The sequence below is a fragment of the Brassica rapa genome, chromosome A01 (genome assembly GCF_000309985.2).
Source record: "Brassica rapa cultivar Chiifu-401-42 chromosome A01, CAAS_Brap_v3.01, whole genome shotgun sequence".
In the NCBI taxonomy this organism is placed as follows: Eukaryota; Viridiplantae; Streptophyta; class Magnoliopsida; order Brassicales; family Brassicaceae; genus Brassica; species Brassica rapa.
The window spans coordinates 15052366-15117876 of NC_024795.2; the positions used below are offsets into that span (position 1 = coordinate 15052366).

At 36.2% G+C, this 65511-nt stretch overlaps 2 protein-coding genes and 1 long non-coding RNA gene across 7 annotated transcripts; 1 reads left to right on the forward strand and 2 right to left on the reverse strand.

Moving 5' to 3' along the window:
- Positions 1 to 4964: 4964 nt before the first annotated feature.
- LOC103873688 lies at positions 4965 to 5547 on the reverse strand. The gene is made up of 2 exons (XR_634048.3): positions 5442 to 5547; positions 4965 to 5339 (listed from the first exon to the last, which is right to left on the reverse strand). It is a non-coding gene; the product is annotated as an uncharacterized LOC103873688 (long non-coding RNA).
- Positions 5548 to 9203: 3656 nt separating this feature from the next.
- LOC103873634 (probable LRR receptor-like serine/threonine-protein kinase MEE39) lies at positions 9204 to 29359 on the forward strand. Of its 5 annotated transcripts, XM_009152050.2 has the most exons (16): positions 9204 to 9338; positions 9404 to 9464; positions 9594 to 9651; positions 10031 to 10124; positions 10215 to 24314; positions 24417 to 24954; positions 25088 to 25569; positions 25653 to 25797; positions 25883 to 25954; positions 26046 to 26117; positions 26207 to 26284; positions 26384 to 26541; positions 26620 to 26825; positions 26966 to 27092; positions 27219 to 27477; positions 27631 to 29359. In XM_009152050.2, exons 5-16 carry the CDS (start codon positions 24215 to 24217, stop codon positions 28046 to 28048), a joined length of 2655 nt encoding a protein of 884 aa, XP_009150298.1. In that variant the 5' UTR covers positions 9204 to 9338; positions 9404 to 9464; positions 9594 to 9651; positions 10031 to 10124; positions 10215 to 24214; the 3' UTR covers positions 28049 to 29359. The 5 variants fall into 5 exon arrangements, with proteins under 5 accessions (XP_009150298.1, XP_009150292.1, XP_033137076.1 ...); XM_009152044.2 differs by having other exon boundaries at positions 26384 to 26825; XM_033281185.1 differs by having other exon boundaries at positions 10031 to 10120; positions 26384 to 26825.
- LOC103873622 (receptor-like protein kinase HERK 1) lies at positions 29353 to 31787 on the reverse strand. Its single transcript, XM_033281194.1, has one exon. It carries the CDS (start codon positions 31773 to 31775, stop codon positions 29607 to 29609), a length of 2169 nt encoding a protein of 722 aa, XP_033137085.1. The 5' UTR covers positions 31776 to 31787; the 3' UTR covers positions 29353 to 29606.
- Positions 31788 to 65511: the final 33724 nt, after the last annotated feature.

Genomic DNA, 65511 nt, shown 5'->3' on the forward strand with positions numbered 1-65511 from the left:
CTAGTACAGCTAAATAGATCTATAAATAATGGATCTGTATATACTTATAAGATATTTTTTTTTGTCAACAGCATACACAGACTCAACTAAAACTCTGCAAACCACACCGGTAACTTATAAGATATGTTAACTTTAAATTTAATATAAATATTATAAGTATAAATATAAGATATACATATATTATGAACCACATATAGATTAACAAACACAAAAAATAATGTTTTCTTAAATATATGTATTAATATTCAAAATATACCATTAGACTATTATGCAGATTTTCAATACAAACCAAAACCGTATATTCTACACTGTATATTATATACATATTTGAGTATCATTTTTGGTGTATAATATTATTTAACAATCGAAAATAAGTATATACACACAAATTAAATAAATATATTTACTATGGCGTTTTGTACATAATATATGGCAATCACGAGTGTTTAAAAATATTTTAAAATTTATCTTAAAATCAATTTTCAAATGTAAAACAAAAAAATACAAACTTATAATAGGTTATTAATAACGAAATAAACCAATATTGTCATATCAATAAAAATTTATATTGTCATTTTTTATTTAGATAACATAATAAAATTTTCATCGAAGTCTAAAGAATCAAAAATTTATGTAATAATATAATAAACATGAGTAATTTAATTAATTTAAAAAAATATATAAGCAGATATTTTGTGTGTGTTTATCATATCAATGGTACAGATCGCGGTTAATAGAAAGTTTTGAATCTTTACTGGGTTCTATCAGATTTTTAGTTAACAAATTTTTCATTAAATCTTAACCGAATTATGTACATGTGCCGTGTCTACCGGTTCAACCAAAAATCTAGGTCGGATATGAAAACAGTTCCTAAACTCAAACATTTAGAATAAAAACAAATGATAAAAACCTAAACACTCAATTGTTATGATTTGAAACAAATATAATGGTATTTGTAAATCAGTTTTCTATCAATAAATAAAAATATAAATTCGCGCTTTCTAATCGTGGACCAAAATCTAGTTAACATATTAAAACAGAAAAAAAAAAGATTTCCCTTTAATGAATTGAAACCCATCCAAACCAAAACACAAACTTTAATTTTCCATAGAAGGTGTAGGGTTCAGACGATTTATGGTGATTGTCAACGAGCCTCAGTTTCCCTGGAAAGATTAGAAAACTCTACCTCCCACGAGCTTTGATTTCGCCGTTCCTCTCACTATCATAGCTCTACTTCATTCTTAAAGAATCATAGCATAACCTTGGTTTTTGTAAGTTTGACTTATAGAATACTTCTTCCTTTGATGTGTACTTGTAGTAAATTTATAGGGTTTTAAAACCGGAGATTAATTCTGTGCGTCAAGAAGACATACAAAGCATCTTCATGAGTTTAAACCTTGCTCACGTTCTTACCTACAAAAGCAGAAGACATCTTATATATTAAAATACAAGTCACAACTTTGATTCATGTATGATTTTTTTAAAAAAAAAATTGACCTAATAAACATATTCCTAGAAAGTCATGTTACATTTAATATTTAATTTTATCATTTAAATTTTAGGCCTACAAAAATTTTTTATTAGGCTATCAATCATTATATTTAAACAATATATGATCTATTTGATTTATAGATAGTATAAATTAAATAGATATATTTTAATGTTGTAATACTATACCTCTATATGTTAAATATTTAAATATTTATCGATGTTAACTTTTAAAATTATAAAGATTTTTTTTAAATAATAAAAATCATATTATCTAACAATGATTAATCTTTACTAGCTTAAACCAATGAATATTGTTTTTTTAAACTATATAGTTTATTCTAAAAATTAAACAAAAACTGAATGTTTAATTATTTACTTGATAATATAAATATATGAAGTGAAAAGTTTAATTTTAAAAAAAAAAATTTAAATTTGTGAAATGTTACAATATCTTTGAATATGACAACAAAACAATATTTTACTAATCTTCATATATATAGTTATGATTTTAATAATGAAATAATAATCCAAAAATATATATAGAAGAATATACAAATACATGTGAAAGTTTGAAACAATCTATTCAATAAAAAATATAAAGTAAATTTATTATGTTTTAAAAATTGATAGACACATATATATTATAATATATATCAATTTATAATTGAAAACAAAATATTTATATAAAAATAAATAAAAACAAAAATCTTCGCGGTTGCGCGGGTCGAGATCTAGTTATTCTTAAATGTGCTGAATGAAAATGAAAGACAAATTCCTTCTCAGCCAATCTTAATACGTATATGTCATTGTTAGGGCCAAAACCATAACCAAATTTGTTGTTTCCTTTATCAACAATTACCAAGAAAATTAAATTCAATAAGTTGTTGACCACTAAGGAAGATCGAATTGTGTACTTATCGGGCATGTAAACTTACATTTTGATAAAAGATTCATTTATGACTATAATTTGAGGCTGACAAAACAACTAGATGTCAGGCGAAATTTTAATAGAATTAACGATAAAGAAACTTTAAAAAATTGGAAGAAGGACGTCAAAAAAAAAAAAAATTGGAAGAAGAATTTATCATCCACATGACTACGATTGGTTGGACTATATATACCTCTAAACTTAGTCTTAAAATTTGTGTTGCAGGTAAGTTAATGAAACTGTAAATTTTTTGTCATAGTTTTTTTCTAGAGCGGTTTTTAATAATTTGGCTGTAGATATTTTGAAATACAAATAAAGTATATATGATGCTAAAATAAAATAATTATATTTATTATTTAAATATTTTATATGAAGTAAAATTATTATTTACCAAATATTATTATTATTTAATGTAATATATAAAACATTAATGTTATTGAAATAACTTAATAGTTTATAGAATTACTAAAATATACTCCCTCCGTTTCATAATAGATGATGTTTTAGAAGATTTTTGTTGTTTCAAAATAGATGATGTTTTGATATTTTTATGTTATTTTTAACTTTATTGAAAACTGTGTAACCAATTAGATGTTATAGTCATTTCTGTAATTGGTTAAATGATTTTTAAATTATATTTTTAAAACTACTTTTAAGAGAAAAGTAAATTTCTTAATCTTTGTATACTAAGGAATAACATCATCTATTATGAAACGGAAGGAGTATAAAATAATCTATAAATTTTAAATTATAACAAAAATCAATATCAAAATAGTAATAAAATAGTAATATTTAATATTATGGCCTAAGATAATAGAAATGCTGGATTGTGCCTATTATACAAAGAAACAAATTATTATTATTTTAGCTTTATGAAAAAAAAGAAGTTACATCATAATTAGGAAAATTTGGTAGAATTTGTATGAAGTTTTTAACTTTTAAAATTCAAACTGCATCATAATGATTAGATTCGTTGATTTAAATATAAATAAAGCTAAAGAAGTTAGATGAATTCCAACCAATCATTGACAGTATTCCATAAGCCAGAAATACATTATTTGGTATAAATAAAATTATTTTTACATTTGGCTGATAAATTAAATTATTTATTATGGTTTTCTATAACCATTTTTATGTAATGACATAAGTAAAATTTTGACCAACAAATAAATAAATCTACAAATATCTAATTAAATTTATGGCTAAAGAGTAAACTTATCTATCAGATCATATATAAACATGTCTAAATTAAATAGGTATGTGGAAAAAAACTTGATCCCTAATTAAATTTGTTAAAATTAATTAAATTTGTAGACAAAGTAAAAATAAATCTATCTAACACTGTTTTGATAAAAAGTGATTGAAGGGTTTATTAGATATGAAAATCATATATGCGTAAGTAAAATAAAATTTGAGTTAATCTAGTAGTTTTTTATTTAAATACGTATAAATTTGTAACCTCCAAATTTAAAAACGTATAAATTTTTTATATAATATGGATTCATAAATTTGTAGCATAATTAAATAAAACATTCCACAACACTCTAGATAAAAGCGATAATTAGGAGTTCTATAAATAAATCCAATAATAATTAGTCATATATACCCCTTTTTTTTGTGTGCACCATATACCTCTTCAAGTATTCTTTTTCTGAAATTTCATTAATACTCCTATCGTATTAGTGTTCTCGTCCCTACATTTCAATCTCCTAACTATCGTCTATCTCTTTTTCATCCAAGCATCACTTAATTTAAACTCTATAATCTTCATCCAACTCACCGTGTCTCTTCACCTCTTCCACTATTCGCCAAAAATATTTTTTACTTTGATTCCATCGACACCATAATCATAGTCTCACCATCTCCCAAAAATACAACCACTTTCAATTTTGAATCACAATCCACCTTCAATTTCAAATTTTAAAATCAATTATGCGTGGTGGTATTGTTCCGACGTGGTGGGGTGACTTGTCGGCCTTGGTGAGTTTGTCAACATCACTCATACGGTGGTTGAATAAGTGTTTGTGAAGCTGTTTGTTGGTTTAGATAACATATATGTTAGTCAGTATTTATTAGTGACCCGATATAATTTACTCCATCCGTTCCTAAAAGATGTATGTTTTGAAAAAAAAAATTGTTTCAAAAAGATATAAAAGTGTTTATTGAATTTCTATTGACTTAAAGTTATGGAAAATTGTTATTCACAAAACACAAAACACGTTATTCACAAAACACAATGCATATTTAATGAGTTTTTTTAATATATGTGAAAAGTTTAGAATATGCATCTTTTAAAAACAAAAAAAGTATATTTTAGGAGATTCTTAAATTTTTATCGTTGTTAAGATACATGTTTTTTATTTGTTAAATTTTTTTTTCATTAGCCGATACATGGTTTCTTAATCGATACATAGTTAAGTCGCTGCTAACTGGTAAATGGTTGATAAGATATTATAAGTTAGTTTTCATCTACATGGCTTAGTGATCGATGCATGGTTTTTTAAAGAAAAATGATATTTTTGTTTGATACAAAGTTTGATAGTTGGTACATGTTATGATACAAGATTTCTTAGCTTATATATGATTTAATACTAAATAATGAATATTAACAAGTATGTATAGTATTGATTAGATTTTTGTTGGTGGTCTTACAATTGTTACATATTTCTTAAAGACTCGTTATTGGTTCCATATCCAGATAACATGACTATTAAGTATTAACCGGTAACAGTTAACTTTTATTCTTAGTATATTAATATATCATTGTCAGATGACAAAGATGAGATTAAGAGGAGATTGGTGGAGAAGGATTTTAAGAGTTGCTATCGACGTTGATGAAGAATGAGAAAAGTCATCGTCACAGTGAAGGTTTGGAGGAAATAAAAACAATAAGCTTCAGGGAGATGTGAGCACTGAACTTCTGTGAGAGAAGAAAAATGTATAAATTAATTTACATAAACAAAGAATCGGATGAGAATGGGGAAAATAAATAGATAAGAGGGAGAGAGAAAGATATACTGACAATTTTGGAATTTGGAGGTAAGAAAACTAAACAACTTGCCGTAATGTCCCATCAGTACAAATCCGGGCAAAACTTCGTATATAATATAGCTAAATGTCTAGATAATCTAGAAGGAAAATAAAAAAAGAATTTTGTAAATTAACCACTACTCAGCGACATTTGAATTATTAATTTACTTACCTTTTTTGTCTATACCTGAAGCTGTTTGAATTTGTTGATAGAAACCTGTTTTTATAATTGGTGTTAGTTGGCACAGATCTTGGTACCTTTATCCCACGCCGATCACGTGGAAAGAAGAAGATCATAACAGTTTACCTACCGAATATATGCAAACACGTTTTCATAGGATAAAAATCTATTTATCTTCTCTATGAAAGGAGAGAAAATGCATCTTAGAGAAGATAAATAGATTTTCATGTATAATGCAGGAAAAACAACGTAGAAGAGAATTCCAGTCTCATTCCACTCGCATACACAAACCCTTTTAACATTTATAACTATAAGCATATATATGAGCTATGATATACAGACAAAATTCCTCACCCGATCCTATACATACTTCATGAATCATCGCACTAGTGTTTTCTCTTCTAAATTGGTATATATTATAATTTATGAGATGTATATATAATTTTTTAAAAAATAATAATATGACCGTATACTTGTTTTTCATCAAATAGATTGTTTCAAATTTTCACATATATTTGTATTTTCTTCTATATATTTTTCTGGATTATTATTTCATTATCGAGTAACTAATTAAACATTGAGTTTTTGTTATTTTTAAAAACAAACTATATAATTTAAAAAGATAACATCAATAAATATTTAAATAAATTACATATGAAGGTATACTATTACAACATAAAAGTATATCTAAAATTATAAAATTATAGATGGGTAGAGATTTTTAGGGTATCCCTTATATATTAAAGGAGAAGCATTGTAATAAATGCATTCACACTATAATAGACACGTGGCAACCTCACAATGATTTGATAATAAATATGTTAACGCGTTCACACTATAATTATAAATGTATTCACACTATATATTTTGTATTTTTAAATATAAAACCCGCATGCATGGCTCCAATAAAACTTTGGATTTTTCGGTTCGAATCAAAACAAATAACGAATCAAAAGCTAAACTGTATATATATATATATATTGTGCTTTTATTGTTTACGGATAAAGTTGGGCAAAATAGTTATAAATTTTGATTCGCTTCGTTATCCTTTTTGATTGAACCAAAATATGGATATCCATAACTATACGAAGCAAATCAGATACTAAAATACAATATCAAACAAAAAAAAACAAATCACAAATACCAATTTTTTTAGAAACATATATCTAATTCGATCTTTTATATGCATATATATACATATATGTACAGTATTATATATATGTTATATATATATTATAATTTATATAAGTTTTACAGTATTTTTATGAATTAAATTTATTATTATTAGGTATTAAAATTTTAAAAAGTTAAATAATATTTTATTTTTGTAATAAAATGTTATTATTAAAATTTTCAGTTATTTAAAAAAATTTATTTTATTTACGAATCAAATCGGATATTCTTTAAAATTTTAAATCATTTCGGATATCAGAGTCACTGATCCAGTGGCAAAATATTGAATCAACATGAATGCCTCCAAATATTCGGATATTCGATTTGTGTCCACGTCTATTTATGAATACAATTTATTTTCTTTATATGAAAAAAATTCACTAATGTCAAGGCCGTTTTAATTTTTAATTTTTAATTAATTTTAATTTTATCTTTCATGTATTATTTTAAATAAAAATATCATTTAATATTAATTAACAATATCTTTATATATTTGTCAACTATTTTTATATACTTTTACATACACATAAATGTGCACCTTGACGTGAACACCTTGCAACTAAGTATTTACCACAATTGAAGTATCTATTTTATTTTTTGGAAGTTGGAATATATATTGTTTTTCTTAATGCTTCTTTCACTACCGACCAAATTGTAGTGAAATAATTTGTCTTAATAATTTTTTTTTTTTCTTGAATTATTATCCGTTTACAAACTATGATATGAAACCTTGGTTCGACATGACGACTATCTAAAATTGATAACATGAAAGAAATAATAGTAATGTTTGGTTTTAACCGAAAAAACTAAAAAATCAAATATTCTAACCGAATAAACCAAAATATGTATTAATTTAAAATAATAGTTATATTTTAGCAGATTAAAAACCAAAAACTAACTTAAAACCGAACCGATATCCAGATTAAACATATTTAATGTGTTTTTATTAAAAAATAACGAAACTAATAATCACATCCCGCGCAAGGCGCGGGTTATTACCTAGTTCTATAGAGTATATTATGTGTGATTTGTAATTAATATATATTAAATGTAGGATATTAAGAATCTGTTGCTATGGTTACCTATATTGTAGATATGGATATATTCATTGTAAATCTGGTATCAAATATATTATAGGGACATTTGCTAAAAACAACCCAAATATTTAAGTCAAATCTAAAAGTGTACCCCACTTTCAGTCAAATGCAAAACCAACCTAAAGAGGTAGTGAAAGTACTATTTAACCCTTATGACCAAACAAAAAAACAGAATGTATTTTACGTTTATATCCTTCGGAAGTCTACGCATAATAAAAGAAGTCTACATATATATAGACTTCCTACGAAGTCTACCTTATAGACTTATTTTGTAGTCTACACTCTAATTTGATCAAATAATTTAATTTTTAAAATGTATAAAAATAATTATTGTGATATTTTTAACTAATCATCAATATAATGGATAATACGAAGTAAATAAATTAAATTTTCATATAATTGAACAATTTTAAAGAATATATACTAATTTGGTTACCAAGTGTTAGACAATGTTCATAGTTTAGAAACAAAAGGTTCTAACATGTTATGTCTCATTAGATTTCTAAGGGTAAGATTTTAGACTGAGATTTTTTTTTGTTTTATTACTTAAATTTATATATTAATGACTAGTAGTTTATATTTTGTATATTTGGATATTTGAACCAATAATTGATATTTTTTAATTACCAAGCAAACATTTAGGGTTTGTGATTTGTGGTTTAGGGTTTAGTAGACTTACAATAAAGTCTACTTCACTATAGACGGCTTTTTCAGTCTACTTTAGTCGGTATTTACAAAAAAAAAAAATTTTAAAATTAAATTTTGTTATTTAAGATAAAAATATGTCATTTTATATTTTAACTATTAAAATAAAGAAATAAATTTAATAAATTATATATTAAAATTAATAAAACAATAACTTATTAAAGGAATGAAGAAAAAAATCATAAAAAGGTTACATATTATATTTTAAATAATAAAGATAAGAAAAATAAAATTCTAGTAGACTTATAAATATGTCTACCAAACCGTAAATATTTTAACCTAACCAGATTTTAACCAAAATAATTTAACTTAACCAAAATTAAACCATAAAAGTTTAACCTAACCGGATGTAGTACCCAACATATAAATACATTTTATTTTGTGAAATTTGGTAAAAACACAAAACCTAGCGCCGTTGCGGCTCTCTCTTCCTTCTTCTCCCACTCGCCGTCCTCTCCGAATCACCATCACCACCGTCCTTGTTCATCTCTCAGCCATCTCCACCTCGTCTCCGTCCACCTCGTCACTACCGTTCCTCTACTCCTGTTGTATTTCCTTACAATCCAATGTAAGCACCTCTTGTCCGATTACTTTTCAGCAAGAGTCTCGGGAGTGAGGACAGTGGTGAGCCGGAGATGAGTAGCGGCGGTGAGGAGACAGAGCTTAACTTCGACTTCCATGGAGTTCTTCCGTGTGTTCGAACTCGAGGGATGAGATTGAGTTGGATTCAAAGGTAAGTCTCTTACCCTCTTTCTGAGATTCAGTTTCATTTCTGATTCATTGTAATTGATTATGGAGGAAACGAAGACGCGGTGCGACGGAGGGTGAATATAGCTGCTGAACCACATTTTCCAAAACTGTAAAAACTTCTTCTTCGTGTAACATGATTAAATACCTTCTATTCTATAGTTTTCTACTGTCTTTTGCTCCTTGGCTCGTGTAATATGATTTTATTAATGACTGTGCCTTGTACATTTCTGTTTTGCAGGTACGTTAAGGCTTGGGCATTGATGAATAACTGCCACAAACCAGCTGAGGACGACATTGTAAGTGTATCAATTGTCTCGATCTATTGTTATTTTGTTGTGTCTGGACTCTGGTTTCTTAATGATTGTATCTCAGTTGGTTTCTTTATATATTTTGGTCAGAAGTGTTTCAGATTTTTATTGACTGTGAAGGTGACTTCTTATGCAAACTAATTCACATGTTTGATTCACATAAAGTCTCTGTCTGTCAAAGATTAAATCTAGAGTTTATGCTAATTGAACATGTTAAGGATTACTTTAAGAGAATCAAAGAGAATGGGTTCATCGATGTTAGGAACATAAAAGTAAATTATTTTCATCTTTTTAATTTTGTGATTGTTACAGCCAAAGAACATGGAGTATGGCATGGGTTTAACTCCTTGTCCTTTTTGTGTTGTAGGAAAGTTTGAATATAGAGTAACCGAAGAGATTCAAAAGGATCGTCTCACAAACAATACTCATGAAGCATGTCTCCCAATTCATGAAAACTGTAGGTAAGCTCTGCAATCATCTTACTCTATAAGGATTTGTCTCTTTGGTTTCAGTATGATGGCTGAACTAATGGTTCTCTCAAAAATTTCCAGGGTTTTAACAGCTCATGGGTCAAATACAATCGTGTATGTAACAGATGATCATGTTGATATCAGTACAAGTAACCGAGACACTGGGAGATCAGCAGTAGAGTTGTCTTTATATCGTTTTCTAAGCAGTAGAGTTTGTTATTGATGAAAACTGAGTTGTCTTGTTTTACTTAATCAGAAAAGCACAAAAAAGATTTGAGTAAACTATTTTGTATCAGAATGATGTATTGTTGGTGTAACAAATTTGTGTAGTTTGCTTCTAGGAGATTTCTCTTATAATTTTATGTAAAAGAAGACTAATATTGAAGTCTACTCAGCATAAAGTAGACTTGGTTAATACACTTGATGTTTTGTATTCGTCATTGACATTTTCAACATACACAAATTCAAAAATTAATATGTCATTATGTCTTGGATAACTTGATCAAGTTCTTGCATTGCAATCATTTGTGGCACTCATAGGAGTATCAACACAACTTTAACACATAAGACAACTCCAAAGCAATAAGACATCTCATAAGTTCAACACAGTTATTCAAAGTCTCACAAATAGTCTTTCACCAGCTATTCTCCGTAACTGAACTATTTTCTGTAAAACATACGGTTTACATAATTAGTGAACAAATATTTTATGCTTGATAAAATTATAAACGTAGACTTACAAATACGTCTACAATTATTAGCTAACAAAATAGTCAAATCAAATGTATTATACTTTCATAACTATAACAGATTTTTTTTTCAAAATCACTCAAACCCATTAGGATTATTTAACACACACTGTCAAACAAAAAAATCTTAAAAAAACTTAATGAATAATACACAAATTCACTTTTAATATATTTTTTTATGTAGACTCCATATTCAGTCTAAGGAGATGTAGACGTTCTTTTCAGTTTACTAATGTGGACTGTCAAATAGGTCTACTTTTTGGGTTAGTTTTTGCAATTGCAAATTTTACGAGTTACTTTTTATATTTGAAAAAAAGTTGTGATTTCATAAAAGTAGACTTCATTTTCAGTCTACACTTTAAACAGGTTAGTTTTTGCTATTGACCAGAATTCACTTAGGATTTGACTTTCAGAATTAGACTTCATATGCAGTCTGCATGTTTGAATTTTTTTGAAAGAGGTTAGTTTTGCAATTGACCATGTTTGACTTTCAACGAGTAGATTGAAATGAACATCTACAAGTGTGAAGACTTCGCATGAAGTCTCTTTCAAATCCGACGGGTTAGTTTTGCATTTGACCAAAATAAAAAAGTAGACTTTACACGAAGTCTACATTTTTTTTCTAATATTAGAAGACTGCATATGAAGTCTACAATTTAATAAATTTTTGAAATATTTTTAAACTTTTTTGTCAAACACAAAACGAACCTATTCAACGAAATCAAAGTTTTGGTCAAATACAAAACTGACCTTTTGTAGACTTCTCGGGCAGTCTACATTTTGTAGACATCCTATGAAGTCTATTTTGAAAAGTCAAAAGTTCGGTCAAATGCAAAATTAACCTCTTTTGCGTAGACGTTTTAGTAAGTCTACCTAAATTTTTGTTTTTGTTGTCAAAGGTAAAGACGTAGACTGCTAGGAAAGTCTATGTTACCAAAAAATTTCTTTTGGTCAATTGCAATACTGACTTGTGAGTTGACAAGTAGACTGCATCGTAAGTCTACACATAGGCGTAGACATACAAAACAGTCTACTATCGCGACACAGATCTGAAAAATGACGAAAGCCATGTAAATAGTTACCTTTTTCCGGTATAAAACTCATTTCCAACCTTTTCAACCGTCCAAACTCCAAACATAAGCAAAAAAAAGCACTTTTGACGATTTACTGATGAAGAAACTCGAAAATATGAAGTTTGTGATTATGAAAATGAAAGTTATGAGAGATTTTTAGATGGAAATGTAGAGGAAATGAAAGGAAATGAAGATTTATTAGTTTAGAATGAGAGATAAGTGGTTGAAAATTGAATTTTAGAGCTTTAAGAGTTCAAAAATGGTGGTTCATGGTGGTTGAAAAAATTGATGATGATGGCATTATTGTAAATAAGAAGAAATTGTTAGGATGTATTTGGTTTTTTGTTAATTTCGAAATTAATAAAAAAATAAATTATAATGGCAGTTTTGTAAATAATTCAAAAACATAAGGATAGTATGGAAAATTCATTGATGAATAGTAATGACAAAAAAAAAAGGGTTGGTTTTAGGTTTGACTTGAAAAAATGGGTTGGTTTTGAAAAACACCCTATATTATATGATATTATGAATTAGTTGTTATGGAAAATATAAGTATATTAGGTGATTCTATTTCGACTAGTGTTCTAAAACTCGTTAGGCGTTCATTACGCGTTAGATGACTGTATAGCGCCTAGCTGTATAGGCGGATGCCTAAATGGGGTATATACGGATATATAATTTTACACGAAATATAAGTATAAGATTAATATATATACATTATTTTTGAAAAAACTGAACATAAATATATTTTAAATCCAATTTTATATGTAAGTATATAGTTTAAAATATATAAATAGTTTTAAATTATAAAAATTAAAGCCATTTTAAATATATAAAGATTATAAATTTAAAATAATTTTGCGAGAATTATACTAATATCTACAATCATATAAATATATAAAATAAGTAAAAGTAATATAAATAATAATATTAATAAAATATAATAATATTAATAGTTTATTTTTTGAATATTAATGGTTAAAATCTGCTTAGGCATCCGCTTAGACCGCATAATGTCCGCCTAAACGCTATTATTCGCCCAAATTATATAAATCCGCATAAAACACTGTGTAACATAAAAACAGTACGATTGGCTACCGTATAGCGCCTAAATGCCGCCTATGTGGGCGCCTAGACCGTATTCTAGATACTGGCTTCGACAAATGTAGGAAACCATTTGAGAAGGTCTCGGCAAAAATAAATATGTGATCTTGATCTCCAAGCTTTGAAATGTATGCGTAGAAGATCCTATATTTTATTACTCACACGATAATCAATCGGACCTCCGATGAAGCTTCCGTGCAACGTAGGTTATAACTGATTAGAATTAATCTTTAATTAATGTGAATATTGAATAATATGTGAATATTATTGTTGCAACTGAGTGATATTTTTAATCTTGCGGTTGAAAATTTTTTACTACTAAAATATAGTCATAGATGAGTTTAAAATGATCTAGGTACAAATTCTTAAAGACGTTAACAATGCACCAAATGCTCAATCTGATCAGTAAGTTATTAACAAACTAGGGGTTGGTCCGCCCTACGGGCGGGTAAGTTTACAATAAAATTATTTGATATTTAAATATATTTAAATTTTATAAAATATTTGAAAATTACTTTAAATTGAACATAATAAAATTAATTTGTTTTCGGGGATCATATTGTAAATTTTAATAAATTTTGTTGGTTTGGACTGAAGGAACCACTAAAGCTTCTTTTTAAAGAGAACATAAAATTTAAAATAAAAAAATAAAGAGTGGTTCATATTTTTTATATTTCATATGGATATAGTTGAAGAAATTGAAGGTAAAAATAACCAATACCTTTTTCCAAGAGTTTCACATTTTTATAGCTTGAATTCTCTTCGTTGTAATTTTCAAAAAAAAAGAATATGTGGTTCAATTTTATTTATTGTGAAAGCTGAAAGAAAGTCGAGACCAATCCATATTGTGCTAAAATTATGAAACACGAATTTGGTCATTTGTTTGTGGATCATTACATCCATTATCAGGAATATATATATGTTTGAGAAAAAAGAAATAGTCGAATAATAGTAATAACGAAGGAGTGATTAAATTTTATTATTATTTTTGGTCAGTATAAATCCATAAATATTTGTTACTGTGAAGTATATAATAGTTGTTGCGATCTGAGAGCATCTCCAACCCCACTCTATTTTTCACTCTAAAATAGAATTTAGAGTAAAGAATGCTCCAATGGTACTCTATTTCTCACTCTATAATACAGTAAAAAATAGGTTTACTCCAAATATAGAGTAATTTGTTTTTTTTTGTTCATCACTCTATTTTTTACTCTAAAATAGAGTACCATTGGAGCAAACTCAAACTCTATTATAGAGTTACTCTATTTTAGAGTAAAAAATAGAGTGAACCATTGGAGATGGTCTGATGTTTTATGTTAAGGAACAAAAAGTGATTGATGTATTATTATATGAATTAGATGAATTTTGTTATTTTCTTCTAGAAATTGCAGTGCTCGCACTTTCTGTTGATGTTGTTAGGATGACGTATGATTGTAGACTTCGTTGTTGCTCGTAAAGTGGTTGAGTGAGATTTGAGTATTTTAACTCGCATTTCATGAAATGTTTTTTGAAAAATTTACTTCATAGGACACATTATCACTTTGGAATTACACTTGAAGACACTTCCCACTTGCAACACACTTTTTCTATGTAATTTGTCTTTTCTACCCTCAACTAAGATACACCTATAATTTTTTTCTATCTCATCTCAAGTAGATAAAAATAAAAAACTAATTAAAAATACAAATTTGAATCTCTAATCTCTTTTCTATCTTTATTTTCAAAATTCAGATTTACTTTACTCACTTCTCACATTTATTTTAGAATTTCAAGTTTTTTCATCTTCTTCAATTTGTAGAACACTATGAAAACCAAACTCATCTTCGTTTTGTCTGTCATATTTTTTCTTTCAAACAGTTCATATAACAAGAGTTAAAAAAGTTGATTTTGTTAACAAAACCCAGAAACAAAGTGAGGTTAGTTTCTTCACAATTCATACCGTATTTATCTGTGGGGTATAAATTTGTTTATCCAAGTTTAGATTCTACAAGATTCATTTTTGTATTGTTGGTTTCTTAGTGTCGTTATGGATTGTAAAACCCAGATCTGCAAAGTTTCAATTTTAATTTTGATGGGTGGAATATGTGGACTCCGGAGGGGTACACAGGTGGTGTGTGGATGGGTGGCATGTGGATAGCTGGCTCGTGGATGGGTTGTGTGTGGACGGTTGATGTTGGGATGGGTGATATGTGGATGGGACGTTGTGGTATTGCTCCATGTGGACATGATCTCCGAGGACTAGTGGGATGACTTATGGTGATGTCTTGTTTGGTGAAGTGGGTGCAGGTGAGGCGTCCACAACCAATTAACCGATTAATAACATTGTAGTTGATATTACAGTAATGAGAGCTATGTCATGGTTATATTGGAAGCTTCTAATCTCTATACATTTGCATACAAAGATCTGTTTTGTTGTCATATATGTAATATCTTTTGTTCCATCTTTCTGAGTTTACAACATAGATTATTATTTTGTTGTTGCATATCACACATAATCCAAATGTCGGTCCAATATATTATGCAATTTGTGTTCTCGTTTATTGAATTTTCTATAACATGTATATAGTTATGACCACATCCACATTTCTCATGCCATCTATAAATTCCACTCCAAACTATAATCTTCGCCAAATTAGCAGTTTATGTCCACAAAGAAAATTTCTCATCCACACAACAAACGTTCACACATCATCTGAGTGTCCACGATTATCATTTTCATTAAGGGTAAAATTGTCCACATTCTATAGCTGGCCCACAATAAAGTGTGTCACATGTGAGAAGTGTCTCTAAGTGTAAAGGAAAGTCAAAAAGTGTCTATGAGTGTAATCAACTCCAAAGTAAATCATGGCGAATGTTACTATAAGTGCAACCATCGAAAGCCCATGGGATTTCTCCATATTCTCTTGATTTACAAACAATAAGAAGAAAGTTTTGAACAATAAATGAAGTTTATAAACGATGATGCATGGGCAGAAAAAACCTTTCGACATTTCACGCAGAAGACCATACCAAGTACCAGGTCAATTTTCTGAACGTGAATAGATGTGTTGATACCCAAAAAAATAAATTAAACAACCAGTTGATAAAATTGTGTAAACACATTTAGTATAATATGTTTGCTAGTGGGAAAAATTGTATAAGAAAATGTTCAACTTGTCTTGATTACTTTAAAGAACCTATCAATTTCGGAATTTATATGTTTTTAATAGCAACCACCATCAGTAGGTATGAAATGATCAAAGAGGGACAGAGAGTGGTAGTTGACTTTTTTCTTGGTAGTTGATTTTTATTAAGATGTTTAAATATATCTAAAGAGTGTCAAGTTTTATGCTTCCTCTCTTATTTTTCAATGGATGTTTAAGAAGTTTTTATATTTATTTGACTTATCAATTCTTATGGAAAATATAAATTTGTTTTTCATATTTTGTACCAAATTTTATGTTTATTATATTAAATATACATATATAATCTTGTAATTGCTCATTTTTTGCTAAATATCTTATACTATTCGAAATAAATAAAGTATATTTGAGTCTGAACTATCCTATCCAAAATAACATACACTGCATTTAACGTGGATTATGGTTTAGATCATTTTAAACTGACATTATGTTCAAGAAACTCAGTGAGAGTATATATCACGTGCCACTCATTTTCTTTTTAGAGTTTTCTATCGTTTTCCAGCTCTGAAGGTCTTCTCCGATCTCGGGTGTCTCTTGTCGGTCCGTGAGAGCCTCCTCTCTCTCCTTTATACTTTTCTGCTTCGGATCTTAATGCCGGAACAATTGCAAATTTGTTTCTCCAGAGGCACATCTCTTCCTCTATGTGGTGTGTAGTGCAGTGCCGGTCCAGCATCATCTCATGCCCCAAGCAGAAAAAAAAATAATTTGCCCCATATATATGTATGCTAGTTTGAACCCAAGTTATTAGGCGTTTAGAAAACCAGCTTTTGCCACTGTACTATATAGAGTTTTGACAAATTTGGCGCCCCTTAAAATCTAATATATTTTGGCGCCTAAAGCCCTATCTTGTTGGGCTTTAGGTCAGGGCCGGGCCTGGTGTAGTGTAGTCTTTGATGCAGCGTGTGGTGTGGTCTATGACGTGGCAGTGCTCTACGTTACCTCTATGGCCTCAGCAACTCCTTGACCGGCTTTAACAATGGTTATCTCTGCTAGAGGACGACAAAGAAGCTACTTAGGATTTCGTAAAATAGTCAAAGATTTAGATAAAAGGTTTTGTTGAGTCAGTTAGGGGGTTTGTTCCTGATGTTGTGGGGGACTTTGGAGATGGCGGTGTTTCTTGTGAAGATGATGGTTCCTCTTGGTGACCAACTTGTCAGAGGCGGAGTTTGCTTTTGGATGGATTGATTTTGAGGGTTGTGCGTGGTGTTTATTTATTTTTTATTGGTGAGACTTTGACAGAGTATTTTGGTATCATAGACTCAGGATTGGTTACTTTCTTAAGGTATCCAAAATGTGGCCGTGGTAATCCTCCAAGAGCAGTTTCTTCTTTGAAACTTCTGGTGCGGCCACCATTGGACAATACTCGACTACTGATAAGTCTAGTCGATCATGACTCATTTCGAACGAGTTCGAGCTAGATGATGGAAATGAAATACTATGGACTGGAGCTTCGCATGGGCAAAAGAGAACAGATTGCCCATTCAACTATGCATAATTAACAATCTAGTCGAGCCAAATGGTGGTGGATCAATTCCAAAGTGAAGATGGGCGTGCAAAACATTTATGGCCGGCTGATGACCAGATTGAGGATTCATTGGTATTCTCAGCTGGGCTAACTACAAGATCAAGAGCCAAAGACCATAAAGAAGCACTTAGAGACTTGGTGCTTTTCGGGCAAGCAAAGGAGAAGGGTACCTGGTGCGGCCTAAGATAGCTCAAAGAGCTAGATGCCTCTTGATTAGGTCTTAAATTTAAGTCTCGTCCCAAAAGATCACTTGAAGATGGTATGGGGGATAATCCTAGTCCTAGAGCCTTTAAAGTAGATTAACTTCTCCTTAAGTTATGCGACGCTCACATGATATTTTTCTATTCTTATGGCACATGATCACCCTGCTTAGTGACAAATATGATTCACATGAGATCACTCTCCTTAGTGTGAAGGATGATGTTCACCACGCGAACAAAGGGTAAGATGGTCTCTCAAAGGAGACAAATTTGAAGACAGAAGCTGTGTATTATTAAGTTTAAAGTGGTATATTTACAAATCGTGCATACTTTCCTTTTAAAAGATCCAAATCATGTTCTGATCATGAAAAAAAATGTATTTTAACTGGTTTATGAAAATCAAATCCTATTTATTCTAGTTGGTTTAAAAGGACCAACTTAAACCAAGACGGTAAAATCGTGGGGGTGAAATCCAGGAAGCTGACGAGCTTCAGCGTCTCAAGGAGTAGGAGATTGATTTTGATATCGAGTTCGCGCTGGCCACTGTGTCGGATCTGTCTCTAGGAGAGCTTTATCTCCCACAGGTTTCCGAGGATTCAGTTGTGCATGATGATCTTCCGTCTTCTGCAGCAGATAATGATGAGGTCATTCTATAGGTCTTCTATCTTTGTTTTTGTTTTTTTCAAAATGTTATGACATTACATGGGGGGCTTTTACCCTTTTAGTTAACTGTTAAAGGTAAGTTAAAGGTATTTTGGCATCATATGACTCTTATAAAAATTGTTAAAAAAGTTAAGAGCAGAGAAATCGAGTTCGAATAACATTGTCTTAGGTCTAGATATAAAAACCACTAAGTAGTTGTGCGAAGATGTTAATGTTAAGTTAAAGGTATTTCGGCATGATATGACTCTTATAAAAATTGTTAAAATAGTTAAGAGCAGAGCAATCGAGTTCGAATAAAGTTGTCTTAGGTCTAGATATAAAAACCAGTAAGTAGTTGTGCAAAGATGTCGATGGTAGAGATATAATATCTGCAAATCAGCAAGCTAATTCAAGTTGATTGGTAGCACTTTAAGATGTCAAACCAAGATATTATTTAATTTTGATATAGAAAATACTATTTGTTGCTTGTCCTTTTTTTTTAATGCCCTGGAGGCTGCTCAGGCATCCAGGTCACGGACAAGACGTAGTCGAGGACAATTTTTAGTTAGTTTGTTGAGGCTGTGATCAAGCTTAAGCTGCCTACCTACCCTGCTATCTTTACGGTGAGTCTTTGAACTTCATTTGTCGACCTAGGGATGATGTTTTTATGAGGGCCGGGATCTGCTTTGGGTTAGATTTGATACATCATTTGGTTACAAGATACCCGATTAGTTTGCTGGAAGCGATTTCGAAAGAGCATTTGGTCGGGTTGAGTGTCATTCCTAATTTATTTAGGAAGGTGAAGTATACCTGGAGTTGGGCTACATGGTCTTTGGCTTTAGATGACTTAACAAACATGTCATTTATATAGACCTTCATCGTTGTACTGAGCTGTTCATTGAACATCCGGTCACGAGGCACTGGTATGTGGCACCATCATTCTTGAGGCCGAAGGAACCTTGTAGAAAAAGGTCCCTCAATCTGTAGTGAAGCTTATTTTCTCTTCGTCATCTGGATTCATCAAAATTTGAATATACCTAGAGAAAGCATCCACGAATGAAAGCAATTTGTGCATGGTTGTTGCTTCTACCAACCGGTCTGTGTGTGAAAATGGAAAACTACTTTTGGAGCAAGCTTTTTATAGATTGGTAAAATTTGTGCATACCCTCTATTTAAAATTTTTTTTATAATGAAAGTGGGATTAGCTATTCAATTAAGATATCTCACCACTCTTATCGATCCTATTTTCAAGACTGTCGACCTTGTCGTTGACTGATTTAGCTCGTTTGGGATTCAGCTTTCGTCATTTTTGCTTTACAGACTTGAAAATTGGATTGATGTTTAGTTTTTAATATGTGACTTAGAGGTTGATACCTGACAAGTCTTATGCCGACCAGGTGAATGTATCGAGGTTCCATTTTAAGAATGATAGAATCTCAACTTTGACATGGGGAGAGTTTGTTCTCAATGACAACACATCTTCAAAGGAAACATTTTCGAGGTTAACAAGCTGGTGTGTTGCTTCCCAGACTCGCAGGTCGTGAGTTCGTGTTCATTTTGGATGCTTTTTTCACGATCTCTTCTTGTTTTATGAATTGGTATGAGCCAAAAGACAGGATTTTCCTGAAGTTTTTCATGTAGCATGCTCGCGAGGATTTTTGGCTTCCTCGAATAGTTTTGATTCTGGCCAGAGAAGGAAATTTCAGGCATTGGTGATAGATCGACGGTATGGATTTTATTTTATGAAGCCAAGTCTTCCAAGCACTGCGTTGAAGGGTGTACACTGATCTACTACGGTGAATTCAATTATTTGCTGGACATCGTTGGCTTTCAAAACTAGCGGGATCGAATCAATATAGGAAGTCGTGGTTCCATCAGAAATGAAGAACGGCATTGTCCCAAGGTTTACCGCAGAATCGGGATACCTAATGTTCTTGAACATTTCATAGAAAAGGATGTCGGTCAAACTCTTGGTGTCAAAAATTATCCTTGATAACTGGCATGCAGAAACATCAGGTCTAATGACGAGGACATCTTCATGTGATTTATCGAGCTTTATGGTCTAGTATAAGTAGAAAATGATCTTGTTGTGGAGGGGGAACATTGTCGACTGTTGCGTTTTCCTCTTAACTTGTTTTCAGCGAGCTTTGACCAGGATGGTAGCGTTATAGCATCCATGTGTTCCTTGGATGAAATCGATCTGTTTGATCACACAACTGAGGTCTGATCCATTGGATCGTCATTTATTTCTGATATTAACTCAACCGATGTTTTCTTGTTTTGGAGATTGCATAAGATGGATAAATATTTATGCCTTGAAACCTTAAAAATGGTTCTTAGCAAGAATGATGTATGTTTATCTTCTCCATAGATGCACCAAAATGTGGATCGTAAAACCCACACTAGGAATTATGTAGTGTTGTTTGTAAAATTAGGGAATTAATAACTTGTGGACAACAATCCTTAGAACAAAAACGATGTAATATTAATATCGAAAATGATTTACAAGTATTTATGAATGTGAATGAGACTAAACTAGTTATGAACAAAGTAGAAAACGATGTCGAAGTATTTAGGGAAGGCGAGCTTGAATTTAATATGTTTAGGTGCATGTAAGCCGAAATGTGAATCTCCTTTAATTTATCAAACTTCTTTCTTCTTATACTCCTAAAAGTTTTTCAGAGCTTCTGATATCTTCTCCTCCTCTTGATAACTTGATTGAGGATATCCGAAGATTTCTCTTGATAGGTCGAGCCCAAGCTCAAAGTTCACCATCGCCTCGAGCTTGTTCTTCGTATTCAGCCCGTCCATTTGTGTCGAGGTGTAACCATTCCTAGGCCGGAGTGACTGCTGGATTAGGGCTCAACATATAAGATTGGGCGTGGGAGAGGTTTGACGAAAGAAACTTTTCGGGTGATCATCTTCTGAGCTCTGATCGTAGACCAACCTCATCCGGCAACATTAGCTCCACTTTTAATATGTCTGATGAATTGGATTTGAGGTCAAATCTTCTTAAAGGAGGAGGGGATGGTGCAGCCACCACTAGACAAGAATCAACTATTGTACAATCTAATCAATCAGGACTCAATCCAAATAATTTGAAGTTAGATGATGGAAATGGATCTGTTTGGACACTAAATGGAGAAGAAATAGAAGACAATGGACTGGAGCACAACATGGACCAAGGAGACCAGATTTTTTTACCAACTATGCATGATGAAAAATCTAGTCAAGCAAGAATGGTCATGGATCTGTTCCAAAGTGAAGATGGAGACAAGTCTTTTACAGCCCAAGAAGAGGATTCCGACCAGATTTAAGATCCATTGGTCTTCTCAGTTGGGCCACTGATAAGATGAAAAGGCAAAACCCAAAAAATTATTTAGAGACTTGGTACTTTCGTGCAAGCAAAGGATAAGAAAACCCATGAGAAGAAACCGACCAAATGGCTTAACTAAATCTTGGTTAACAATTATAAATGTATTTTTAGATTAAACCAAGTGTAAAAATATTAGTACATGAGTTATCCCTATCCTCCTGGGCATGAAGTTCGAGACACTCTCAAGATCTATGTTCTCTTGCACCGGCGAAGCAGTTTCTTGTCGGCGCAGGGTACCTTCACCGACACTGCTCACCTCTTTCATCTTCACGTTCCTGTTTCTCTTTCTTATTGGCTGCTTTCCATTTCTTCTACTTTGGCTTATCAGAGGATGGAGACCATGTTTCTCATTTGGGATGAATTTACCGGTGGGTTCACCTGGTCTGATTTTTATTTCATCATCCTTCTCTAGCGAAAAGTGTATTTTACCTCCATTCCTCCTTTCTTTCTACGAAAGGAAATTTCTTCTTGGCTTCATTGCTAAGTTTTAATTTTAGTTTACTCATCGGTATGCCATCTTTCATAACTGTCTGTACGCGACCAGAAGATGCAATCGAGATTACCATGGTTTTCCCTATTGGTGCTGGCTCTCAACGTCACCCTTTTATGTGATTATCTTTCAGCTATTCGACTTTGTCACGAAGGCCTTATCGACGCAATGGAGCTTTGTATTGACTTTTATGTCATCTTGTCATGAAGAACGATATATCTTAATTCTTTTGATACTGTTATTTATGTTTTTAGTTAAAAGGGATGGCTAATTCCCTATTTTTATTGTAACCGCGCAAAAGATAAGTATGAAGGAAAGTAAGCTGTGTTCCAAAAAAAAGAAGATTAAACCAAGTGTTATTAAGATTACAAAATCAAACCGTGTAAACCCATTATAGTTACGAATTGGTTCTTTCAAATCAACTAGGTTTAGGGTTTTGTTGGCTAAGTTGTCTCCATACTTTCTTTTTATTACCGTGTAAGCTGTTGACTTTTAAGATCATCAATGAACTAACCTAACATCTAGTCAGTGTGCTTTCTTTCTCTGTTCAACATAAAAACATTTTTCTTCACCTAAGGAGAGGGATTTCCATCGTGAATCATTTTGGCATCAAACAGGATGCACATGTGCCATAAGAGTAGCAACACTGTTCGAGAGCATTCCATAGCTCAAAAAACAAATTCCATTGTCCACACACGAGTGCTAGCAGCCTCTAGGACAATCATCTTCCACCCCCTCAAGTGATCACGGGAGCATTTGCCATCCAAGGCCGTACCAGCTTTACTGTCGATGGATCTCAGGGCTTATTATGGGCAAACCGATCACCTGAAACATCTTCGTGCTCATGTCTATCGGAATTGGAGGCTATATGCCTGACTAATCTTCTTCTCATTCTTTTTCCTTTATCAGCAGATCTGCTTGTTTGATTGTTCTTCTGCCTATTTTTTACTTCGCCATACTTTTCTCCGGAATCTCGATGCACCAACTATTCTGATGCCCATAGGTTTTATTAATAAATATGACCAATTAAAAAATGTTTCGATCATTTTCCAATTAAAACATTACAGTCTAGTTAAGAGAGGAGGGTTTGAGAAGATTTTTTTTTTTTTGAAACTATAGGGTTTGAGAAGATAGTAGGAGATGACCGTTCAATTAAGTGAAGACTGAAGGTCAGGGAAAATATGCGCTCAGATAGTTAAGATGATCTTGTCTCGAAATATGCTTATTCTATTGTGATGTGATTAGTCAAACATTCAGCAAAAACGTTTTAGGATTTGCATGGATTGTTTCTTCATGCATTCTATGGTGGTGACTATAAAAGCCTGTTATTTTAGGACATTGACAAGTTCTTTGGGAGAAAACAAAGCTAAGCAAGTCACTCATATTATAAGCAAAAGTTAGCAAAATAATATAAGTAAATAACTGGAGTGGATTAAAACTTCTATGATAAAGCTTTACAATTATACGGCATGATTAATATGTACGACCTAGTCGTACGCCATGCATAGACATTCCGCCTACTTATATATATAATAACCTTCTTTTTTTGCTTAATATATATTATTACCTTGTGACGGTGTCGTTGAAAAAGACATTTGAATATATATATTGAGGTTTATTCTCATAAAGTAGACTTTGACTTGGTAAGTTGGTACCCATTATTGGAGGAGGCTAGCTGCTCATACGTCATGATATCATATAATGCTATGTGTACGTGCCTTAGTCTTTTAGTGATTTGTTATGATCGGGATAATGAAGAGTCCTCATGGAATTTTGTTGGTCATTTTTTCCTTTGCAGCTTTTGCCATCACTCATCTTGTTGAAGCACAAAATCAAGAGGGTACAAATATCCTTACCTTTTTCAATTGGCTAACCTTATTGTACCGTTGATATACCTATACATGATCCCAACACTTTTTTCATGTGTTTCATTTCTTAACAGGTTTTATCACTTTAGATTGTGGCTTGCCTTTAAATGAATCTCCTTATGTAGAGCCGGAAACCGAAATACAGTTCTTGTCAGATGAGAACTTCATCCAAGGTGGAAAGATGGGTAGAATCCCGGCTAATCTTGAATCAGAAAACCTTAAGCCCTACTCGACCCTACGATATTTTCCAGATGGAATACGAAATTGCTATGATATAAGGGTAGAAGTAGGGAGGAATTATCTAATTAGAGCTATGTTTTTTTATGGAAACTTTGACGGGCTTAATGTTAGCCCAGAGTTCGATATGTATATAGGCCCTAATAAGTGGACAACCATAGATCTACAAAAAGAACCATCTGGTTCAGGTAAGGAAATCATTCACATCTCAAGATCAAACTCTTTGCAAATTTGTCTTGTTAAGACGGGGGCAACTACACCAATGATATCGACCTTGGAATTACGACCATTGGCGAATGATACTTACTTGGCTATATCTGGTTCCCTCAAACTTAACTTTCGTATGTATCTTAGTAATTCCACTGCTCTTCTTCGGTACGTATTCCATTGCTCGTCTATACATTTATGTATTACAAATGTATTACAACTTTACATTTATATATATAGTTAATTTCACTCGTTTTACTCTACATACCCAATACTAAGAGAATGATTGTGGTTGTGACAGGTACCCGAAAGATGTTTACGATCGTACATGGGTTCCATTTTTCCAACCCGACAATTGGACACACATTTCGACAACAGCAAATGTGTCCAATAAAAATCACTATGATCCACCGCAAGCTGTGCTTAAAGGGGCCGCGATACCTAAAAATCTGGATGGACCACTGATGATAACTTGGAGGTTGGAGAATCCTGATGATCAAATCTACTTGTATCGGCACTTTGCTGAGATCCAAGATATAGAGGCCAATGACACTAGAGAATTTGACTGTTTGTTGAATGGAGAAACAATTACTATTAATGCTATTAATCCTAAATATCTTAAAATAGAGACTATGCTTACCACAATCCCCAAGGAATGCAACGGAGGTATCTGCCATATGCAGTTGATAAAAACCCAAAGATCGACACTTCCACCTCTACTTAATGGTTTTGAAGTTTACTCAGTTCTTCAGCTTCCACAACTTCAGACAAATGAAACTGAAGGTATAAGAAAATATTTTTTCATTAGATGATTATTTAACACTAATTATTAAATCTTATTAATTCTTTGATTCACTTTACGCTAGTGGTTGCTATCAAGAACATCAGTTATACTTATGAATTAAATAGAATCAATTGGCAAGGAGATCCATGCGTCCCCAGACAATTCTTGTGGGATGGATTAAACTGTAGCATCTCAGATATATCTGTGCCACCAAAAATAATATCCTTGTAAGATCTTACATGAACTTTGGAAACTAGTAACATATAATGTTCATATATTGACTCAACTTATGATATATTCTTTAATAACCAGAAATTTGTCTTCAAGTGGCTTGAGTGGAACCATAATATCTCACTTTCAGAATCTAAACCATCTAGAGATCTTGTAAGTATGATTGTTGTTCATTTTCTTTTACAGACTTATAATTTGCAACAAACACACAGAAAATAATTGTTCATTGTCTCATACATCGCAGGGATTTGTCAAATAACAGTTTGAGTGGAATGGTGCCCGAATTTCTAGCCTCTATGAAATCATTGTTGGTCATGTAATGCAGTTTTTTTCTTAAAGTTATTTACCAACCACGTTCACACCAATCATGTTTGTGTACATATGACTCTTCCTCTACTGTGACAGAAACTTGAACGGTAACAATCTTAGCGGTTCAATTCCTAAGAGTCTTCTCAATAGGGAAAGAGAAGGGCTGAAATTATAGTAAGAAAAATTCTCGCATGAGTTTACTCTATAACTAATCATTATCCAACTTACAAGATTGATTCAATGTCTTATGAATTCTGAACTTCTCTTTTGTAGTTTCCTTGGAAACAAACATCTTTGTCTATCTAGTACATGCATAGATACTAAGCTAAAGAAGAAATTTCCAGTGACGATTGTCGCACCCATTGCTTCCATCGCTGCTGTCGTTGTCATGATCATCCTCTTATTCGTGTTGAGAAAGAAAATGTCATCAAGTATGGAAGATTTTTTTCAACACTATGTAAATGTCATGCATGTTTTATCTTATATACTTGCATATGCTTTACGTACAGGAAGTAAGTCTGAACCATGGATAAAGACTAAACGGAGAAGGTTTACTTATTCAGAGGTTTTAGTAATGACTAAGAACTTGCAACAACCTCTAGGTGAAGGAGGGTTTGGCATTGTTTATCATGGTAACCTAAATGGTTCAGAGCAAGTAGCTGTCAAACTGCTTTCGCAAACATCAGCACAAGGTTATAAAGAATTTAAGGCAGAGGTATGAGACGCTATAAATTTTTGAGAAAAGGAGAGTTCTATTTTGAGAATTTAAATGAATCAAAATATGTGTTTGTATGTTTGATGTACATTATTTTATTTTTTGGTGTAAATGTTAATTCGATGTACATTATTGATCAGGTAGAACTTCTTTTGAGGGTTCACCACATAAATTTGGTAAGTCTTGTTGGGTATTGCGATGAAAAAGATCACTTCGCCCTCATCTATGAATACATGTCCAATGGAGACTTACATCAGCATTTATCAGGTGAGCATCTAGTTTAGAAAAATATTTTAGTGATAACTAAATTAATTAAACAATTAAGATTTTCATTTCTTCTTCTAGTAATGTTTTTCTGCTTTAAGTATATATAAATTATTTCATGTGATTTAGGAAAACATGTTGGGTCCGTTTTGGACTGGGGAACGCGACTACAAATAGCCATCGAAGCTGCATTAGGATTAGAATACTTGCATATTGGATGCAAACCAGCAATGGTGCACAGAGATATCAAAAGTACAAATATCTTGTTGGATGAAGAGTTCAAAGCCAAAATTGCGGATTTTGGTCTTTCAAGATCTTTCCAAGTTGGAGGTGATCAATCTCGAGTTTCAACAGTAGTTGCTGGCACTTTGGGATATCTCGATCCTGAGTAAGTATATTCATCTACTTAATTAAAATTGTTGAAGTAGATGAATATGGAATTGAAATAGTTGCTGGCACTTTGAAATATGTTCTCCTTCTTTAAGTGGTTAAGGAATTGTACAATATATGTGAATCACACTGAATCTTTTTGGTTTAACAGATATTACTTAACAAGTGAGTTGTCTGAGAAGAGTGATATCTACAGTTTTGGGATCTTATTATTGGAGATTATCACAAATCAGCGAGTGATTGATCAAACACGTAAAAAGCCAAACATAGCAGAATGGGTGACATATGTGATTAAGAAAGGAGATACTAGTAAGATCGTGGACCCTAAACTACAAGGGAACTACGAGCCTCGCTCTGTCTGGAGAGCTCTTGAAGTAGCAATGTCATGTGCAAATCCTTCATCCGCCAAACGCCCTAACATGTCCCAAGTTATCATTAAACTTAAAGAGTGTCTTGAATCTGAAAACGCGAGGATAAATACTAATCAAGACACAAACTCTCCTCATAGTTCGGTTGAGCTGAGAGTGACTGCAACCTTTGATAGCGACATGTACCCTAAGGCAAGATAGTATATGTGTCATTGTCTAATGTTGGCATGGATCAAACCTATTGGTGTATACCTGTCTAATTATTGTCGATCAGCTTTTCTTAAAATGCGCTTCAATGTAAGAAGAAGTTAAAGTATGCATGTATATTAACCGTTGTAAAATGTAAGCACACGAATGTTGTAAAGTGATCAAACATATCGGCGTATACATGTAAAACTAGGTAATATCCACGTCCTGCACATAATTAAATATTTTATAAACTATTCGTAAAACAAGTAAATTAATTCTAAGCATATTAATTTTTTATCAATTCAAATATGCTAAGTATTTTTATAAATTTGTAATTAAAATACTTAATTTTTTTAATATGGTCAAATTAAATAATTTAATTTAAGCCATACTAAAATAGATATACATTTAAAGTTAAATGATTTCTAAATGAGGTTTCTTACTTGTATGGTTTTATGATCATTTGTATCATTTATATAACAAAATTATAAAGTACTATTCTTTTCTTTTTTGACATCAAAGTACTGTTCTCTATATTTTCAAAGTGGAACTATTAACTTTTAATTACTTCATGTTTTTTTAAAAAATATACGATAATTTTATTTTGTTATTATATGTTTAATGTAATTTTTTTAATTTAGCTTAGACGGTTCAGATGAGTTGGTTGGGTTAGATGATGCTAGAAAGAGTCGACCAAAATTGAATGGATTGGTTGTAAGTGAAAGATGACCCAGATTGATGTCTGATAGGATCAAACTGGATAAATCGATGATTTGAATATATCTAGGTCAGACTATTTTTGAGACAGTCAAAGTTCGGTAAGGTGGTCCTTGGACCATCCTAGCTTTGGTCTGCAGAACACATGCACTACAACTCTCGCACTCGACTAAAGAGTTTTACGAGCGGAATTGCCCTTCTTCACTCACGCAATATTGCTGGATCAGGCTTGCGTCCATTGTCCAAGATTCCCCACTGCTGCCACTGTGGGAGTCCGGGCTGTGTCTCAGTCCCGGTGTGGCTGATCGTCCGAAAAGACTACCTAACCAACTACCTAATACTACGCAGGCTCATCAAACAGCGCTTTCTAGCTTTCTTCGGCATTTAGCCCGAACTGTTTGGCAGATTCCCACCCCTTACGCAACCGCCACTTTGTTCACAACTCTTTCTTGGATTAAAACTCCGTGCTTAAAAAAGAACAACCCAATGGAACCAGCCAGACCAATGCTGTTGGAAGACGACTCGAAAATGATATAAGATATAATAAACCTCTTCTCAAACCAAACCAAACCAAAAACAAAACAAACCAAACCAGAACATGAAGTAGTAAGTTTTAACTTCTATACCTAACAGTATAACTGAAACAACAAGATTGTTAAAAACATCCTTGAAAACAAAGAACAAACAAATATTAGACAACTTGGAATGAACATTAATCAATCTGCAAGAAAATACATACTCCAGAAGATGTCGAGCAGACAAAAGACCTCTGTGTTTTTTCCTCGTAACATCTTATACAAGATCATAAAAAAAATTTGCCCTTTTACGGGCACTGCCATTTGCCAATCTCTGATTACCTTCCTTCGGATTTCACAAGTTGAGAGAATACTTTACTCATTGAAACACCAGAGAGATCATCAATGCTCGATTCCTCAAACCGTCCCGCGGTTCCCGGTACGTTAACACTCGTGTCTCCCTGACTGAAATTGTTGATCTGTGGAGGCAAGTCTCCAATCATATTTGTGCTGTTATCTTCTGGTTCGCCATCAACCACCGCTTCTTGCAGCTGCAGAGCGTATTCAAGATTCCACAACACATCTCCCATAGATGGCCTGTCCACTCCGTAATCAGCCAAACATTTCTCTGCTGTCTCCGCAAACTTCCTCAACGAATCAGGTCTGATGTTACCTCGAAGCGACTGGTCAATGATCTGATCCAGCTGCCCTTTCTTCTGCCACTTCATCGCCCATTCCGCAAGATTCACCATCTCTCTCGGAAGCGTAGGGTCTATAACAGGTCTAGCACAGAGAACCTCGAACAGAACAACGCCAAAGGAGTAGACATCTGACTTCTCAGTGAGCTGTTGCCTTCTGAAGTACTCAGGGTCAAGATACCCGAAACTTCCTTTCACAGCAGTACTCACATGAGTCTGATCGAGCTCAGGTCCGGTCTTAGACAGTCCAAAGTCTGCAACCTTCGCCATGAAGTTCTCATCAAGCAATATGTTTGCGGACTTGACGTCTCTGTGGATGACAGGTTTGGAGTCACCCGTGTGAAGGTAATGCAATCCTCTAGCCGCGCCAATGCAGATCTCAAGGCGTTGTTTCCAAGTCAAGCTAGGAAGACCCGAGCCGTAAAGATGACCCTTCACCGTTCCATTCTCCATATACTCGTAGACCAGTATCATCTCGTTGTTCTCGTCGCAGTAACCGATCAGAGAAACCAAATGGCGGTGCCGAAACTGTGATAACATCTCTATCTCTGTCCTGAACTCAGCAAGCCCTTGCTGAGACTTTGGGTTCCCTCTCTTCACAGCTACTCTAGTGCCATCGTTAAGCTCTCCTTTGTAGACTTTCCCAAAACCTCCCACACCAATGTTGCGACTCTCGTCGAAGTTGTTTGTAGCGTCTTTAACCGCCGCAAAGGGGATACGGTAGTTGGCGTTTGTAGTTATACTCGTGAGCGTGGTTCCGCGAGAACCTTTGCTTCCCACTGAAGTTCCAGTAATCGAAAACGGCATCCAAGTCTTGGAGTAACCATCTTGGCCACGTTTCCGCTTCTTACAGAAGAACACAAAGCAAGCTCCCAAGAGGGCTAACGCCAGCAACGGACCAACGGTTGCACCTACAATCAAACCAACATTCTTCTGCTTAGTGCTGGGACCACCACCACCTGGCACAAATGCCCCGTCGCTTAGCTGACCTCGAGAGTTGTTCATCTTCATGATCTCCAGTCCATTCACAATCGCGTTTGGGTAGTCAGTGTGAACAGTTGAAGGACCAATGCTGACACGCATTTTATTACTACTCTTAGGCGAGGGCATTACAAGGTCCATGCTGTATGCACCAGCGAGGGTGTTATCCACATAAGTGCTGAGATCAAGATCGGTAACAGCGAGCATGGAGTCAATGTAAAGATTGAAATACAGCTGGTTGAGAGACAAGCTCACGATGTCGCAGAAGTGGAAGCGTAAAAAGTACTGAAACCCCGGATCAACGTCCAACTCCCACGTGACATTGAAAATGGCATTGGGGTTTTGGTCGGAGTTCATCTCAGTGCAAGTACCGTACACAGTTTTGGGCGCAGTCTCGTCCGTTGCATAGCCTGGAACAAAGTTAACAGATGGAATCTTAGACACAGTTTTAGCTAGATTCTTCTCCAGGAGAAAACCCGAGTCGGGCTGCCATGTTCTTGTGAGAGTATCGTTGTTAGGGGTAACAAGCGACCCGCCCATGTTCAGTCTATGAATGGTTTCGAAAGCATGCGATGACAAGCTCCCCTGAAAGGCCCCCGAGGCGCCTACTACCCTCGGGGGAGGAGAAGAAGAGATCAATGAGTCGGGCACGGATATAACCTCAATAGCGTTCACAAACGCAAAGGAACCACCAGAGGGAGTAAACGTGAGGACGAGATCATCGGTGTCTACGTTCAAAGAGTACTCTTTTACATCTCTGCTCTTAACCGTGAAGTCGCTTAAGAGCACATGAGTCTGTGACGAAACCGCGAATTTGGCAGAGCCCATTTGGTAGGTTTGGTAGTGATACGAACCGGACTGATGAAGATGGGCCAACAATTGGGCTTCGTTTACTTTATTTATTTAATTACTATCTAGGCCTTTTACACAACTATATGTACTCGAAAACATATCTGAGAAAGGTATCGATTACGATCACAATATCAAACTGGGTAAATCCCCAACTTCTACCTCTATCTCTTCTCTTCTCCCTTTGCTCTTCGTCATTTCTCCCTCCCTTTCTGTTCTATTCAGATAAGCTCAATCCTGGGCTTATCATTGGTATCAGAGCTCAAGTTCCTTTGACCGTGAGTTTAAAAAAAAAAAAATATATATATGGTTTTCAGTGAGAAGCTCGAGAAGCTACTACAATCATTCAAACAGATGGATGTGGATCGGAAACTGCGTGAGGAGCTTCGAATGGACAGTCAGAGACTGCATGAGGAGTTCCGTGAGGAGTATCAGAAGCGGCGGAAGCGACCGTATGGTGAATCTCATCCTTATGACGCTTTCATCCCTAAAAGGTTTGAAGATCTAAGGCTTAATGGAGGTAGCAAGCTCAGAAGGATTCCGATCAAGCTAAACTACCACAGATCTCGATTTAAGAAACTGAAAAGTAAGTCACCTAGAAGAACTCTTGATTCAAAGGGTTTGTTAGATCGTACGTTTCAGAGGAGGTGTGTGGGAATGAAGAAACAATACCATCAGAAGAAGAGAACAGCTCAGGTGAAGCTTGCGCAAGCTTGTAAGAGCTTGGGGATGTTCCTAGTCTCTCCAAGTTTTAGAGATCCAAAAGACTGTATGAAGATTTGTGTGGTTAAAAGGCAGATCATCGACACAGGAGTGAGGCCAGAGACTCATCTCTTCTGGTATGAGTTTACTTCCCATGAGCCTACGGATATAGATGGTCATGTAGATACGAGGATAGGAGATCAAAGTATCTTCGCTGAGGATGTTACAGCGCTAGAACATGATGATCCTGATGCTGCGATGGAGTCTGTGAAGGATGAAACAGTACTGGAGTCAGAACCAGAGGTAACGAGCAACGATAAGATCCGAGTTGAACTCTCTGAGGGTCAACAACAGAAGGAGCAACGAAGATTTCACAAGGTTCGGTTCAAAGGAAGACGTCACCGGAAAGCTCTTTACACAAGACGTGTTGTGCTCCAGAAAAAGCTCTCAGTAAATTGGTCTTATCACAAGACTAGAAAGAAGGAGTTGATTAATCTGAACATTCCCGTTAAGGCACTGAGACAGTTAAGCAAAGAATCAGATGGTGCAGAAGAGATACGATCCACCAGATTGTTGCAAAGATTTCAATGGGAACCAGGCCCTGCGGTGATGTTAAATGATAACATTAAACAAGGTCAAGTTCAGTGGCTGAGGCTAACATCACAACAAAATGGCGATATCAATTTTAGCTTGGGGAACGCTGAAACTTCAGAGCTGTGTGAAAGAGTGGACGCTTCGGTCATAGATAGCAAGGGTCAATACAAAGAAAGGCACAGAGGAAATGAGTTGTACATCGAGGTCAAGCGTGTGGATGTTCTTGGTCTTAAGAGATCCCTAGCGAGTCAAAAGACAAATTCAAGTGATGGGGTTAAGATCATGGGATCAGCTTTTGTATCCTTCAGCCTTGAGGACAAGACTGTTCTTCTACCGGGGAGAAAGCTCAGGCTCTGTGGTGAGAAAATAATGGATGGTCGCTTTGAAGGTTTAAGTAAAGAAAAGTCAGGAAGAGCTGCAGGTTTATGGAGGCAAATGAGGAAGGTGATCTTTGATGCTGCTGTGATGCCGTTGTATTTACGTCTGCAGAGAGATGAAGGATCTGAACCTATGATTGGTTATGAATGGGATCCTGGTGGGGTTAGCATTGAGAAGATTCAGGAATTCGTTTTCAATATAAAATGTTGCTTGCTTGAGATGGAACAGAGTATGAAAAAGTGTTCTGCTAACTCAGAGTTGGAGTTGCTTACGAGAAAGGTCCATCACATGAAAGCGGAAGGTGCTGATTCTAACCATGGCAAGGGTGATGCTCTAGTAGTAAAGCTTGAAAAGAGGCTTAGAATGGTTCAGTGGGTGGAGCAAGGCAGGAGAGACAATGGTGCTAGAATTGGAACGATGCGGAATGAAGGGCACATCGTACTCTCTACTTCTGATACGAGAGCTTACTCTGAGTCATTATTAGATTATGGGAAGCACAACAAGCAGATGAGGTGGCTCCTTGATCACACTATGACAGCAGTGGTACTGGACGAAGATGCACCTGAAAATGACACAGATGGACGCTACTTGTTTATCAAGTTTATCAATTCTGATCCAAGAGAGAAGGTGGTGTTCTTTGTCTATGATTGGTTTCAATCACCAAGACCACCAGAAATGAATCACGACAAGGGTGGGCTAGGTACAATGGTTTCTGTGTCAAGGAAACGTGGTCTCAGCCAGAACATTGGTCTTGTCTCTGTGTCTAATTTTAATGGCAATGGAATGAACAGAAAGAAGGTACAAGGACATCCGGAAGACATAGTTGGGGAGGAAGCTGTTTTAAAGGGTCAAAAGTTAGAGATTGCTATCATCATGAAGCTGACCAGAGGCAATCACAAGTTGAAGATACAAGAAGGCAACAGCAGTTCATACAACTTGAGGACAAGTTGGATCTTCAGGAAGGGAGTATTGATACGAACCGGACTGATGAAGATGGGCCAACAATTGGGCTTCGTTTACTTTATTTATTTAATTACTATCTAGGCCTTTTACACAACTATATGTACTCGAAAACATATCTGAGAAAGGTATCGATTACGATCACAATATCAAACTGGGTAAATCCCCAACTTCTACCTCTATCTCTTCTCTTCTCCCTTTGCTCTTCGTCATTTCTCCCTCCCTTTCTGTTCTATTCAGATAAGCTCAATCCTGGGCTTATCAGGTAGTTGAAGGGACTGAAATGGAGACGGACCCAGTGACGGCCACGAGCGACGGAGAATTTGTAGCGAGCGACTCCGGTGAAGACTCTGGCCGTCTGGTAGATGTCGGTGCTGCTGCTGCTTTGACTCGCGAGGATCTCTTGGTTGTCAGAGGAGAGTAAGTTGGAGGCGAGCTTATCGGACATGAAGACTCGATCCGTGAGGGTGGAATTGGAGGGTGAGCCGCAGTTGATTAAGTAGTTGTCCTGAGGCGTGAATCCGTGGCAGCAGGTGCAGAACAAGCACGAAACCAATACCAAAGTTACCAACTTTTCAACACCCATCTTTGATTCTTGACCCAACAATACCAAAACCTGTTAATTCAATCAGATATAAAACTACGGTTTACTTTCTAAGATCAAAGCATAAGGTAAGGCAGAACAAAGTACCTTTCTAAGATCAGAAATCCACGAGAAGTAACGGTCCCATGAAAGGATAGACTTGAGGACCAGAGCTTAATCAAGAACAGATCAAGAAACTGAAAACTCAGATTTTAAGTTTTTGAGTTTTTTTAAATAAAATTTCAACGTTCTCCAGCAAGGAACAGACTGGTAATAGGACGTTTGGTTTCTTTATGAACAACTCAGGAGTATTACTTCCGTTAGGAAAAGAAAAGGAGAAAGAAGACGGAAGACTGAACCAAAAAATTGTCTATTGATCGTATTTTCCCTGGCTGTATTTTTTTTATTAATGGTTAAGAAGAAAGAGAAAAATAGAATTTCCAGGAAATGATTAGAAAACCTACATGTTCATCGCAATTAATATGTGAATGAAAAAGCTGTTTTTTTTTCTATCATCGGAAAATTGTTTTCAATATATTCAGAAAATAGTTAAATACAGTCCAGATATTTTTTATATATAATTTTTTAAATGTTACGACTTTGTGTTTTTTTTTTTTGCCTTCAGGTGTCTAATTGTGGTGGTTTGCAAATTGCAACAAAGTCAAACTTTTATTGCGAATTTTGAAATGTTATTTAAATTTATCCAGGACGCGGATATATTACTTATATTCACGAAACCTTTTTCGGGCTGCGTTCACTTTGAAGTTGGAAACAGTAAATTAAATTCTCATGGGTATGTGTGCTTATTTATATACTTATTTTATGATTTCTTGTTTTAATGGAAGTATTTTCTTTCAAAATTTTAGTATTAACGCAACATAATAATCTTATTTACGTCTTTAATCCTACTCAATCTTGGTTTTCACTTTTTCTAAAGACTTGCTGAGTTTAGTGTGTCAAACATTTCCCAAAGGGGGTCCCTTTGCCAAAGTATATAAAGAATAAAATTATTTGTATGGATATATATTTGGGCTTGTATGATTTAAGAGAATGACAACATTATGTTCAACTACTCCATTATACAACCATATGGAACATGACACATATTATCATTATTAATTGAAAATAATACGATCCCACTTATGCTCCTTGTGACATTATTCTTAAAACATTAGCTAACAAGACACCGCAACTAATATATTTAAATAGTTCTATTGGCTGGCAAGGATTGTTTGATTTAATACTCAAGTTATACTTAATAGATTTAATAAATGACTTATCGGATTGAATAAAAACCAAGATTGGCGGAAGCGCGTAGAATAATTGTTAGTCCACGTCTCTCTAGAGAGAGTTTTATGATAGTCTTTCCTCACATCTAAAAGCTGAAAGGTAATTACGAAAGGAATCTACTTAATAGGTTTGGGGCCTTCTGTTTGTCGGCAGCAAGGATCTGGTCAGGAAAGATTAACATTTTCTAGTTTCAATTTATTTTTGTATAACCTTCTGGAAGTTATACACAGATTGAAAAAGGAGATATACAACATAGGTCTGCGGGTATAAACCAACCTGAACTTGTCAAACCGAACCGACCCAAAAAGTTCAGTTTTGGGTTAGTTTGATACCAAAGATTGGTTCAATTGGTGTGATAACCGAAATTCGCACTGTCGATTTCCGTTTAAATAAGGAAACTAGGAAAACCCTAATTTCTCAGAGGACCCGGATATCTGCTAATTACCACACGTCAAGCAATCAGAACACAAGAATAACAACGATAAATTATAAGAAATCGAAAAAGAGAGCAAAGAAGATCTTATTCTGAATTTGTGTATGAGCGTTTACAACAAGGTCTAAGCCTGGGCTCGAGAGCTGTCGGCGAGATTCCTAATTCTAGCAACCCTAAGACGGCAAAACCTAATTGAGTCACAGCTCGAAATAACAAAAACGGAAAAATGCCTAAATTGCTCTAAGTGCTAAGTTTGCTCTGAAAAGTTCTCTCTTCATGCTCCTCGCCTAGGACTCCTTATATACTAGCTCCAAAATCGGTTTACGCGTTTACTCTTCTGCTCTTAAGCCGTCATAGCATAAAAATGGAGATATTATATTTTTCCCGATCTTCACAATTATCTTCAAAACTTCCGTATTTTATCCGCGTAAACTTGACATTTATCCTTCCTTGTGGACCAAGCGTAAACCGTGCTGTGGTTTACAGGCTTTTGGTTAAGAAATCGTAGAATGGGCCTCGAGTCGTGTTTTAGGTCCCCTTGGGCCGTCTTCCGACTCGACACGTTTACTACGAGTTCTTTCGATAAAGAACGAACTTTCCGCGGTTTTTAATCCGCAAAGTTTGATCGATGATTTAGAATAGCGGAAAACATAGACTAAGCTTGCTACGGTCTTCGGGAGATAGCATTTGATGGTTTGACGAGAATGCATGGACTGGTGTCATATCGATGTTCGGAAGAGCCCGGTCGCTACGCAACGACCGAACTTTGGCTCGAGCCCGGTCGCTACGTAGCGACCGAGCTATGGCTTGAGGTCGGTCGCTACGTAGCGACCGAGCGGGACGATCGCTCGGTCGCTACGTAGCAACCGAGCTTTGGCTCGAGCTCGGTCGCTATGTAGCGACCGAGCGGGTCGGATGTTCTGTCGCTACGTAGCGACCGACATCGGCTCGGACTTGGTTGCTACGTCGCGACCGGACAGCGTGTATGTGCGGTAGTTACGCAACGACCGAGCTTGGTTTGTTTGCTTTGAATCTTCAAGGATACTTCTTCGTAAAAACTTCGTATCGGTTATTTTTTACGAAAATTATATCTTTCTTTTTACTATCTCTTTCGGAAATGTTATTTCCGAGGGTTTTCCGGTGATAATTCCGTCGTGACCGTTTTTGACCCCAACAGTTAGCCCCCCAGCCCGTTAGGACCATGCATCGTAGGGTCCTATCGTGCGGTTAGGCATGTTTGGCAAGTTAGGCGTGTTGGATGGGATTAATATCCGAAAGTCCGAGCTTGAATAGTAAATTCTCATGCCTATAAGAAGGGAGGTAACTTGTTTCATAATTTTTTCACTTTCTTGTTTTCTCTAAGATCTTTCTTAAGAAAAATTTTCTTTCTTTCTCTCCACCCTTTTCCTTTATTCCCTCAAGAGAAGTGTAAAATGTCGAGCAAGAAAAAGATTGCGAAAAAGGATCTTCATCCGCGAGTGCTTACGAAGAGCTCATTGTTCCGAAGATGGAGTTCGTGCCTCACTCGGTAAATCCCGCCGAGAATGAGGCATGGTGGGTTGCGCATTATGGTTCGATGACTCCTCCCAAAGAGAAGTCGTTCCCGGTCCTGAACCATCGTGCAGTCGAGAAAGAGGATCCAAGCAGGAGTACCGACGAGTTTCTCGTGATCATGCGATCGTTCTACCTTATCCCGGATGCTGTGGAGTTTCTGGTTCCCCGTCACGGGATGTGCTAACAGCCCCCCGGAGGGTTACTTCACTTGCTACGAGGCGTTCGTAGTGCGTTGTCGTTTGTGGTTCCCAATCCCGAAATCATCGTCCGAGTGTTGGGTCGTTTCGAGGTTGCGATAAGCCAGTTGACTCCCCTCGCCATTTAGCATCTTATTGGGATCCTGATCCTGAGCTACGAGCATGGCCTTTCCCTTTCCGTCGATCATTTTGAAGCACTTTTGAGGCTTCAACTCGTCAAAGATACGGACAAGCATAGACTGGTCCCTCGGAACTTTATGTCAGTGGTTAAGAAGTTCATCTCGAACTTCAACTCGTGGAAGAAGTTTTTCTTCTTTGTTCGCATAGACGCTGCGTCTATCGAAGAGAGTTGCATTCCACTGTTCCGGAGGTTACCGGACGATCGTCCCTTCATCAATCCTCTTGCTCCGTTCCCTGAGGACATCATTGCGGTGAGTGATCTTCTTAGGAAAGGTCCCTTCTTCTGGACTTCCTTTACGCCGAAGAGGGTTCGGAAGGCACTGAGGTTCGTGCACCCTGGTCCTGCTTCGGTTGCGGACACGGGAAGCGACTCCGAACCTGACGACCAGAATCCTGTCGTAGCTCTAGCAGCTGTGCCGGAGTCGAGCTCTTGGAAGGGAAAGGATATCGACCTTGGCGACATAGAATTCTCGATGGATGACTCTATGCTTCCAGGATGGGATCCAAACCTTGCTTATGGCGATGGGAGTGGCTCGAGCGAGGTCCCTATTTTGGATTTCGATGATTTCTTTGCCGTTCTGCCACCGGGTGTCGATGCTCCTCCACCTGCGAAAGAGTCGGCGAGGCCGAAAGTCGTCGCGGAAGGGTCCCGAATCATCAATGGGGTATGATTTTTTCGAAATATTTGTGATTGCCTAGGTATTTCTTTTTCTGCGTTAATTGGTTTTGCAGGGCCTCAACTTGCTTGGCTCGGCCATTGAAGCGAGCCATAGGGAAGCTATGGTCTATCATTTTAAAGCGGAGAAAGCGGAACGAGATCTCGCTCGCGTGCAAGGCGAGATGTTGAAGCGAGAAGCGCAACTTACTCGTGATCATGCGCGGGCTGTCCGTAAGGCAGAAAGGAAAGGCAAAAGAGAAATCGTCGAGGTGATGAAGACTCGTGCCTCTCAATTCCAGGTTGAGTATGGGAACCTCAAGAATGCCTTTACCTCGGTGGGTGATTTCCGTGAGTGTCGCGGTTCAGTCGGAAGTCTTTGGAGGACGCAAGCGATGACTATGTGTTCGAGAAGGAAATGAGCTTGATGAAGAGTGGCATGAACGAACGTGCCCACGCTGAGGCGCTCATCCCTTCGATCGACAAGCGGATTCAAGGGTTCTGGGATTCCATCCCGGTTTCCCCTGATACCGAGGAGGTTCCGACCGGATTTCCCGACAGTGGCGAGGATGTGGATCGTTCCGCGGATGCGTTCGGTGCTTCGTTGTCCGGGGACTTTGACTTTGGATTATGAGAGGTGGAGTGGTGATCGAAAGAAAGATGCTCGTCTTTCCGTTTTATGTTTGTGGCCGAGTGTGGCCGAGAGATTTGTGTGGTCCTGTTTTGGCCGTTTTTATTGCTTATCGGGATTGACCGTTGGTGGATTTGAATCCCTTACTGCTTTACGCGGTTTTATATATATGACGAATGTTTTATTTTGAGTTTTCCTGAGTAGGTTCGAAGTAAATATGAGTTGTCGTCTAATATTTAATTCCGATGAGATGTTCAATCTGTTAGTTCGTTCGTGGTTTTCGTAAAAAATTACTTATCTTTACGATTTTCGGGAACATTGAGATGTGAACGGAGAGACATGGTTTAGGATCTCGTATCTTTTAGATATCATGTCTTTAGATGTTTGAGACCAGAGCATTGGGTTTAGGGCAAGACCTAGGTTTACTTTCGGTTAAGGTTTGTGCGGTGACTAGCCGGCTATCGTTTTTCCTGTTGCGATTTCTTTCTGACTCGTACCGATCTAAAGTCCGCGATAGGTTCTCGGCTTATATGACTTGTATGGTACGAATCGAGCATCTTCTCAGAGTCAACTGGAAGTGCTAAACCAAAATTTGGATTTTTGTTGTAGCGCGCTTTCGTCCTAGTGTTGGACGTTGTTGAAGGTCAAAAGAGTGATTGAATTACGTTTGTTTAAGACGGCTAGCGTGTTCGTCGGGGCCAATCGACGAACGGGGTGTAAGGTTTTTTGGTGGTTGCGTTTGGACAATTTGTTAGTATTATCCTCGAATTTTAACTTTTGCGACGTCTCGCAGTTGTTTCGGGGATTATAGGTGTATCTTTGCATGTTTGAAAGATGATAATTTTACGATTTTTAGGCCGGGTGAGGCCGCAAACAAGAGTTTTAATGTTTCCAGGCGTGTCCTGAAAGTTTTTGTGATTAACTGAAGCGTAAACGTTTTTGATAAAAAAGGAGCAACGTAGATTGTAGTAAAAGTTTTTTGAAGTTTCTAAAAACTCGATTACAATAATGAAGATTTTTCTAAGTGGGAGTATACGATTATACGCACCCACTCCCCCCCCCCCCTTTTTAGAGAGGGGGATTGCTGAACTCGTCTTTTGACGAGCTGCCTACGTACCCCCTTCGAGGATCAAGCCATCTCGTAGTTCTGTTTCATGCCGCGAGTGTTTTTACTCGGCGGTAGACGTCGCGATGTCCGCCTTGACCATGTCGATCGTGGCTGGGTCAACGCTATTTTCCGGATGTTCTTGTTGAGTTGTAGCGTGGGCTTCGGACTCGTGTTGAGTTTCGACGTCCGATGCGTTTGCGTCGGCAGACGATTTTAATTCGTCTTTCCTTGGGGTGTTTTTGGCCGAAGATCGATCTATCTTCGTGCGTTTGCCGTTTGCAGTTGCAGAAGTCGTGATTTGCCTTAACTTGTGCTCTGCGAGGAAGCACAGCCGCGACTGTTTTTGGCATCCCCAGATAGCCGCGACTCCGCTTGGGGTTGGGAATTTGAGACCCTGGTGGTAGGTCGATGGAACTGCCTGCATGGCGTTGAGCCATGGGGTTCCCATGATCACGTTGTAGATAGCGGGATGATCGACTACCGCGAACTCGACGATTTTCGTGATCTCCTTGGCCATGACCGGCAGCTGGATCGATCCAAGAGTCATCGATACTTCGCCTGAAAAACCCGTGAGCGGTTTTGGTGTCGGAATTACTTCTCCGAGTTCATGCTCATCCGCTTGAGAGTGTCGCGGAAGATTACGTTGACCATGCTTCCTGTGTCGATGAGTACCCTTTCGACTTCTAAGTTTCGTATGACGAGATCTATGACGACCGGGTCGCAATGAGGTTGATCGATGCTGCCGGCTTCCTCTTTTGTGAAGGTGATCGAGCAATTTTGGCCATCTCGGGGAGGAGACCATGTAGGCCAATTTGCACTCGACTCTGCCTTCCGTTGATAAGCCTTGATGGCCGACACAGTATCGCCGCAGTATTGTGATCCTCCGATGATCATATTGACTGTGCGACGATTGTTATCGTTCCCCTTGTCGTCCGGCCTCCTACCGCGTTTATCCCCAGGCTGGTTTCGTTGAGGGGATTTTTCAGCGGGCGGATTTCTGTCCATTTTTGGAGGGCGATCAGAATCGAGGATGAGATCCTTGACGCTAGTTACTCCCGAGAGCTCTCCAGCGAGTAGCTTCGCGGCTAGTCTCGCTCCCAAGTCTTTGCAGTTGGTCGTGGAGTGTCCTCGGGACTGGTGGAACTCGCAGAAGGTGTTTTCGTCATACCCTTGATTGCGAGTCCACGTGTTGCCCGTGGTTTGGCCTTGATCCGAATTGATCGCATAATTATGCACCCCTTGGAGATCTTCCCCCTCGTGATGGACGTACTTGTCGTTACGAGAGTTCTTCTTTCTCCCTTTCGGATCTACGTCCTTCAAGGATGGTCTTGATGCCTTATGTTTTTGCGATAAGACTTTAGTTTCTTCCTCGACTATGATGTAGTCTGTTGCTTTGTGGAGGGCGTCCTGGATCGTTCGCAGTTTGTCGAGAGTTATCCACTTTCTGAATTTCGACTTGCACCAGAGCTTCTTTCTCAGCGCGTCGATGGCCACTTTATCGCTTATCCCGCTGACCCTGGACATTATCAGCTTGAACCGACTGATAAACTCGCGGAGGGGTTCGTCTTCCCTCTGGGAGAAACTCCAAAGATCAACATCGGAAGTTTCTCTGTCTATGAATACAGAGTATTGTTTGAGAAATTCCGATGCGAGCTGTCGGAAACTCCCGATGGTGTTGCGATGGAGGTGTGCGAACCATTCGAGCGCCGCTCCTTCCAGGTTTTCGACGAACAGGCGGCAGTAGCCGGCATCCTTTTCGCCGTCCTTCAGTCTAGCTCTTCCCATCGCGATGTGGAAAGCCTGAAGGTGCGCTTTTGGATCGGCCGTACCATCAGACTTTGGTACTTTGATTTTTTCCGGATCGGACACCCTCATGTCCGAAATGCGACTGGTAAAAGGGGTCTTTCGAGCTCCTTCCAGCAGTTGATCGATTTCGGGGGCAGCACTAGTAGCATGATGGATTTGAGACTTTACGGCCCTCCCTTCCGCCGCAGTCTTGGTTATGTAGTCGCGAAGATCGCGGATATCCGATGTCTCGTCAGTAGATTTCTGAGCCTGTCGGCGTTTACTGCGAGTGAGCTCGGTTTGCCTTTCAGCCAGCTCCTCTTGTTCGTTCCAATAGGCGATTTCCTCTTCTTCCGTCATCGGTTTTTCGAACGGGGAGCCTTCCCGAGCAGATCGGCTCATGGTCCTTCTTGGATGTTTGTCGACGTCCTCATCGGTGTTGTTGGAGACATCGTTAGGATCCAGGTCAATGCGTTCGGCTTCGTAATCCTTCGAGTCCTTTGCAGGGGGCGGAAGACTTTCAGGTTTCCCTTTTCGATGGGAGATTTCTCGCTAGGGTTTTGACCGGAAGGTCGTTCCCACGCGATTCCAGATCTGTCGAGTGGGGCAGCGAAGTCGAGCCTCTTCCCGCGGATTTTGGTGATTCCGTGGGGACTGATTGCTTGAGTCCTTGCCGTTAAGGTTTCAACCTGTTTGGTCAAGGTACGCACAAGCTTATCCTGTTCTTTCGACCTTTTCTCATAGGTGGCGAACATCTTTTTAAACTCCTTGAGCGTCGCGGCGTTGGCTGCTGGAGTGTGGAGGTTGGTGCTGCTGCCTCCGTTAAGAGGAGTTTGCACGTTATCCGCGTCGTTAGTTGACATGTCTGATTGAGAGTGATGTGGCTTTTGCGGGTTAGATTGATCCGTACCCCCCCCCCCCCCTCCTTCTAGTGCCAAACTGTGGGAACCAAAATTTGCACTGTCGATTTCCGTTTAAATAAGGAAACTAGGAAAACCCTAATTTCCCAGAGGACCCGGATATCTGCTAATTACCACACATCAAACAATCAGAACACGAGAATAACATATAAGAAATCGAAAAAGAGAGCAAAGAAGAACTTATTCCGAATTTTCGTATGAGCGTTTACAACAAGGCTCGAGAGGTGTTGGCGAGATTCCTAGTTCTAGCAACCCTAAGACGGCTAAACCTAATTGAGTCGCAGCTCGAAATAACAAAAACGGAAAAATGCCTAAATGGCTCTAAGTGCTAAGTTTGCTCTGAAAAGTTCTCTCTTCATGCTCCTCGCCTAGGACTCCTTATATACTAGCTCCAAGGTCGGTTTACACGTTTACTCTTCTGCCCTTAAGCCGTCCTAGCATAAAAATGGAGATATTCCATTTTTCCCGATCTTCACAATTATCTTCAAAACTTCCGTATTTTATCCGCGGAAACTTGACATTTATCCTTCCTTGTGGACCAAGCGTAAACCGTGCTGTGGTTTACAGTCTTTTGGTTAAGAAATCGTAGGATGGGCCTCGAGTCGTGTTTTAGGTCCCTTTGGGCCGTCTTCCGACTCGACACGTTTACTACGAGTTCTTTCGATAAAGAACGAACTTTCCGCGGTTTTTAATCCGCAAAGTTTGATCGATGATTTAGAATAGCGGAAAACATAGACTGAGCTTGCTACGGTCTTCGGGAGATAGCATTTGATGGTTTGACGAGAATGCATGAACTGGTGTCGTATCGATGTTCGGAAGAGCGCGGTCGCTACGCAACGACCGAGCTTTGGCTCGAGCTCGGTCGCTACGTAGTGACCGAGCTTTGGCTCGAGCTCGGTCGCTACGTAGCGAAAGAACGAACTTTCCGCGGTTTTTAATCCGCAAAGTTTGATCGATGATTTAGAATAGCGGAAAACATAGACTGAGCTTGCTACGGTCTTCGGGAGATAGCATTTGATGGTTTGACGAGAATGCATGAACTGGTGTCGTATCGATGTTCGGAAGAGCGCGGTCGCTACGCAACGACCGAGCTTTGGCTCGAGCTCGGTCGCTACGTAGTGACCGAGCTTTGGCTCGAGCTCGGTCGCTACGTAGCGGGACGGACGCTACATAGCGACCGAGCGGGACGGACGCTCGGTCGCTACGTAGCGACCGAGCGGGACGCGTGCTCGGTCGCTACGTAGCGACCGAGCTTTGGTTTAAGCTCGGTCGCTACATAGCGACCGAGTGGGACGATCGCTCAGTCGCTACGTAGCGACCGAGCGGGTCGGATGTTCGGTCGCTACGTAGCGACCGACATCGGCTCGGACTTGGTTGCTATGTAGCGACCGGACAGCGTGTATGTGCGGTAGTTACGCAACGACCGAGCTTGGTTCGTTTGCTTTGAATCTTCAAGGATACTTCTTCGTAAAAACTTCGTATCGGTTATTTTTTACGAAAATTATATCTTTCTTTTTACTATCTCTTTCGGAAATGTTTTTTCCGAGGGTTTTCGGGTGATAATTCCGTCGTGACCGTTTTTGACCCAAACAATTGGGCAACTAAAAGAAACGGTTTTTGGTTCCGCAATCGGTTATTTTGGTTCGGTTCTGTAATTGGTTGGTTCAACAACTACAAACACTACCAATCTTAGCTGAAATTCCAAATCGAACTAACTAAAATCTGAACCGAAATAACCGAACCAACTAAAATAACCAATTTTTTTAAAAAAATATTTTATTCAATTTAAACCAAAAAATTAACCGAAATAACCGCAAAATCAAAAACGTCAGTAAATGTTTTTGAAACCAAAATAACCGAAAACCAAACCAAATCTTTGTCAATTCACTTTGGTGAAGTTTCGACCGATCCGAACTAACCGAATAACATGAACCCGCAGCCCTAATACAATTTTAGGGAAATTCAAACCACTTAATCCATATAATATGTATTTTTTTTTAAATCATAAGTCAATTAATAAAAGAACTTGATAATTTTTTTCTCAAGCATAATATTATAGTATACTTGAACTTCAATTGCAAGTAAGAGTCTTTATTATTCAACCCAATATCAGAGCAACATAGTGTAACATTCCGATTTTTGTTATATTGCAGAAATGTTTAAGAGAATTAATAATTTCACCTATGTCATTAAACTGTACTTACCTTTTCGGGTACACATCCATTAAAACTCCAGAGTTAAGCGTGCTTGAGTTGAAGTAGTAGAATGATTGGTGACATATAGAAAAGTGTTTTGCGATATCATGTGAATGAAGCCAACGCACGGAGAAAAGTCATGTGGTAATGACATGATCAGTAAACAAGACTAATGAGCTTTCGAAAAATTAGTGCATCGTCTGTCGCACGGAATGAGGCCCACATGCCGAGAGAGCAGACGTAGGAGGCCCACTAGCCGTGGACAGTCAGAGCATTACACATAATATACATGAAGATGTTACTCTTACTATGTATTGAAAAGCAGTACAAAAGTTTGCCTAGCAAACTAAAATCCGACATGAGGAATGATAATTGATCTTCTAATCAAACTATTTATAGTAAAAGAACAAAACAATTTTATCCCTCTAAAAATTGGGTTTGATAAAGAGGGAAGAGGAGATCGCTTTTTCTCTCTCTAAGAAAAGAGAGAAGCTCTTAATGCTTCCAAATCTTATTCATATATATTTTTTGTCGGCTACCAATTTTCTTATACCATGTTTTGGTCAGACAAAACGTTTCAACAAAGAGTACTTCTATTTGACCGTGTTTGAATTCCTAAGTACATCCCCATACCTCATTCGTTTTGTATTCCAAGCGTATCTTTGATCTGGTTTCTAACATTTGCTCCAATCCTCTTACCAAAGAGTAGAGAGGATTTGTCGAAATTGATACATTGACTTGAGGCTTGTCCATATTTCCTCACTACTTTCATCACTTCTTCACATTCACGGGGCTCCGCCTTATAGAAGAAAAGGTTATCATCAGCAAAGAGAAGGTGTGATACCAAGGGACACGTGCGTGTAACGCGCTACCCGTTATCTTCCCTTGGTTCTCTGCATGATTAAGAAGGCTAACGAGCGCTTCTGTGCATAGAATAAAGATGAAAGGAGACAAAGGATCTCTTTGTCGTAGACCTCTCCCAGGAACAATATTTCCCCTTGGTTGACCATTCATAAGACCTTTGTACTTAACCGAAGTGATGCATAGCATAATCCATTCAATCCAAGTTTCCAAAAATCCCATCTTCCGCATAACTGCTTCAATGAACGACCACTCCATCCTATCATACGCCTTACTCATATCCGTCTTAATGGCCATCCTTTTATTACGTCCACTTGGTTTTGTTCTCAGAGCATGAAACATTTCCTAGGCAATCATAATATTCTTTGAGATCTGTCTTCCAGCAACAAAGGATGACTGGGTTTTTGAGATCATGTCTAGAAGAACTTTCTTCAGTCTCTGGCATAAGACCTTAGAGATTATCTTGTAGCTAATATTATACAAGCTAATGGGGAAGAACTGAGACATCTCATTCGCTCTGGTTTTTTTTGGGATAAGGCATATATTTGTATCATTTAGTCCACTTGCCATCGATCCTTCAAAAAGGAATTGATTAACCATATGAGTTAAATCTTCCTTTTACAATATCCCAAAATTTATGATAAAATAGGGCTGTCATCCCATCTGGTCCTGGAGCTTTCTCTTGATGCATAGAAAATAGTGCCAATTTTATCTTTCATTCAGTGACCAGAGCTGTAAGATCCACATTATTTGCCTCGATAATCGTAGTGGATACCTCTGAAAGTGCTTCCTCAATGTCTTATGGATTAGAGGATTCAAATATTTGCCTAAAATAACTAGTAGTAATGGCTATCAGTCATTCCTCATCCTCAACTATATTTCCATTTACATCTAAAAGCTGTGTGATTTTATTTCTTGCTCTCCTTTGCTTTGTCAGAGCATGGAATTTTTTTGTGTTTCTGTCGCCTTCTCTTAACCAAAAGATCCGACTTTTTTTGTTTCCAGAACATCTCCTCTGCCTTAAGAGCCTCAGATATTCCTTTGAAGCAGCTGATATTTTTTCGGTCGTAGCATCATCATTTGAGTACAGACCCTCGGCCTTCTCTTTAAGTTCCTCCACTTGTTTTGCTGAGTTCACATTATGTTGTATTCTCCACTGGCTTAAGGCTTTTCTACAACTCTATATATGCTCCATAATATTTTCATCATGAGGAAGATCTGGAGATTTCCAGCCCTCCAAAATTACTTGCCTTAGTTTCTCATTATCCAACCAACGTTTATCGGATTTGAATTTTTTCGATCTTCTCGTTGGTTTAGTGAGAATATCAGCTAGGATTGGACGATGATCCGATCCCCATAACTTCATATACTTTACAGCCGAATGAGGGAACTTCTCATGCCAATCCTCATTTCCAACAGCTCTATCTAGACGGCATCTAACAGTTGTTCTTCCTGCTCTCTTTCCTACCCAGGATCGCATGTTCCAAGTAAATGGGAACTCCAGCATTCTACAGTCACTTAGCATCTGCTTAAACGGTAAGAGAGAGATGTCAGAACGTTGTCTCCCTCATTCCTTTTCATTATGACAAGTGATTTCATTAAAATCTCCTATAATAAACCACGGTCCAGTTCTCGTTGTTGAGAAACACGTAAGACGTTCCCAAACTTGGTATCTACGTTCTAATACAGGGTCTCCATAAACAAACGTCATAAAAACCTTTATTCCATCAATGAGTGCCTCAATGTCAATCATTCTGTTATTCAAAAATAAAACATTAACTTGAAATTCATCCATATAAAAATGTGGTAAACCTCCGCTGAGACCAAGTGGCTTAACAGTAAACAAATGATCAAATCCTAAGTCGGCCTGAATGTTTTGCAACAGCAGCCTCTTGTTCTTCGTTTCAGAAAAGAACACAAGTCATTGGTGCTGCTTCTGACACATCTCCTTAAGGCATCGAACAATGAGGTCGTTCCCTATCTCTCGATAGTTCCAACTGATTGTCTTCATGGATGATGTCGGGAGGAATTTTTGGACCCCTCCAAACCATTACCCTTGTGTGTACTGCCTTTCGAACAGTTCCTCGGACCAGAACGTTGTCTCTGTGAGTGAGATGTGTCATCTGCAAACCTTTGGAAATCCTCGAGGGAGGAACTCCGTCTTCTTGCTTTGAAAACCCAAAGGGGCTCTACGCCTTCTTCCATCATTGACCAAGATTGGACAGGCTTCCATGAATCAAGTCTTAATGGTGGTTGCCACCAAGTCATGTTCACATCTTTTTGACCTATATCCAAGAATTCATGTGAATCGAACCTTGATGATTGCCGCCACCAAGTTCCGTTCGAATTTTTTTTTTTTGAATCCTTATGAAGCAAGCCTTAATGGTTGTAGCCACCAAGTCTTTTTCGGATTCCACCAAACTAACACCTATTTGTTTATTTTTTTTTTAATTTACCTATAATCTAGGGTTGAAATAGAGAGAGAAAATATGATAAATCTATATAAGGTTTTACCTTCCAGACTTGTTTGAAGAATCCGATCCCATGTATACCAATCCCCAAGACAAGCAATTGTGTCAGGTTTAGTGTTGGAGGTCAGCTTTGGTTCCTTCAAACAATTTCAGCAAGTGTAAATAGTTGACAGGTTGATCCACTTTAGTATCTTTAGTACTATCTGCCATCAGTAAGTCTAGAATGGTGCTAAAGATTGGTTAGATAACAAGCAAAAATCTTATAAGGTCATTATCTCCTTCTTGACTCGATAAAACATTTTGAAAACTTTTTAAATAGAAATCATATAACAAACAATAGAAAAGCATGTTTGTACCCTTCTGCCTCGAATGTCGATCGACATAAACACCATTTAATCGATCAGCATAACTGCCCTACCGTCGATCAACGTAAGCACCTCTTCGTCGATCGACAGCGAAGAGACAGAAAAATTTTGTGCTAGCTGCAACGTATGAGTCTAACTCATCACTATCAGTTTCAATCAGCCAGGTTAGCTCTGTTAGACAATCCAAACATATGCAAGATTAACAAAAGATAAACTCCAGTCATAACATTAGATAATAAATCCGAGAATAAATCCTAAAAGTACGAGAACAAAAGGAAACATAAGTAGATAGGGATAGAAATATGAGGACTAGTCCTCATCAGTAGTCTCGTCGGTGGTCTCCTCGGAGTCGCCTCTGCGCTGGCATGATGGTCCTGCTGCTAATGGTGAGCTGGCTCGCACACTCCTCCTGCTCAAACAGCAACATCTCGATACTCTAGCCTAGATGGGGTGAGAGCATCGACTACTACGCGCTGGAAATCTCCCTCAGGGCGTGTAGACATGTCTGGCATAGGCGGGAATGGCGGAAGTGCGGCCTCGGGCTGGTGCGGCTGAGGTCCTCCAGGTCGCTGGACCGTGTAGCGTCGCGGCATGGTCGATGGAGTGCGGAGGAGGCGCGGGTCAGGATGGAACTGGATGCTGGGGGAGGCCTGCTGAGAAGTCTGTGAGTGCACGATGGGGTAGCTGGATCAAGCACGGGCCGTCCTCAGCCCGGAAACACCAGTAGCGGTCATCCTTGAGCCACTGTGCACTCGTGAGGTGGGCTTCATCCATGTAGATGATATGGCCGTCCATCGCAGCATCATCTAGTGGTACTCTACAGTGTATGATGATCGGAGTAAGTAGACTCCCGACCATGTCCTTCTTCTTCCCCTGTGACTGGAACGGCTTCATCTTGAGCTTGACGAGATGCTCAGTGAAGATGGCTCCTAGGTTGGGCCATATGTCGTCTTTGGGCTCCGCAACGTTCTCCATGTTAACCAAGCTCCTCACCGCGTAGTAGACCAATGTAGGCTCTTGCACCCGAACCTTTTAGAATCAGATCACCCATCAAATCCCACACAGGTTTCCTCTGACATAGGTTTCAGTGGCATTATCAAGCACTTAATTATATCAGAGAACCACAGACCTCTCACAATTTAACAGAACAATCACAAATCTCTGCAGAACCCACAAATCAAAACTCCTAATTCAGAGTTCTCTGCAAAACCCACATACCGTAACTCACAATTTGTCAGCAAAAATTAAAGAAAGTTCTCTGATTAAACAGTAAGATAGATCTTGAATCAGACCCAAACCATATGAAGGATCCAGAAAAACATTTCCCAATGAAAACCCTTAGAACTTTACCATTATCTAATTAAACCTAACTACAATCAAAGAGAGATAATCAACCAACCAGTAAATCTCCTCGCTGCGCTTTTGGAGTGAAGAAACAAACCATCACCTCCGACAGAGAAGCCGATACAAGACTTTAGGTTCGAACCGGATAAGTTTTTGCCTTACGGACGACACCGTCGGGCCAACCGGATTTGCACACAAACCGAGTTAGTTTAATTGAAACCATTTTCATATTATTCAAATTTCAGATGTTTTATTATTTTTTTGTCAAAATTTCAGTAGTTTTAAAGAATGAAAAAGTCATCTCTCCGATCGACATTCTCTAACTAGCTTCCCTCGAGACAGAAAGTTGAAGAAAGACTAATCAAAAAGAGTAGGAAGAGGAGGAGGATCATGACGATCCTCATACTTTATATGCAGTGACAGTACCCCATTGGATAACTCAAAACCCAACTTGCCAAATCGATGCTTCATGGATCGGTAATGGCAGTGTTGAATCATTCGGAATACGTGCGAGCAATAGAAACCTCTGGGCCTTACTTGCTCAGATGGAAGGAGTACTTTTGGCGGCCTTGTATATGAGAGACATGAGGATCCCCTCGATCCGCTTCAATACGGACTGCTCAGACCCAGTGGATATGACTACGAGCCAGATGGATTGGCGAACTTTTTCTTCGGAGATTCAAACTTTTCGAAGTTTACAAGATAACTTCGATACTGCAAAACTATTTCATATTTTCTGAAATGAGAATGGTCAGGCGGACTAATTAGAGAAAGAGGCTAGGAACAGAGGTCAAGAGGATATTAGCAGATCTAAATGTAAACTCTTTGCATTTCTCAAGGATAAATTGATAAATAGAGTGAACGAATGGACGGGTAGATGGCTCTCAAAAGGAGGACAGGAAGTTGTGATTAAGTCCATCTTGCTAGCTCTCCCGACATATGTTATGTCTACATTTTTGCTACTGCTGGAGATATTAGAAAATCTCGCAAGTGCCATTGCACAATTCTGGTGGAGTTCAAATCCCCCAAAGAGAGGAATTCATTGGGCCAAATGGGAAAATATATGTTTACCAAGTGAGGAGGGCGGGATTGGTTTCCGTATGATCAATGAGTTCAACCTGGTTTTACTAGCAAAATAACTATGGAGGCTAATTCAATACCCTGATTCGTTAGTGGCTCGTGTGTTGAAGGGAAGGTACTACAGAATGAGTTCTCCTTTGAGAATAATCCTTGGTAGCAGCCCATCCTATGTGTGGACCAGTATTTCAGCTGCTCGAAAGCCACTGCTATTGGGAATCAGACAGAAGATACATTCTGGATATGAGGTCAAGGTGTGGGAGGATCCTTGGATCCCTACTACACCAGCTAGCCGGCTCGCCCTTCAGCCCCAGCTTTGCACCCGAACATGAGAGTCAGCAACCTTATTGATCAGGAATCGAAGGAATGTAATGTTCGACTACTGGAGGATTATGTTGCCCCGGCTGATATACCTTTCATAAGAAGTTTGGCCATAAGCTCATCTCATCGTCGAGACACATTCTGTTGGAACTACACTAAAAATGGCTAGTACACGGTTAAATCTGGATATTGGGTAGCTCAGAACTTATTGAAGGCTGAAGAAGAGAAGGAAGTACTGGAGTCCAGCATAACCAAGCTTCAAGCTTTTGCTTGGACGATAGAAGCGCCTCAGAAAATATGTCACCTTATATGGTAATTGATAACAGGTCATGTGGAAGTAACGAGAAATTTGACAAGGCGTAATATGAGATGCGATAACTATTGCTCGCGATGTGGAGAACCAGAAGAGTCTGTTACTCATGCCATCTTCGAATGCCCACCAGCTCTACAAGCTTGGTCCCTATCAGCAACATCAACATGTCCAGATATCTTTCTGGTGCCGAGTGTCTATGCTAATATGGATTATCTATTCTCGAGAAAGAACAACATTGTCGTGCTAGGATTAGACCGAGATCCTTATCCCTGGATAATCCGATATATTTGGAAGGCCCGAAATGACAAGCTCTTTAGGGGGATAGACAGGGATCCACTGGAACTAGTTCGTTATTCAGAAAGTGAGTGCCAAGCATGGTTCAACGCAAATGAGATGGTGTCACCTATTCCACAAGATCACATTATTGAGGAACCCCAAGTCTTAAGCTTGGGTAATATATGCATGATAGATGGGTCCTGGACATCTACATCGCAATTCAGTGGGTATGGATGGGTTTGGATGGATATCTTGGAGAAGTTTCAACTTATGGGGACTCGAAATTACCCAAGACGAGATCTGTCTTGCATTCAGAAGTGGAGCACTATGATGGGTGATGGAGAGTATGCTTCAGCATTCAACATGTCAGAGGTTTGGGACGGATTGCAAAGATTTGATCGCCATGATTAAGGAGTCCTATGCTTGGCCAAGCTTCGCAATATAATTGGAAAGGATAAAGACTCTGAAAATATGTTTTTCCGGACTTCAAAATCATTAATATTCCACTGAGTTGGACTCTTTAGCTAAAACTGCGAGGTCTTTCTATAGAAATCTATATTTTATTGGTTGTTATATTCTGGTCTGGCTATCAAGACCATCTCAAGTTTGAGTAATAGAATAGTGTTACGTTATCAAAAAACAAAAACAAAAAAGATGGCAAGTAACATGACGGATTTTAACCCAAGAGAAATGAAAAGATAATCGAGCAAAGGATTATGTTGGACAGTTTTATAACGAGTGATCTGGTGACAATATGGATGTCGTTGATCTTACTGGAGGACGCAATTACCTAACGGAAGGCTGGTGCCATTACAAGGGGCTAACGGAATATGAATCCCTCTGACGGCCGCCACGGCCTCAATCACGGCTCCACCGGAGTCAGTTTCCAATGGCGTAGTGGCTGAGGACGGAACAGGGTCAAACTCGTACACGAAACGGCCGAAACAAAGTGAAGCGAAGAATAAAGTTACAAAAAGAATTGAGAGTGGTTGGAAGATCATTCTGTAAGAAGACATATATCTGAGTTGTGTATGAGGGGAACTATTTTTGTTTGAATTTGATGGATAACAATTATTATGATGCACGGCTCATGTATATAGTATATGCGTTTATGGATTAGGAAGGAAGATGTGCTAATGCAGGTAGATGATAGACGAATAATGTTTGGTTAGGATATATGAAGTTGATGAGATATTTTAGCGCCAAGGGGAGTTGGTCATAGTGTATATGTATATTATAGAGTAAAAAATCTATAAATTAATAATGTTGTGATGTGATATTTTCTTAATTTACAGAGTTATAAATTTATAAAAATTTACCTTTTTAATATTTTATCAATTTTATTTATAAATTAAGAAAATAGTTGATTTTGCTGTATATACATTAATTAAATTATAGAAATTTGACTTTCATATTTATCATATTATTTGGTTTATATTTATGTTTGATAGAATTAAAATGTCGTTTTTAATATAATTTTTAAAAGTATTATCTAAATATATTGAAATTTTAAGAAAAATAGAGATAATTTGATTGTGAATATAAAACCAACAATATAATGCTTAGTTTTTTACTTATAAAATGTATATATATATATATACAAATTATAATTTATGATTTTAATGGGACCATATATTTACATAAGACTTTTTTAAAAAATATGATCTTATAATTTTATCGATTTGTGTCGTATTTTAAATTGGCCCATTTCGGGACCGAGAAAGTTTATTAATCTCTTATATATTAATTGAGAAACATTACAACTTATTTTGTAGCAATGTGTCATCATTAGAATGATTCTTAGAATCCTTTGAAAAATAAGTTGGTCCATCTAATTATACAATAAGTTTTTTTTTTATTAAATTAACCATAAATTCATTATTAATGTTCTTTATTATTAATCCTAAGAGAAATAAAAAATTCGATAAAATTTAGTGTATCTTTTATGATTTTATTTTAATTTTACACTATTAAAATAAATTAAATAACCACATTAACTATATAATAAATTATTAAAACAGTTAAAAGTTTCACATTCAAATTTTGTGATCCATGGTTTAAATTTTTTGTTATGACAAGATACAAATGATTAAAAAATCATATAAGTAAAAAGTCTAATTTAGTTAACTATTAAGATTATATATATATATATATATATATCTCGTTTAAAATTAAACTAAATACCATATAAAATACATAAATATTTTAATTTTGAAATTTACTTTGAACAATGTCTTTTGATAAAAGCTTTGAATAAACATTGAAAACTTAATTTTGTAAAAATTAAAAATTACTAAACTATCAATCCCATAATAAAAATTTTGTTATCAGTAATTTAAAGTTTTTGCTATAAAATATTCAAATGATAAAAAAACCATATGAGTAGAAAGCATCATTTAATAGACAGCAATATTAAAAATATACTATATATGTTAATATCATTTAAATTAACTATATATCCTATCAAATAGAAAAAAAATTGCTTGGTTTAATAAAATTTATATGTTTGCACCAATTTAATTATATATGTAATAGTTATTGAATTGTAATTATTAAATATATATTTATTATTTCTAATATGTAAAAACATATAATATCTAAAATAATTGATATATATATATAATAATCGTCCCGTGCAAGATGCGGATCTGAACCTAGTTTATAATATTTATTAATTTATAGAATTTTTACTGTACAAAATATACAATAGATGTATGAGTAAACGAATATATGTGACCTACGATTTAAGGGAAGCTTATCTGTCTAAATTTGAAAACTCACGACATCAGGTCAGATATCTATGACTTTAAAGCCAAATTAAAAAAAAAAAAATTGGGATTTTTTTTTTACAACAATAAAAACTAGCTATGATGTATGCTCATCCGGTTAGAATCGACACAGAACATAGCTTGTCCGCCACTTGATTATGCGCCTTTGAAATATGTTGGATCTTGAAGGTAGGGAAAAAAGTCTTACTGCATTGGAACTCCTCCAAGTGTGTAGCAAAAGCTGGCCATTCTCCAGACGATGACACCATCTTCACCAGTTAAGAACAGTCTGTTGCAAAAACTACATCTGAGAAATTGTGCGTCTTCATGCACTCCATAGCCCATATCAACGCTTCACATTCAGCATGCAAAGCAGATAAGCTTCTTCGGAGATTCATAGGGCCCATCAGCTTCTCAGTTGAACTATTTACTCTGCAGAACCAATCCTATCCTGAGAATTTATCATGTGCCCTCCAGGCACCATCCACGAAGCAAATCCTTGATACCTCTGATAAAGACCAGTCATGATGCATTCTACTTGTCGATTGCCGATCAGTATCCAACTGTTGAGCATCATCCCATACCACTGCTTCCACTTCCGTTATCCGAAGGATCTCCTGTGGTCCACTTATCTTGGTTGTATAAATCTTATTATTACTATTCTTCCAGATGTACCACAATATCCAAAGAAAAGAGTTAAAATCATAATCATTTGGAAGTCTCCAGAAAAGATAATCAAAGTTAGAAAAAAGCAAGGGGATCGAGAAAAAGCCTGGAGCTGAAGGTATCCTCGACAAAGCCCATGTTTGCAGAGCCGGTGGGCATTCAAAAAGAACATGGTTGATGGTTTCTTTCTCTGCGCCACAAAGACAACATTGTGTCTCACAAACTATTCCCCTTGACCTTAAATTTTTTGTAACCGGAATAATCCCCTTAATGGCTTGCCTAATAAAATATCTCAATTTTGGCGGGCATTCTAGTTTCCATGTATGACTTAATAATGGAATAATATCTGGGCCAAAAGTTGCCTCTTGAAGGCCCTTATCAGAAAATTGAGATTCAATTTTATAATCTGATTTCACAGTACATTTACCGGAGTCCGTAAACGCCCAGCCATTAGAGTCAGGCCTCTGATACCGGCTAATTGCCAAATCTTTTATGATCCTTACATCATCAGGATGAATGTATGCATTAAGAAAATCTATATTCCAGGAAACAGTAGCCGGATCAATGAAGAAATCCACCTGGAGTGAAGTAAGTAAAACTTTGGAATGATTTTTTGGTATTGCTGATCTCGGGCGAGGGGCAAGAATCCATGGGTCATTCCATACTGAGATGGATTATCCATTTCCCACTCTTTTGATTAGCCCTTTATTAACCAGAGATCTAGCGGAACATATGTGATGTTAGGAGTTTTCAAGGCTCCTAATCAAATGTTGTAGTATAAAAGATTGTCGAACCAATCCTAGGTGATTCTAAAGCAAAGGGAATGCAAGTTCATGTTTAAGCTAAGTGCAATCCGGTTTTAAAGATGGTATGAACTAAGAACTAATAAGCTAATGCAATAAAGTAATGATCTTTCTTTCTCAGTATGAAGCAAGAGGACTCATGGGGATAGACATTTGATCTTGGGTGATGTAGATCCAATCTAAGGGTAGCAAGCTATCAATCAAACACTTTCCTTATGCCTAGACACTAAGCTAAACAAGCTCTATCTCTAGATGAATGTTCTTTTGGTAAAGCAACTCAAGCATCTAATCTCTTAGGTTGAATGTTACTAAAGCAAACATGGAGAACAAGTATAATAGCAATCTTAACTCCTTTAGCAACTAATCTCTTAGGTAAAGCAAGCTAAAAGCATTGAAGAGTTGGTTAAGGCATTTCATCATACACCTTGTGGGTAGGAAATGCCTAGAGATCTATTTTAGTATGATCAAGACTAAAATAGCATTGAGAACCCTCAACAAGCAAGGAAACAAGTGGATCTAGCACTAAACACCCTAGATCTTCTCTAATCACCCTTAATCACTCTAGCCCATGAATCCAAGATTAGTCTACTCACTAATAGACATGAATAACCCCAAAACCATGGATGATTCAAGGTTAAACATGATTAGAGAGCAAGATAATCAAGCAAAGATAAGAAATTATGATCAGGACTAGATCTTTCACCCAAAAGTGGCTTTTGATTAGATAGAAAACAAGATAACCCCTAAAATTAGGTCTAAAAAGTATTTATAGTGGTCTAAAAACTAGCTGGGTCGACCCAACAAGCATGGGATGACCCAAGATAATTTGGATAAAAAGTTGGTAAAAACAGAAGTGCAGATTTTTGTAAGTGTCGCAGCTGGTTTTCGACGTGTCATTTGGCCGCTGCAACAAGTACATATGGGGCAGGGGCGTGTGCATTTTCCCAGCGGTTTGGATTGGCCGCTGGGACAGTTGGGACCTCGTCTTGTGAACCAAAATCACCATTCTTGTCTCTAAACCATCTCCAAAGGTTCCAAACTCACCAAATAGCATCTCTATCACCTAATAGAGACAAATGTATATGCAACGCACCTAAATCTACTCTAAATGCATCTAACTGGACAAATTGAGAACTAAAATGATTGCTAAAACTATGCAAATACACAAGATATCAACTCCCCCAAACTAGAATTTTACTTGTCCACAAGTAAACTTTCAAGGTCAATTAGAAGAAAAGTTTGAAAATGGGAACTCATAACCAAAAGACACACTTTCTAACCTTCAATGTAACATCCCAAAGAAAACATAGCAAATAGCATGAGCAACTTTCTTAGTGCACTCTAGCTTCTCAAGGCCTATCAAGACTCTTTTGTCTCTACACATGTTACATTGTCATTCAACCAACAAGTTCCTTAGCCAACTCTCACATTCATTCACACACACACACAAGGTGAATTCTTGCAAATGGATATTTGATCTCAATCATTTGGCTTGGTGAGAGAAGATGGTCTAATGTGAAGAAAAATGTTCAATTACTTTATTTATAGTGACTCACACTCAAGAATAAGAGCAAGATCATTATGCAAAATTTATCTAAGAAAAAGAGCAATTCATGCATACAATGCTTGTTCTCATCTTTCTACCCCTTTCTTAAGTAGCTTTAAGTTCTACCCTTCTTTTCTTCATCCCAAAATCCAAAGATACACCCACTTTCATCTCTCATCCAATGAATACTCTCTTTTCTTTTCTTTGATTCAACTGACCAGGGACAATCTTTTTGATTTTTTCTTAGCTCAACTCTTTTCTTTTGTTTTCCCCCACTCACTTATTGTTTTTTTTTTTTTTTTGGAAGGAGGTTATGTTGATACTCTAGAGCTTTTCCTTTCTAACTTTCTTTGTCCCTAGGGGTTTCTTACTTTAAACACTCTTTTTGGTTGAAGATTCTCCATATTAACAATGAGAGTTGTGTTAATATTTTCCAAACTGTTGGACTTCTCTTGCTCTCTGAAATCCGCCATACTTTCTACTTCATCTCTATGCATCTTTGTTTCTTCTTTGTATATCTACATCTATGTTTCTTATATGTTTCATTTTCATTACTTTCTTTCTCTATCATTTACTCTTGCTTCATCTCTCTCCCCAATTTTCGCCATCTCTGTCTCATAAATAAGAGAAACATAAAACCTAATTAAAATTTTCTCCAAATCAGTTTGAGTTTAGTATATGGTGAGTCAGGTCAGGTTGAATCAAATTTTTTAGATGGGAAATCACTATTCACAAAATGCAATTTAGACCCTTTAGTTTTGGTTTTGAATTTGGATTACATAGGAGAATATAGGTATGATTAAAAAGATTGGGGAGCAATGTGAAGAGAAGTTATATACTCATGAAGTCCGGTGAGGAGATAAGTAATAATATGAGTGTGATTAGATAGGGTTTGGATATTTGTAGGGGATTTTAGTCAGCCAACCCATCAAATTAAGACAATTTTTCTATAACTTTATGTATGAGCGACACATGACCAAAAGTTACTTAAATGACTTCTATTTTAATATATACTAGGTGATAATCTGCGCCCTGCAAAAGTAAAGAGACTTAAATATATTATAACTTTGAATCTATAGGTATTAGAAAGGGAAAAGTCACAAACACAAATATTACATGTTATATAATAAAGGATAAAGAAGTTGTGTATGTCTATATAAAGTAAGATTCAATTTTTATAAGAACTAGTGTTATTTGTTTTGCTAAATTGAAGTATAGTTCGTGGAAGTTAATCTATAAGAGTAAGCAAAAACTTATGTAAAATTAATTATGAAGTAAAGATAAAACGAAACATAGGGAATATAATTACTGCTTTCATAAAATAAATTATTAATATAAGATAAAATGAAACATAGTCAATAGAATAATAAAATATAAAAGGATACACAAAAGCAATTTACAGGGCCCTAAATTCCTCAACCCCAGCCATATTGGGATGGAGCTGGACGTCAGTGACATTGTATGCGTTCGAAACAGAACGATCCTATACAAATTATTATTCAAGTAAGGTTAAAGACAACACTATGTATAACAATAATATTGAGTGATATATAATAACCAAACAAGAAATATTGCTTCAATGTACCTTTGCAAACCTTAATCTTCCCAAACCTCAGCACCAAGATCACACGCTTCTCTGAATGTAACTGTATAGAGTTCGTGACATCAGTAGCAATATTTCCCCACAATACCATTGGAAGACGGACATCCCTAAGATGCCATAAAACAATGTAGACGTTAGTAATTTTTAAATAAGCTTGGGGGTAATACAAATCGGAAATAACTACCAATTTTTTTTTTGTGCACCAATGTTTTCATTAAGAAATTCAAACCATTACAAGAATAAAAACAACATCGTACAAACCACGATGTGCGAACTGATAAAATAAAACCCCGACATTTAGTTCAAGGGAGTACAAGGATAGAGACACAAACTTAAAAAAGTTTGATAAAATAAAAGATATAGAAGTTGCCACCGACGATCAAATCTAAGGAAGACTCAAACCGCACTTCTAAATCTTCAAGTAACACACGATTAGTCACAATAGCATATGACGTCGCAACACCATCCAAAACCTCGACTCTCATCGGAGAGAGGGTCGTTGTATCTACCGGCCCCAAGTGGACCATCACATAAGATAACAAACGGTTAGGAAATTGGTAACTTTTCCCGGTTTTGAACACCGGAAGAGGATCACCTCTTGTAAAGAGAGATTTTGATGGAACAATTCTCTCCTTGGAGAAGGAGGATGTGGATAACGATCTCTCTCGGCCATGACGAGAGGAAGTTTGAATGAACTTAACCAAAATGGTTAAAGTTACTGGGCTGTTTGAGACAAGCTTTAGTCTTTCTGAATTTTGAACCAAAGGAGTGCTTGAGCTTGTGAATGTAGTAGCCATGGATGGTTGTTTGATGAGCGTTATGACCTCTGTCCAAAGACCAGCAAAGTCAACAGGAAACTTCGCTTGTACTTCCCTGCTGCATAGCAAATAACACTCGTTGATGCTTTTGGACAGACCAACCAAATTTAGCTTCCCCATGAAACTTTGTTCTGATCCAGACTGAGGATATTGAATATGAGGCTGGAGCGTATCAATCTCAGGTGGGTAGTAACCTGGAACAAGGTCAGGAGGGTCTGGTGGATCCGGTGGTGGAAGCGGCTCCGATGGTGACATGGCCCAGATGAGAAGAGCTTTGGCTTCTAACACCGATGGGATTGAAAACATGAGAAGTGAAGGGTACCATTTAGTCGGTGGTCTGAGATTGGAAGCCAAAGTCGACTGCGGAGTTTTGGTTACAGATCTTCCCAGAGAGGGAGAAAGGTCCCTGAAGCAGAGAGAACAACTAGAGGGAAAAACACCAGTGGGACAACAAACGCAGGAGACGAACCGCGGCGGGACACCATTTTTGGAGTATAAGATTTCAGATCCGGCGGTTGATAGATAGTTGAGCTTGAGATCCGGCGGGTCTGCCTGCGTTTGTGGAGAAAGATTGCTCGGTTGCAACAGTTGAATCTTCTCGAGCAAGAGAGAGCAAATAACTGTCGGAGGAACCAGATCGAAAGATGAGTACGGGAGCAGATAAATAGACTCGCTTGAAAAGGCCATGGGAGCATGACCATTACAGCGAAAAAGATCTCGTCGGCGCAACAGGCCACCGGCGGAAGGAGAGATATGATTCTTCGAGAGAGCTTGGCATGACCCGAGAGATAAGAGTGAGGCACAGATCGGAACGGAGCCCAGGTCAGAGTCAGACCACCGAAGGCTACCGTTCATATTGAACGTTCGCCGATGGCGCCTCGAAACCTGGGCCTGAGAGGTTTTTAAATTAGGGCGAACTCTCTTATAACTGAAGTTCTCTTTCCTTAATAACCACCAATTAAAGGAAACTTTCAAAAGCTGTGAAAGGAAATTTACTCTAGATCAAGTAGCTCAAGTGAAATCTTTTGGGTTTCTTTTCCATTCATTGAAATAGAAATATGTCCGATCACATCTGTATAAAATTTATATATCAATTTTGATATAGAAATAAGGAATTTAATCAGAGAACCTATATAAAACGTATAAATGTTTTCAGTAATTAAGGTTTGCAGGCACGGGTTATACGTAATGATAAGGGTCTATGGTTTATCTGATGAAAGAAATCGCCATAATTATATAAAAAATTCACTAATTCATATTCCATAACTTACGCTCCAATGCATAGCTAAAACTTGTCTTTAACACTCGAACTAGATTTTGACCCGTACAACCGCACGGGTGTTTGTTTTCACTTTTCTATACATAAATTATTGTTTTAGAACATAAGTGGTATATATTTTTGATGTTAATCATATACTTAAATATTTATATAACTATTTCAAATACAATAATTTTATAATTTACATGTTATGATTAATTAATTGTTTAAACCATATATATTTACCACTTCTTATTATATATTTATCTTATTGTATTTGCATTTAGTTATTAAGCAAAGTAATATATTCATGAGAAAATATATTTAAAAATTATTTTGTATTTAATTTATGCTAAATTCTGACCCGTCTTTCAAAACTGGATTTCTTTTTACCAATATTTTTATTCTTATTCATTTTAGATAATTTATTATGGTATATATAAAAGTCTAAGATATGTTAATTTTTAGACATGTATTATATAGTTTATTAATTTTAAGTTGTTCTATCATCATATTATATTTTAAATAAATAGTTTATATTTATGAAAATAAAATTTATAAAATTTATCAATTGAATATAATTTTATCATATTTATTTTAGTATAATAATTATATTTTAACATGATTATGACTATAAAGTAGATAAAATAGGATATAATTTATTTATTTTCATTTTAAACGATAACTTAAAATACATTAAGTTATTGTTTAAATATTTTTACACATATTTATTAGAATTTTTAAAATATAATATATAAATATATATTATATTTAAAATAAAATTATATTATGATTAAAGTAGTTACAAAGATTTTATATTATTAACTTTAAAGAAATACATGTTAATTTTTATTAGTTACAAAGATTTTATACATGTATTATATAGTTTGATAATGTTAACCCATCTTACCAACATATTAGATTTTATTTTTGAACATAAATATTTTATAATTACGAAAATAAAATATATAAATTTAATACAATTTTATTATATTTAGCTCAATATAATAATTTTATTTTAATATGATTGATTATGATTATATAATAAATAAAATATTATAGAGTTTTTTATTTTTAATTTTATATAACTGAATATATTAATGCATAATAATATTTTTAACTAATTTCGAAATTAGCAAAAATATTTAAATATAATTTCGAAAATGAAGATCTTGTAAAAATCTTTTTAAACAGATTTGTTAGAATTTTAAAATAAATATATTTATATTTAAAATGAAAAGATATCAAAAGATATTATGATTAAAATATTTTAAAAATTCTATTTATTATTAGTCTGAACTAAAATGTAATATGAATTTCTATGAATAGGTCCATTAGGTCCATTTTTTAAAAAATAACACATAAATAAATGTTGTAACTTCTGTTTTAATATATAAGATGCTAATAAATGAACGCAGATAAAATTTGGATCCATAATCTAACTTTTTTTATATGATCCTGGTGACGAAAATTAATTGATGGTTTTAAAAAATCCATAAATAAAGATTATGAATTGATTCAAAAATTGATTTCAAATTTTTTTTTTTTTTTTTTATTTCAAAATTTTAGCTATGCCTTGAGTTAAATGTTCTATTTACGCTTTGGAATATAAGACCATGATTAACTTCAGTCTTTTAACTGGAGTTCTTAGGTTCGGCTAAGGAACGGTTCTTAGTTTTTCTTAGATTTTAACTAAGAAAAGTTAAGAACCGTCTCTTAAATCAAGATTGTGAATTGATTCCAAAATTCAATCAATCAATACTCAATAATCAATAATTCAATAATAAAGGTTATAACGAAACAATATTGTAAAAACTTTGACTCCAAAAAAACAATCAAAAAGATTATAACGAAACATACTAAGACGGTTATTTCAAAACAATTGGATGGCAAGCGTAGGACAATTGTGGGTAGAATATGGCTGACCGCTAATTCATATACGCCATAGCTATACAATTAATATTATTATATTTATTAGTATCACATAATTAAAAGATAAATTTGTGAAAATCGCCATTCTCATTTGAGATTTTTCAACACAATGATACACTTAGATAACCGGTTTCGTTCTCTAATAATTAAACTTTTGATATTGATATAGATTGGTTTATATATGTGAGGTTGATATAGAAAGTTATGGCGCAAATGAGTATGGCGATATTGAAATAGAAAGGTTGGTATATGAACTTTTGATATTAGATAACCGGTTTCATTCTCTAATAATTAACCCGGTTTTGTTATCTAATACTTCCTCCATTTCAAAGTATATGATGTTTTAGAAGGTTTATGTTGTTTCGAAATATTAGATGTTTTTGAAGTTTTAAGGTTAATTTTAACTTTATTTGAAAATGTTCAATCAATTAGATTTTACAGTCATTTTTATTATTAGATGAATAATTTTAGATTTTTTTTAAAAAAAATGCTTTTTTAGAAAAAGCATGTTTCTTAGTTTGTGTGCCCTAACTCAAAAACATAATATATTATGAAATGGAAGGAGTAATTAGGAAGCATATAATATATTATGTTAAGCTACAATTTAATGAACAATGGAAGTATATGTAATTAGTCTAGTAAGAAGATGGCTTTTAATTATAGGATATGAGAATGATTATGGTGTTGCCACGTAAGAAATGACAACAATTATGGTGTTCCTACTCAATCACTTTTTGCAAACATGGATTATATATTTTGGAGGATTTCTGCAGAATTGGAAGATCATCAATTTGCATGGATTTTATGGTACATATGAAAGAAAATAAATAACAAGGTCTTTAGTAATTGGGAAGTTTACTCCTCCAACATTATACATTTTAGGACATATTACAAGAACCATATAAAACGTTTTTTTATTACTGCTTTTTTTTTAATACCCAGCGTGCCTTTTTATTACATTGTGAGAAAAAAAAATATTTACAAGAATGCCATTACTTATTAATGTCACGTAAGCAAAAAATCGGTGCCATATAGGAATGCGCTGACATGTATTAATGAACTCAATCGTAAAGCGCTACAAACTTCATTACTGCTGAGTTATGGTTATTTTGCGGCTGAGTTAAACAT

Excerpts from the sequence above, each read along its gene's own strand:
- LOC103873622 (XM_033281194.1), bottom strand. The coding sequence starts at position 31,775 with ATGGGCTCTGCCAAATTCGCGGTTTCGTCACAGACTCATGTGCTCTTA.
- LOC103873634 (XM_009152044.2), top strand. The coding sequence starts at position 24,215 with ATGATCGGGATAATGAAGAGTCCTCATGGAATTTTGTTGGTCATTTTT. Across the intron at positions 25,955-26,045 it reads CTAAACCATCTAGAGATCTT|GGATTTGTCAAATAACAGTT; the intron begins GTAAGTATGATT and ends CATACATCGCAG. Across the intron at positions 26,285-26,383 it reads AGAGAAGGGCTGAAATTATA|TTTCCTTGGAAACAAACATC; the intron begins GTAAGAAAAATT and ends TCTCTTTTGTAG.